Genomic DNA, 72089 nt, shown 5'->3' on the forward strand with positions numbered 1-72089 from the left:
TAGTACAACTGTGTGCATCCAAATAAATCATTCATACAAGAATAAAAGCAGCTTGCATTTCAAGTAAAAACCAAAAAAGTTTAATAAAAAGAGCAGAGCAACCGTCTAAAAGAAAGGGTTGTTATGTAACAACGTAGTGGCCATTACATAACTACTTTTTAATACCTTGGTCTTTACATGCCACATTCCTCTTTCATAATTTCCTAAAGAGAAATGATTTAGTGGGCGAAGTGTATAGAAACCTTCCCATACGCAGTAACATTTGTCCTCATGAGCATGTCACTTACTTGGACCATCCATTAGGTCCAACCCATTCTTCTTCCACTACTATGCACAAAAGATTACAAACATTCCCTAATTCAACTTACCAGTAACTGAAGAAGTGGATAGAGCCATTTCCATATGAATATCAAATTGTAGTAGAACTAATGGATAGTGTTTGAAGCTCGCCCGAATTAACATCGGATTTGTAAGAAACCAATCTCACCCACAACTCAGTTTGGGACTTTTCCATCTCATGCAGCACGTGCTTAGTTCTGCCCATTTAATAAATCCAAGAATCAGTGATAGATAGTGGTTGACGGCACTGTTTTTAATTTATAGATTTAAAAAATAAATAAATAAACTGACTAAAAGGCAACTAGGCAGGTTAAGGAAGCATCAGGGCGTGCTGAAAAATTGCATGAGTAAAATGCAATGACTGTGATTAACAAAGATACATCAGTTGCAGTACCTGAGTCATGTACGATGAAATCTTGCCAAGAAACTTAATAAACTCCTGTTTTTTATAGTCAAAACTGCTTTTCGCAATGATTAATAAGTCTTCTTCTTTTTTCATATCTTCATAAATCCTTTCCTTTTCCCATGTCATATGCTTGATCTGCTCAGTCTCTACAATGTCCACACATAGATCCGAATGTCATGTTTACTGGAAATCTCACATTGATATCTTTTTTGAAATCATATCGGATCTCATGATTGGAAGATACCACAAAGAGAAACCCAAATAACTGAAATATTTAACTGGACTAAAATATCTTAAGCTTCAGAGGCTCCCACACTAAATTTCTCTAACTGAAAAAAAAAAAAAAAAAAGAAGGGGCGGGGGGGTAGGCTCACCTACAACAGTGATCTTGCAATCTCAGACTTAATAGCATGCTTCCTCTTCGGGAAGTACATTTCTCTCTTCTTCTCCCTCTCTGTCTTCAGTGATTCGACACTCCACCATTTTCCACAGCCCATCGCCAAAATCCCTCTTCTGCAAAGAGAGCTCGTTCTCGGTTTCTACCTCTGATGCTGAAGCATGCCCATTTTGACCCTGTTTTCTGCTCTGGATTGCAGCTTCCAGTGTGGATTCAGTGAGCAACTGATCAACCAACAACACGAAATGATCCCCCATCCTCAAAAAATCACAAGAAACAAACTAAAGGAAATAATCGAGGCCCGAAATCCTTAATGCAGTCTCTTCTTCACCTGAAGGCCTGAAAATCAACACTCAACAGTAGCAATTTGTTATACAAAAAAGACCCCCCCAAGAAAAAAAAGAAGAAGAAGATACCAATTACTGAATTTAAATCTCCAAAACAATGTCTTTTTCCAAAGGAAAACATCACATATAAGGCAGAAAGAAAGAAGCAGTTAGTTACCTGTATCAAGCAAAACAGTGATGAAACTGCAATGAGAAAGAAAACAACCATCAAAAACAAATGAAAGAAAGAAAGAAAGTGAAAATTCAACAACCGTCCTAACATAGGATAGAAGAAAGAAGGTAGCTGATATTTTCCACCCTATGTTTGTTTATACACACCCTTTTCTCCTTTTGTGACTTCCTACTTCTTGGATTAGATTATTTACAGAAGGGGTGAATGTGTCCAAAAAAGGGCTACAAGTATCAAAAAAAGGTAGCTGATATTTTCCACCCTACATTTCTTCAGCTCCAACAAAATTGGGATGCCCTTTAAGCAACTTCATCAGTGAAACCTCCTTCTTCACCAGATCCAATGATTCCTCATCGTTACATATCATGTGCTTCAAAGCATACTGCTTCGATGAAGGACCCACATCACGTGCAAGATAAACACAAGAGAAACCTCCTTCGGCAATCGCATTCCGGACATGAACCATTAGGGCCTGTTTGGATGCCTGTAAGTTGGGTAAGTGGGAAGTTACTTATAGGGAAGTCACTTACAGGTAGTGTTTGGGGGAGAAAAATCACCTGTAAGTAACTTACAACCTGTAAGTCACTTACAGGCAAATCTACCAAAAAACTGCAGGGGGATGGGGGTGGGAAGTCACTTCCCTGTAAGTCACTTACAGGCTCAACGGTCAGATTTTTAAAAAGAGGGGAAGAGGGAGAAACGCACCAACCCACCAAATCTCTCTCCGTCTCTGCAATCTCTCGCTGTAGTTACTGCCTTCCGTCTCTTCTCCTCCTAAAATGATAGGGTTTCATCTACCCTTTTTTTTCTCCTTTGAAAACGGGGGTGGTTTGACGTTACTCTATAAGGCACGCTGGCATCCAAACAGTCACTTATACACACCTGTGTATTTTTTCACACGTGTCATGGGCCTCTAATCCGAACAGACCATGTGATGCAGCATCCCATGAAACCGTCAGGGACTGAGGCCTGTGGTTGGTGATCCTATAGATCGTTTATCTGGTTGGTCTCACTATGGCCCGTGGTTGGTGATCCTGTGATGTACTCGCAGTGTTGGTGAGTCTCTTAGATTGCACAGTTAGAATGCAAGTAATTTAACGATCTACATCAGTGTTGGTGAATCTCTTAGATCCTGAGCATCAAACTCCTCATTAGAGAATGAGAAAAACTTTGATGATAGAGTGGGATTGATGATGCGCTGGCCCTTGGAAATTACATCAGATTGCACAGTTGGAATGCAAGTAATTTAATTATTAGATTTTCTATTAATGTTTTTAAGTTTATTCTCAATGCTTAAATTGAGTTATTACTCCATATTATAGATTTTTTGAATTCGTGGGCCCACTTTTATAACCCACTTGATGATTGGTTTAGCTTAATAATTATCTCAAATATTCATCTTGATGGGCTTAACAAAATAACATATTTGATCCCATTTTTTTTATATGATTATAACATTTCGGAATGATTCCCCAATCTAAACTATGCTCGATGTGAATATACAACTTTCTACCTGTAAGTAACTTACAGGTTATCCAAACAGAAAAAGTAACTTACCTGTAAGTGACTTACAACTTACATCCAAACAGGTTACCTGTAAGTCACTTACAGGTAAGTCACTTACAACTTAAAAGAACTTACAAGCATCCAAACAGGCCCTTAGATTACCGATATTGATTGTGCGGCCTTCCAGGCCAGTTTGTTCTTTGGGCATGAACTGCTTGAATCTCCACATTGTCGGACGAGTAAAAGACGAGCGGCAATTTACAGATCTGATCTAAAAACTTAGAATGACAACAATCAAAGCTAAAGATATGATGGTGCCGGAGCAAATTTTTCAATCTTAGAGCTCTTTACAATGAGAGATTTTTTAACAAAGCCCTAATCCATTTATCTACAGATCTAGATCACAGAGAGACTCAAAATTTTGGGAAAAAAACAACAGATCTTGTTCCAGTACTAAGATTTGAACCTATTTCACCTAAAATCCTTTTCTAGTTACAGATTTACATGAAACAAAACGAAATTCCAGTATTATATCCTCTGATAATCTGTGGATTTGCAGATCTAGGGCTTATGAAGACCTGAAGATCATCAAATGAGCTACGATTCAGAGAGTTGAGATTGAATCGTTATTAATAAAACGAGATCTGAACCTTCACTAACCTTATTATCGATTTCGACAACTGAGTCGAACAGAAACGTTGAAATTTCGACGATTTGCAGATCTAGAAGAGAAGCTGTGTTAGGATTTTGGTTTTCTTTGTAGAAGAGAAGCTGCTTTAGAACAATGAAAGATATATGCGTTAGGAGTCTGGTACTGATTTTGAAAGAAGGAAAAACATCCGGATCGGATTCTTGAAAGAAATATAAAGGGTATAAAAAACCATAGATAATAGGGGAGTGATTCAGTAGAGTCGACCTTTGTAGGGCCCACCGTGATCAGTGCATGACATCCGTTCTATCCATCAGGTGGGCCATTCAGTGTTATGCCTTATGGTCAAAATTCATCCCTATTGGAAGCTCAGGTGGGCCATATGACAAGAAACGGTTGGGAGAGGCACCTACCCAACCAAACTCATCCCGATTGCACTTCTATTGAGTGGTTTATAGATTACTTTAATTTGATAATGTGCATTTGCTACTCCCACATGCACCTCAGCATGCAGCCAAACGTGCCACATCCGGGATACGTTTAAGATATCCAATTCGTGTATCATATGTAGGGTTTCGTAAGACCATTTGGCCAAGATATCGGGCTGTTAACGATCAAGCCCTAAAATGATCTTTAAAATTGGATGAACGGAGTGGATGAAACACATACATCATGGTGGGGCCCACAGAGCACCAATCTGTTTCCATCTCCAGCTCTTTGAGTAGCCAACCCCTTTGCATCTCCACTGTCCATTATATGAGCCACCTCATATAGGCTCAGATTGACAAATCTAGATGTGATGCATAATTCAGGCGGACCACATCAAAGGGAACTATAATTGACATTGGGGAGGGTGATGGCCAAATATTCTAATTGGTAAATCAGGTTCGTTAATGGGCCCATCCATGGTAGGTCTGAACAGATGAATGGTCAAAATATCATACAAATATGACATGCGTACTAAGATGGTGTAGTTGATAACTATGGTTTAGATGGTAGACTTTTAGCCTCGATTCCTATGTAATCAAGGCTAAAAAGATGACTTATAACTTCACTTAATTGAAGTAAAAAAGAATACTTTTAACCTCCATTTCCTATCCACTGAGGTAAAATAGTAGACTTTTTGCTTCGGTTCATATGCAATTGAGGTTAAAAAGTTGATTTATAGCTTCACTTTCCTATCTACTGAGGCTAAAAAGTAAACTTTTAACCTCTATTCTCTACCAACCAAGGCAAGATAGTAGACTTTTAGCCTCGGTTCCTATGCAACTGAGGCTAAAAAGTTAACTTATAGCTTCACTTTTCTAGTAACTAAGGCTAAAAAGTAAACTTTAAACTTCTATTTCTTACGAATTGAGGTAAAATAGTAAACTTGTAGCCTCGGTTCCTATGCAACTGAGGCCAAAAAGTTGACTTATAGCTTCACTTTCTCAACAGCTGAAGCTAAAAATTAAACTTTTAACCTCCATTTATTACTAATTGAAGCAAAATAGTTGACCTTTAGCCTTGGTTCCTATGTAACTGAGGCTAAAATGTTGACTTTTAGCTTCACTTTCCTAGCAACTGAGACTAAAAAGTAAACTTTTAAACTTAGTTTCTTACTGACTGAGGCAAAAATGTGAACTTTTAACCTTAGTTTTTTTTTACCAATTAAGGTAAAATAAAAAGCTTTTAGCCTCAATTTTCCACCAATTGAGGCGAAACGGTAGACTTTTAGCCTTAGTTTGTCACCAAATGAGGCGAAATAGTAGGCTTTTAGCCTCAATTCATTTACAACTTAGGCAAAAATAAATAAACTATTAGCCTCAATTTCCTAACAACCGAGGCTAAAAAGTGGACTTTAGCCTTGGTTTCTTATTAAATGAGGCAAAATATCATACTTTTAACATCAATTTCTTATCAACCGAGGCAAAATAGTAGACTTTTAGCCTTGGTTTTTCACCAACTGAGACGAAATGGTAAATTTTTAACTTAGGTTTATCTACAACCGAGGCAAAATAGTAAACTTTTAACCTCTGTTTTGCAACAACCGAGGTAAACTAATGGACTTTTAGCCTCAGTTCCTTTGCAACTGAGGCGAAAAACAAACTTTTAACACCAATCCTTAGCAATCGAGGCTAAAAAACATATTTAACATCCATTTTTTCAACTGAGGCTAAAAAATTGTGGCTAAAAGCCTATTTTCTTGCAGTGTAACAGCATTGAAATGGAATGAGCAAGCATCTCCAACTTGAGTTCCCTACATATGGTACTGCCACCTCTCCTTACTGTTTCCTCTAGACAGCCCATCCACAATTAATTTGACCCAATTAATTTTTGGCTTGAAACATCTTACAAACTGCACTTTCCCCTGAGGTTTCAGATGTGCGGCACCTCCATTGCGTGGATGGCAATTGATTTGTGCCAAATGAATCCTGTGTGCTCATGTCAATGTACTAATTCAACACTCTATAATTGTTAATTAAGGATTCAAATTTTTACATGAGGTTAAAGAACATTGAGATGAGATACCATTGTGTTAGATGCAGTGGCAGTAGTTACGGCTTGGTCAATCATCACATCTTTTCTCCCAGGTATGTTGTATTCTCTGTGATTTGGAAATGTTTGGTGGCCTGACTGTATTTGTGTGAATGGTGGCAGCTTGCGTATGGAGGTGTGTTGCTTGGAGGTGCAAAAAAAAAAAAGATTCAATCTTTGTGCTGGGGCATCTGAATCCGTTGTTTCCTACCATTTTGTGTCTCAACTCTGATTCAGTTCGTGGTGCCCATTTGTCCCTGTTTGATGGGAGTTGGGTTATCTTCAGTGTTGATGTTGGGATATTTGGTCCCAATTTAGTAGTTGCTCGGTTGCAAGTAGGGTTGTTGATCGTCTTTATCCTTTACATTGGTTATGGTGGTACTATTTCAGATGGTTCATGGGCTCAGAGTCGCCCGGTTTTCAGGAAATTTGGAGCTGTTTTAGCAGGTGTGGACTCTTCTCTTTATCCATAGGCCATGATGATGGATGATCTTTCATGCTGCTGAATGTGGGGTAATCATCTCGAAGAGGAATGACTGTTGTCCTAGTTATCATGGAAGGAAATGCTGAAGTTGAAGGCACATTGCTTTAAGGTATGTTGTAGCTGGGCTAGGTTGCAAGTTCAGGCAAAATCCAGGTTCTTAGTGGATCGATAAGGCAGAATGCGAGTTCAAGGATGCTAATTTTCCCCAAAGCGAGAGGTCGGAAAAGGCATTGTTGCATGCAATTTTTTTGGAGCCTCTGTGAACCACGGATTGTAGGGACTGTCATGCTCTCATCTGTGCTCTATCTTCAACGGCCTGTGTTGATTTTTAATGTTTGAAGGCTCTGTCTGTGGTCTGATATATGGAGCTTGAATGGCTCTAATTTTTTCTTATCAGTCTTCCAAATGTAATTGTATATTTTGTGCTTTTTACCTGAGTATATGATGGGTGAAGCCCATTTACTTTTTGTGGAGCCCTCCTGAATTCATGTATAGCTTTGCAAAATTAACAAAGTTACAGGTGTTTGTGTCACGCCCCAGACTCGGTAACCGGGTTCACAAGGAACCCAATAGCCGATTCTGGCTGCAACAGCCTCCGTAGTACCCCATTCTCGGCTCCTGAAGCAGGTTCCGATCCTGAAATCATATAAGGAGGATTTCCATAACAGTATAATCATTACCAATATGAGCATATCTAAGATCACAACAAATATATCTGAGAATAAGAAGGCATACATCACAAAATCCACTATGAATTTGAACTTTTACAAATATCCAAAAGGTCCAAAGGGACATACATAAGATGATAAGAAAAAGGAAGGGAATGTCTACAATACTGGGGTCCTCAAGCTCAACTCTGCTCCACGCTCTACCGCTACGACGCCTACCTAGGATCTCCTGCACGCATCAATCGTGCATAAGCTTATAAAAGCTTAGAGGGTAGTAAAGTGTATGATAATAGTGCACAGAAGAATAATAGGGGATACAAGAAGGAAACATGATCAAAGCCAACACCGCCAGCCTTACCGGGGCTGTCATGAGTGTAAGAAGTTATACCAAGGTAGTACAATAATGCAGGAAGCCATACCAAGGCTATATAATGCAATTAGTACTGTAATGCAATGAGTACTGAGCGCCATGCCAAGGCTTAACATAAATACTATGCAATATGAGGCTTACACGACCGATGTAAATGCAATATGAAGTAATGCTAGTGCTTATATCCAATCCACATATCAAGTACATTTTCATCATAAGGAAATCACCGGGGTCCATTACACTGCAGGATGACTGCCGCTTTACAGACCCCGCACAGTCAAATGAGTGTAAGAGACCTCACTACCTGCCTGTGGACAGCCAATCACCAGCAAGCCCTGACGGTAGCAGACCCATTCACGATCTGGTCAGACTCAGTCTAGCAATGTCTCCTTACATCAGGCGAGTAAGGTCACACCCCTATCCAACCGACTACACGACAGTGGGAGTCGCGGCCTAACGATATAAGGCCCTCGTGCACTCATATATTCCACCCGATCAAGGCGTTAGAGTGGATTTTTGGTACAATAGAAGTTTTGAGAATTTCACCCATGGGCATCCTATGCACCCGGTATGCTCAAGTAACATTTTCGGCATCCAAACATGGTCATCCACGATATATTTGTGGAGGCTACAGCCCTGATGAAGCAAGGACAATAATGCTCATATGTTATGCAATACTAGATGCATGAATCACACAATCAACCATGCATCAATTCCAAGCATCCAACGTGCTCAAGAGGGAATACTACGTCCCTCGGAGATGGTAACATGCAATGCTTAATGACACAATATGACCACACACAGTGTCAACCAAGCATACAATGATGTACATGGGTCATGAGGATGAATTTAATAACACTATATGGCGATATATAATGTATATTACATTCCTCATATCTAAGAAAGAATCAAGACTAGGTACTTAGACAATATCCTTAAAGAATCCAACTTCTAGTAGGGGCCCATTTACCTGGGGTACCCCATAAGGCTAAGTATACAAGCTATGGGTCTAAGTAATATATAAATGAGCTTAGCAAGAGTCTAAGATGATTATCCAATAACTCTTAGATACAACCAGGCCTACAGGGGTCCATAATGGGGACATTTAACCACCATTCCCCCAAAAGGCATATCAACCATGAACTATATGGATAGAAGGCTCAAGGCCTACCTTTAAGATAAAAATAAAGGTAACCACATACATATATTTCTTATAATAGGCTGTAAAAATATATAATACCATTTTTAACAACATGGGCTCCAAGAGGGGAATAAAGGCCCAAGGCTCAATTCTCAATGGCCATAGAATCCACTCATTAATTTGGACTTGGTGGGCAGCCCACGTACACAATATATGGCCTAAAAAAATAAGTTTAAGTTTGGATGAAATGGGCCCAACTACATTAGCCCTATAACTAACGATTTAAGTGGGCAACAAAGGGCCCAATACTATCCTCATCTCAACCCACAAGTCCACCAAAATGGTGGAAGTCGGCTCAATATATGGTTGGGCCAAGCTAAGACATCCCAACCCACTCTGGGCCCATGGGATGCCTCAAAAATCTGATCTAAGATGGGGTCCTCATGTGATCACTAAAGGTGACCCAAAAGAATGCACTAATTAAGCCCAAAGATTATAAGAAAACATAAGCATGTAACATGTACACAAGTTCTCAATATGGTGGGCCCCACAGTCAAATAAAGTTTTAACCATAAAATTTTACATCTAAGGCCCTTTGATAAAATTTTGGCCCGTTTGACTTCCTGGACCTACTAAGGTCTGGAAATTAGTTAACTATGTGGAAATAATCTCATGAAGGCCAACTATACTCACTGAGGGACCCCACCAGATGGAGAGTGTGTATATATCATGAAAAGATCAAGTGGACCTACTACTGGATTGTGAGTCCAGCAACAACCTAAGGCAGAGAGTGCTTCCATGATCGGGCGATCCAAGGCTTGAATGGCCTGGACCAACATACGTTGAGGTAGGCTCCACATACATCCATATTTAGCTTCAAATAAATGGCCCAAGGTCTATGGTGGGCCTTCAACCATCCACAGAGAAACCCATGAGCCTACCTTAGGATCACCCAGGAGGACATCCAACCTCAACTGGGTCCCAAAAGGTAGCCCGCTACGCAAATAAAGTAAGGTCCAAGGCCCAAGCAATGCATGGCTTAATGGGTTATACACAATCCCAATTCATAGGCAAAATGGTGGGCTCTCAAGCAAGGTTTGGGCCCAACCATAAAGGTCATAAATCCATATATTGTGGTGGGCTTCATGGGCAATCCAGTAGTTCATCCTCATAGGGCAAATCTCATATTTTACACAAGTGAGTTGGGCCCCACTTTTTGGCCCAAGCACAGGATCAACTTAGTGGGTAGCCAAGGGCCCAACTACTTGCATATTATAGCCCTTAAATCCATCACAATAGATAAGAGAGTATAGGCCCAACGGTCAATGGGCCTACTAAAAGGATCTAGTCCACGAGGCCTAAGGAATTAGTTAACTAATCACACGCAATATTCTAATAAAACTCAACTTGGGTGGGCCTTAGGTGGGACCTAATCACACCCCAAAATACTGTAGAGAAAGGGTAAGATAACTGATCTAAGTCCTCTTCACATCTGGTGGGCCATGCTACCCCAATTCATATATGGGTGACAACATTGGTCTCATTGCTAAATTTCAGCCCACCTAAATTTCTAGGTTGGTTGGAGTCTAACAATAAAAGTATTTCTTAGTATATTTAATCCCTGATAGCCCACACACATCACTGTCGGCCCCACCAGATGAGAGAGGATATGCAACACATATATTAAGTGGGCCAGGCCATTGGAATGCAGGCCCAGCAGTAACCTAAGGCAGGGATGTCCCATGTGTAGGTAGCTTTATGGGCCCAGGATATCTTGCCCAAAAATCCACCCAATGGGCCCCAATTGAATACCAAAAAAGGGAGAGGATAATCAATCCCCTAAGGACCCCACATGGATGGATGGTGGGATATACAACACATCAAGATGGGCCCACGAAGCAGGCTGGACGCCCCAGCCTAGGCATCCCTGCCTGGTGGGACACTCCCGGCGGTTCCAAGGTCAACTCAAATGTTTGTTGGATCTGAAATTTTACAGAGTAAAACGTCCATGGGTGGGTCACATCTCCACAAAATTTTACAATTTTTGGATAACTAGAAGTATTTTAATTAATTTATAGAAATCACTTAGACGTCCCAACGTGGTGGGCCGGTCCAGCCCTTGCCACGATGTGCACAGGGGTTCATTGGCCTAAAAATTTGTAGGTGGGTCCTACATGAGTGGGCTACCTCTCTGCAAAATTTTAAGATTTTTGGATAACTAAAAATATTTTAATTCATTTTAAGAAGACAATCTGTCCTGAGATTCTGCCTGATCTGGACACCACAATATAATGGGTCGGTTCAGCTATTGCCATGGTGTATAAAGGTGTCCATTGGCCCTGAAATTTTGTACGTGTATCCTACTATAGATGGGCTATCCTCCTACAAAATTTTAGAATTTTTGAAGTAGTAAAAGTATTTTATTTAGTTGATACAAATTCTAGACAGCAATGTTTTCCAAAAAAAAAAGATCGGCTACTGCACAACGTTGTTGTCCCCATGATTGGCACCTCATGGGGTGGGCATAGGTCTCTCATATCACTGGAAAAATATGTGGGTTTGGTACTCCCATGTATGGACAATAGGTGGGGTCCACTGGAGCGGCCCACTTCCCCAATTCAAGGTATAATAGGCTCCTCTCCAATATGTAACATTGCTGGACTGTCCACAAATTTATGGACGTCCAACCAACTTTGGCCCTTCCCATAGGCCTCAATCAAGGGTCAAATGATGTGGGGCCCATCCTAAATCAAGGTGGGGTCCATGCCTCGAACAAATCCCGAAGAAATCAGGAATAAAATAGCCCCACAAATGGGCCTAAAACAGTGCCCAAAAACCATGTAGCAAATGGGCCTGAGATGTGGACAGCAGCATATACTGTCCATTTCCAGCACATGGAAAAATATCCAGAGGGATAAATGGTCAGATACATCAAGTGGGGTCCACCTAAATGGACCACAAAAATTTCAGACCCAAATCCATCTAAGAATCTCCAAGAAATCATGCCTTATGGGGCCATCCAACCCATGCATCATACATGCATATGGACGTCCAACCTAGTGGGCTTGGGCCTCCCAAAATCTGATGGGTCTGGGACTTTTTTTTTTGGTCACATCAGTAGGCCACCAACATCAGAAGTAAAATAGGAAAAATAGATCGAAGGAAGAGAGAGGGAGTGAGAGAGATCAACGGCCATGGAGGATTTCGACACTATGAATCCTCCACCATTACAATCACACTTACATCTTACATGAATCATGCATGCATCTAATCTATACAAATCCATGATATTCTAAGGTGGGGATATCATCCCCACCATGCACCTCAGGTCTAAATGACTCAAATAATCTAGATTTAAAGAGAAAATCCATCATGGTGGATCCATGGAGAATGACCCACCATAGAAACGTACATGCATGTAGCGGGCCTTGGTCTCACTTCATGGAGCTTAGTACCTCCACCATTGATTGGTGGGTCCTACATACTCCCAAGTGTGTAAAGAAGAACATGCAAGAAGAAGAAAGAAGGAAAGAATTCCAATGTATCACCTACCTTAATGGATCTTCAAGATTTTTCCTATCTCCAAGCTCCTTAGGCTCCAAGGGTTATAGATCTATGGTTGAGATCACTTTTCAAAGGTTAGATTGGGAGGTTTTTGAGAAAAAATGGGTTAGAGTTGCTGGAATATGGAGGAGAGGTGGAATGAGAGAAATGAGAGAGAGAGAGAGAGAGAGAGAGAGAGAGAGAGAGAGGAAGGGTTTGTAGGAGAGTCATCATTGCTCTCCCTCTTTTGGTTAGCTAGAGAAAGCAATCATAACCTATGGTAAAAATAAGAAAGTTGCTAGGCTTAGACTAGGCTTGGTGGTATTTAGAGTGGGTGGTGTTCAATTCATGCAATTGTGTAGTGTGTGTGTGTGTATGGTGTGCATGGAAAATTGTGTCATGGAGATGGCCCATGTACAAAAAGTGAGTCATATGATGAAATGTTCATAACTTTTGATCCGTAGGTCGGATGGACGCACAAGACACGTCGTTAGAACCGCAATGACAATACGATCGAGATAGAATAGGTCTAGGGTCGATCCGAGTCAGGTCTATGTGACCGGACTCAAGGATGACCACAAACACAATCCGAGGGTCGCGGGTCGCCAGAATTTGACTGGTAGGACTGCGGGACCAAAATGGACAAAATGCATACTCACACATGCACATGCACACATGAAAAATAGGGTCGGTTCTCACAATCCTCTCCACCAACAAAGAAATTTCATCTTTAAAATTAACAAAACTAGAACAACAAAATGCATAAACATCATCATATATATATCTCAATCATCAATCACACTAGAAAGCAATACAAGTAAAACAATCAATTAATCAATCATTAAATAAATGGGGATAACGCTCTCTAATCTCGGCCTCGCGTTCCCAAGATAACTCGGCCTCCGACTGATGACCCCATTACACCTTCACCAAGGGAATGAGCTTGGTCTTGAGGACCTGATCCTTCCGATCAAGAATACGAATTGACTGCTCAATATAGGAAGCATCTTCACGGACCTCAAGTGGCTGCCAATCAATTATAGGAATAGTGCCCGACCCACACTTCCGCAACATAAAAACATGAAAGACGTCGTGGATCGTGGACAACTCAGGAGGTAAGGCAAGCCTATAGGCCACGGCGCTTACACGTTCGGTAATCTCAAAAAGTCCAATAAATCTCGATGCAAGCTTGCCCTTCATACCAAAACGAACCACACCCTTCATAGGCGAGACCTTGAGTATACCATATCCCTGACTGCGAACTCGAGGGGTTAACGCCAACGATCAGCAAAACTCTTCTACCGGCTCTGAGCTGTGCGCATCTTCTACCTAATAACATTAATAGCCTCTGACATCTTCATCATAAGCTCGGGACCTAAGAGACGACGCTCTCCTACCTCGGTCCAACAACTAGAAGATCTGCACGGTCTACCATAAAGTACCTCAGAAGGAGTCATGACGACAGTCGTCTGATAACTGTGGTTATATGCGAACTCGGCGAGGCACATATACTCATCTCAACTACCCGCAAAGTTGATCACACAAGCTCTGATCATATCCTCAAGGATCTAGTTGACCCTTTCAGTTTTCCTATCCGTCTGCAGATGATAAGCGGTGATGAGACACAGAGTGACCCCCAGCGCCTACTAGAAACTCCTTCAAAACTGAGACGTAAATCTGGAGTCTTGGTCTGAAATGATCGAAACTAGGATGTCGTGCAGTCTCACTATCTCCTTAATGAACACCTTTGCAAGCTGGTCCATAGACCAGGAAGCACGTATTGGGATGAAACGAGCTGACTTCGTCAGACAAACGACGATAACCTAAATGGTATCGTGACTGCGTTGAGTCCTCGACAACCCTGCGATGAAGTCCATCGATACGTGCTCCAACTTTCATTCTGGAACGATCAATGGCTACAAGGTACCCGAGGGTCTCTAGTGATCAGCCTTGACACGCTGGCATATGTCACACTCGGCCACAAAACTAGCAATCTGGTGCTTCATCCCCTGCCAAAAATGCTGCCTTGACAACAAAGCAAGCCAACAAGCTCAACATTGGTAATACAAAACTATTCAGCGGGCAAAAACATCTCACAAACTAAAACGGAACACGATAATATCATTGACCGAACACAGCAATCTTCCCAAAAATGTCAATACTGACAATCCCTTATGGCAGACTGTAATAGCAATCTGAGTGAACAAAATCCCTTGGATACAAAAGGGCGCGATGCATCAAAACACAAGACTTACATACGGAGATAAGGAAAATACCCATAACGACTCCCCTAATAACCAAGGGTCCTGCTGAGTCGCCCAAAATCAAGGCTGAGGTGGCTGGGGAGGTGTTTGTCTCCTCTGTATCTGCAGTCTCTGTTGCTACTGCGGTCGTTGTGAAGGTCCATCCTGTTGATGGGGACACTCGCTCCTACGGTGTCCCGTCTGACCACAATCGAAGCAAACTCTGGTGAATGGTCTAAAAGAAGGGACTGTTGACTGCGACGATGATAAAGCTAACTGGGTAGAAGATGGCACTAGTTGTGCCGCTAGTAGTCGAAACCCTAAACGTCTCATACGTCGACGATACTGACGCTGATAGTAGCCACTAGAATGCGCCTTCCTCTTTCGGCCTTCTCCCTAAAGTAAATACACCGTCATCGGGGCTCGCTGCGAAGTCGAATCTCGAAAAAGGGGGCTTGCACGCTCCTCCTCTGCTTATCCAGGCACCTTAGGAATAAGTCAACGGGTCTGAAGAACATCAGTGACGACCTGTATCAACTGTTAGAGATGCTCAGCTCCAATAGGAATTGTCAAATAAGCGGGGGTAGCACTGGCCTCTGACGAAGGCACAGGTACGACGGGAGCCCCAAGAATAGGTACGACAGGGTCCAAAGGGGAAACATGAATCTCAAATGGTGAAGCAAAAGTCACTCGGATCTTTGGAGTAGAATGAGAACCATGTCCATGGGCACCACGGCCATGGGCGTCACAATCATGGGCACCTAGACTAGATGACAAGGTCTACAGAAAGAACAAAGGTGATGGACACATAGGAATTAGAATCCTTGAAGGCTCAAACGGAACAAGGGAAACGCACTCGGGACACTACTTGTCCTAAGCTCGCAGCAGATATGTGATACTATCCCAAGTAATTCTAAAATTACTTGCTATATTCTAATACCAACTCATGTCACACCCCAGACTTGGTAACTGGGTTCACAAGGAACCCGATAGCCGGTTCTGGCTGCAACAGCCTCCATAGTACCCCGTTCTCAACTCCTGAAGAAGGTTCCGATCCTGGGATCCTATAAGGAGGATTTTCATGATAATATAATCATTACCAATACGAGCATATCCAAGATCACATCAAGTATATCTGAGAATAACAAGGCACATATCACAAAATCCACTATAAATTTGAACTTTTACAAATATCTAAAAGGTCCAAAAGTACATACATAAGATGATAGAAAAAGGAAGGGAAAGTTTACAACACTTAGGTCCTCAAGCTCAACTGTACTTCATGCTCTGCCACTACAATGCCTGCCTAGGATCTCCTGCACGCATCAATCGTGCATAAGTTTATAGAAGCTTAGAGGGTGGTGAAGGTGTGTGATAATAGTGCACAGAAGAATAATAGGGGATACAAGAAGGAAACATGATCAAAGCCAACATCGCCAGCCTTACCAGAGCTGTCATGAACGCAAGAAGCTATACCAAGGTAGTATAATAATGTAGGAAGCCATACCAAGGCTATATAATGCAATGAGTACTGGGCGTCATGCTAAGGCTTAACATGAATACTATACAAGATGAGGCTTACACAGCCGATGCAAATGCAATATGAAGTAATGTCAGTGCTCATATTCAATCCACATATTAAGTACATTTCCATCATAAGGAAATCACCGGGGTTCATTACACTGCTGGATGACTGTCGCTCTATAGACCCCACATAGTCAAACAAGCGTAAGACACCTCACTACCCGCCTGTGGACAACCAATCACCAACAAGGCCTGACGATAGCCGACTCATTCATGAGCTGGTCAGACTCAGCCTAGCAATGCCTCCTTACATTAGGCGAGTAAGGCTACACCCCTATCCAACCGACTACATGACAGTGGGAGTCGTAGTCTAACGGTATAAGGCCCTCGTGTGCTCATATATTCCACCCAGTCACAACGTTAGAGCAGATCTTTGCTACCATAAAAGTTTTGAGAATTTCAACCATGGGCATCCTATGCACCTGGTATGCTCAAGTAATATTTTTGGTGTCCAAACATGGCCATATATGATGTATCTGTGGAGGCTACAGCCCTGATGAAGCAAGGGCAATAATGCTCATATGTTATGCAATACCAGATGGATGAATCACATAATTAACCATGCATCAATTCCAAGCATCCAACATGCTCAAGAGGAAAAATTGCGTCCCTCGGAGAAGGTAAGATGTAATGCTCAATGACACAATATGACCACACACACACAATGTCAACCAAGCATACAATGATATACATAGGTCATGAGGATGAATTTAATCACATTATATGGCGATATACAATGTATATTACAATCCTCCTATCCAAGAAGGAACCAAGACTAAGTACTTAGACAATATCCTTAAGGAATCCAACTTCTAGTGGGGGCCCATTTACCTGGGGTACCCCATGAGGCTAAGTATACAAGCTGCGGGTCTAAGTAATATAGAAATGAGCCTAGCAAGAGTCTAAGATGATTATCTAATCACTCTTAAATACAACCGGGCCTAGAGGGGTCCATAATGGGAACATTTAACCACTATTACCTAAAAAGGCATATCAACCATGAACTATATGGATAGAAGGCCCAAGGCCTACTTTTAAGATAAAAATAAAGATAACCACATACATATATTCCTTATAATAGGCCATAAAAAGATATAATACCACTTTTAACAATGAAATGGCCTAGCTATACGTCCTAGAGAAGGGGAGGTAAATAGGACGATGCTAAAATAAAACGTTAATAGCAGAATAAAAGAATATGATAGCCAAATAAAATAAATCAATTTACAATGGCGAAATAAAAGCAACTTCAATAAACAAGAATTGAGAGGTTGATACGAATTCAGTTCTAAGGACAACCATACACCATAAAAACCAAGGGTTTATGGTAGGACAACCTTATTTCCAGAACGTCCTTTGTATCAAAAACTCAAAACGGATAGGAATAAATAAATAGCAAGGAATTGAAATGAATTGCAGGAATTTAAATCTAAATTATTACAACATTCCCACTATGCTTTGAAATGTAAATATTACAACACTCACATCCACACATACATTTCACAAATCTGAATGATAAAAGATATAAAACTTAAGCAAGCATTCAAACCACAAGACAAAGAATTATAGTGGTTTGCCTGTGTGTACACCAACTATTCAACAACAGCCACACAGAATGCTACTCCACTCCTAATATCCTCACACACGGGATATTAGCGTTCACTAACAAAATATATTTCACAGGTTCACCTAAAACCTTCACAATTGTGTCCTTTTAACTTGGGCTTACACAATCCAAAAACCCACACTGTCTGAGTTTTTTGGCTCTCCTCAGATAACCACACAATGAGATTTATCTAGTGAAAATCAAACAAAACCCAAAAAAATAGAAATTTTACATAAACGTAAAATACTTGAATTCTCCCTTTTTGTAGTAGCCTGGTAGAACCAATCGGAGTAGATGTTCGAATCAACGTTCAATGTCCAATACTTACTTTACAATGGTTCTAAGTTCTAATTGATTTTAAATTAAATCAAATGGGCATAGCTCTATTTGATTTTGATTCCAAGAAGAAGGAATACAGCAATACCTCTTTTCAAATAAGATTGGAATATAGGAATAAAATCAAATAAGAAAAGCTAACAAAAAGAATATTAAATATGCACAGTGTAGCTTAAAATGAACAGACTTATCTCAGAGTGGAGGCTTGAATTTTCTTGAAATTAATCGATGAAAAACTCTGAAATTCGTATTTAATTTATAAATGAAAAGTTCACGTCTACGACTGGTTTTAGGAACCCTTCGACTGGTCGTAGAACCAACGACATTTTGAAATTTTTGAACGCGATCTTAAAAACCGTTCTACGACTAGTCTTAGGATTTCTACGACTGATCTTAGACCACCTACGACCGGTCGTAGCAAACCCACGACTGGTCATAGACAACCAGGTTTGATTGCTGGAGTTTGAGTCGTAGTTCTAAGACTGGTCGAAGGTCGAGTCATGACCTCCCAACGATTGGTCGAACAGTCTCCAGGACTGGTCATAGAGTAACCAAAAAAATTTCAAAAATCTTCAACAACTTATGACTGGTCGTGAAATTTCTTGGATTGGTCGAACCAGTGCTAGGACTAGTCGAACAAGATCCAGGACTAGTCTTAGAACAGACCAATTCATATAAATAGATTCATTTTGAATTATGTATACAAAATGACCTACCCTAAGGTCAATCTAAGGTTTATCATACCTGGGACATGAAGTATGAACATTGAACTTCATCCTTTCAGATGTAGGTTGACCTTTGAACCTTATGAAGCTTGAGATCTTTATCTTGATGTAACCTGATCTTGAGATCTTCGAAAGCTTGAACTTAAACTTTATCTTGAGTTGTACTTGAGTCTTGAAAGGTACTTGAGTTTTGAAATGTACTCTTCTTATCAATGTAGCTCTGAACATAGATGTTTAAAGTACATGACTTTACATTTCTTGAAGCAAGCACTGTACATGTCTTGAACCATTGTGATGCAGTGTCTTGATCATATACATATCAACATACAAATACATGACACAGATAGAGGTTTTGGTACAACAAAATTTAATAATCAAAGGAGCATGAGACCATAGCACTTACAATCTCCCCCTTTGTTAAATTTGTGACAAAACACACTCATATAAAAATACGAGAAGCACCACATGCATAATAAAGAATCATGCACCAGTTGTCATAAACTAGCAAGCACACAACATTCATCTATACTTACTCCCCCTGAGTAGCAGCACAAATATGAAAAATATAATGATTGCTACACATATTATAGTACTACTCATATCCATAAGCAATCAAACCAAAAGCTTCCAAAAGAGCTTCCAAAAGCCTTCTCCCCCTTTTTGTCACAAAATGACAAAGGAAGAAATAATGTAAATGATTAAAAGATGGAGTAATAGATGGATTTAATTGACAATATATGAGCAAGTAAAAGTTCACAATCCATTTACCAGTTTAACTAAAAAGTCAGCAAACCAACTAAAGTGTACAATCTAACATAAGTATGAAAGTTAATAGAGACCAAGAATTAAAATCATTCAATCAGATCCTGAAGATGGAGTAGGAATGGAAAGATCAAGTTTATGCATCCCCTTGTTCAAGCGCCTAAGATACTTGCACATATATTTAAACTAAAGATCATGGGCAACATTCATATTCTCTACCTTCTCCTCTAGAGCACGAAGACGAGTATCAAACTCAGATGGCTCATAGTCAGGATCATTTCCAGAATCTGAATCAAGTTCATCGAAAATATCATTCATACCAACATCATCAGGAAGATTATCGGCATCTTCCGCTTCATTCCCAGCTTCAGTACCACTACCACCAACATCCACTTGGCAAGGAGCCAATCCCAATTTCATCTTGTTAATATTTGTATTGTTAAAAATAAGATGATGAATAGGGGCCTCTCCAACGAGCATAGCCACGAGTATGTGAGTGGCTAAAACAGTCATAAGATAGGCAAATGGAAGATCACTATGACCAGGATGGATTCGAAACTGAATGATGGAATGACAAATTAAAGAAGGTAGACAGATCTTTACACTAGTAATGACACAATGCAAAACACGAACCATAAAGGCAGTTAGTTCTGTTTTGTTGCCAGACCGCGGATACAAATTTAAGATAAAGATTCTATGAAGAACCCTGTATCTGGGTAATAAATACTTTAAGGGGAGCGCATTTCCATTATGGGTCCTTTACACTTCCATATTACAAATCTCTAGTGAGCATCTATTTTTCTGATTCAGAGGGTTTTTCAGATAATGTATGAATGGGAATACCCTCATCATTAATAGGGATTTCCATGAGACCAGCTATTAAATGTCGATCTACTTCAAATAGACCTTCTCTAGTATCAATTTTAAACGTTAAATTCTCACATGAAAATCAAAGATGCATGCTAACATGGATTGAGCAATAGACTGGTATGTAGGCCCACCCCAATGTAAGATGTTATCTCAACCTACAGATTGGAGTAGAGGTAAGATACCAAATTGAGCAATGTGGTTAAGATCAACTGGACGCTCAACGATGACATTGCGCATACGCAAATCCCATATATCGGATGTATCATTTTCGGGAGACCGAAGATGGCGTTGTGTGATAGGAGTTGATCTAGAAGAAGATGGACCACGGGAAGATTTCTTTTTCCCTTTGGGATCCATTTGCAATACCAGATACAAGAAAACAACTAGATTCAAAAAATATGGAATGGGTTTTGATAAATCAGATTTTGAAAAGAAGAACCCCAATCTTATACTGAAAGACCAAATAAAGTGCACGAGAGTGAAAAATGAGATACAATAAGCAAGATTCTACAAGAAAAATACAAAAGAACCACTAACCTTGAAAGAAAATGATGGTGGGTTCGACCGGTCGGGCTTAGGCTCGTTGAAAAGTGAAATGGAAATGAAGAAGAAGAAGCTTTTCCCCAATTTAAAGAGATTTCACGAGTTCCATGACTGGTCGTGGATATACACAACCGTTCATACCAAGACTGGTCGTGTATACTCACGACTGGTCGAGTACCGGCCAAAAATTGAATTTTACAACTAATTTTAAAATCCAACCAAAAGGATAAATAAACATATATATAATATGATACAATAATGCAAGAATATTTAATTTAAATTGCACATACCAAGATCAAACTTTAATTTATTAAACCTACCTTTGTCAAGCGGTTTAGTACAAATATCCACAAGTTGAGTCTCAGTAGGAATATATTCCAAAGATATTATTTTTTCTTCTACTAATTCACGAATGTAATGATACCTAATGTCAATGTGCTTGGTACGTGAATGCTGGGTTGGGTTTTTAGAAATATTTATCGCACTAGAATTATCGCATTATAAAACCATTGAGTCCTGTGTAATTCCATAATCGCTTAACATATGTTTCATCCAAACAAGCTGAGTACATGCATTTCCAGCTGCAATGTATTCAGCCTCAGCAGTTGAGAGCGATATAAAACTTTGCTTCTTACTAAACCAAGAAACCAAACAATTTTCAATATAAAAATAACCACCACTGGTTGATTTTCTATCATCAATATTACCAGCCCAATCAGCATCTGAATACCCAGCCAATTGGACACTAGTATCAAATGAATACCAAAGACCCAAATGCACAGAACTTGCAACATATCTAATAATCCTCTTAATAGTAGTTAAATGAGATTCTTTAGGATTAGACTGATATCTAGTACAAATACAAACACTGAAAGCTATATCAGGTCTACTAGCAGCTAAATAAAGCAAACTGCCAATCATGCTATGATACAATTTAGGATCTACATCTTTACCTGTAGAGTCTTTTGAGAGTCTTAAAGATGCACTCATGGGAGTATCAAAATTCTTACCATTCTCAAATCCAAACCTTTTAATCAAGTTCAAAGCATACTTAGTTTGAGAAATAAAAATTCCATCAGGTTGTTGTTTTTCTTGCAACCCTAGGAAATAATGCAATTCCCCAACCATGCTCATCTCGAACTTAGATTTCATTAAATCTGCAAACTCAATAGTCATGTTAGTACAAGTTGATCCATAAATAATATCATCAACATAGATCTGAACCATTAAAACATCATTATTATTTTTCTTAACAAAAGGTGTCTTATCTACACTGCCCATTTAAAAATTATGACTGAGTAAAAACTTAGTCAATTTCTCATACCATGCTCTAGTAGCTTGTTTTAAACCATAGAGAGCCTTTTTAAGATGGTATACATGATCAGTAAACTTAGGGTCTTCAAACCCTGTAGGTTGTTCAACATATACCTCCTCATGTAAATCGCCATTCAAAAAAGTATTCTTTAGATCCATTTGATAAATCTTAAATTTTCTATAGCATGCAATGGATATAAAAAGTCTGATTGATTCAAGGCGAGCAATTGGGGCAAAGGTATCATCGTAATCGATGTCTTCAATTTGAGTGTACCCTTGTACAACCAATCTTGCCTTATTTCGAATTATATTTCCAAGTTCATCAAACTTATTTTTGAAAATCCATTTTGTTCCGATAATGTGTTTATCTTTAGGTCTAGGAACAAGATACTAGACATCATTACGAACAAATTGATTAAGTTCTTCCTGCATGGCAACTATCCAGTTTTCGTCACAAAGAGCTTCTTTTATATTCACCGGTTCTATCTGGGAAGTAAAGCACACGTAATTACATGTCTTCTAATTGTCTACGAGTGCGCACATCAGTGAGAGGGTTTCCAAGAATTTGAGTGGTTGGATGATCTTTGACAGTCCTCAGTTCAGAGTTTTCTTTATTTAATAAAGTATCTTGTTTGTCAATTAAATGAACTTCATCATTATCTGAACTCGGGGCTGGTGTATTCAATTGATCATCAATGACCACATTAATGGACTCTTAAATCACACCGGTCCTGTTGTTCAGTACACGATATGCACGACTGTTTAAAGAATATCCTAAAAAGATCCCTTCATCACTCTTAGTGTCAAACTTTTCCAAATTTTCACGGTCATGTAAAATATAGTACTTACTGCCAAAAACTTGGAAGTATTTGATAGTAGGCTTCTTATCAAACCAAAGTTCATAAGCTATTTTATTATTAGATTTACAAGTATAAACCCGGTTAATAATATAACAGGCAGTATTCACTGCTTCAACTCAAAGATTTCTAGGAAGCTTCATACTATTTAACATTACGTTTTCCATTTCTTGAAGCACTCTATTTTTCCTCTCCACAATTTCATTTTGTTGTGGTGTTTTGGGCATAGAGAATTCATGCGATATGCCCTGATCACTACAGAATTTCTCAAAACTGCTATTCTCGAACTCAGATCCATGATCACTACGGATCTTACAAACTTGAGAACTTTTTTCAGTCTGGATCCGTTTGATAATCCTTTTCACTTCATCAAGGGTTTTTGATTTATCTCTTAAGAAAGTCACCAAAGTGAATCTGGTAAAATCATCTACAATTACCAGGATGTATTTTTTGCCACCTCGACTCTCCGTCCTTATAGATCCTATAAGATCTATGTAGAGTAGCTTGAGTGGTCTTAATGTGGCATTGGAGTTCACCTTTTTATGAGAGCTCCCTGTTTGTTTACCATACTGGCATTCACTACTTATTTTGTCTACTCTTTGCAACTTTGGTAGACCTCTAATTAGTTCTCCTTTATTCAATCTGTACAAATTACGGTAGTGTACATGTCCAAGGCGTTTATGCCATAATTCTGTCTCATTGGTATGGACCATGCAGCATTGTTGATTAGATGAGCTACCATCGCTTACAATATAGCAGTTTTCAGAAGTTCTGCAACCAGTTAATATTACAGAACCCATTTTGTTTATGATTTCACAACCTTGATTGAAAATTTTCACACTATGGTTGTTATCGCATATTTGGGATATGCTTAATAGGTTTTGTTTTAGCCCCTCAACATATAAAACGTTCTTAAATAAGGAAATATTATAAAGTTGAACCGTACCTTGGCTAATTATCTTGCAATTACTTCCATCACCAAAAGTAACTGACCCATCAGTCATATCTTTAAGATCGGTGAATAAAGCTTTGTCGCCTGTCATATGCTTAGAGCATCCACTATTTAGGTACCACTTTGAATGACTTGTAGCTTTGAAAGCGGTGTGGGCAACCAAGCAGGCAACCTTAGGAACCCATTTCAGAACTGTTTTGGTTTTAGGAGTATAGTTAGTCTTCTTCTGTCTGTTGTTATAAGAATGACATCCTGAGTTAGATTTTAAGAGCTCCTTGAGTAAATCAACTATCTTTTCAGCTAGTGGGTTTCTGTTCTGATTTTTGAAGTTGACATAACTGCTTTTAGGTTTTTGAAAAGCTTTTGTATTTTTAGAAAAACCTTAACTAGTATTTTTCCCTTTTGATTTAGAGAACTCTCCTTTCACAAACTTAGGAGAAGTATACTTTTGTTTAGGAGGAACATTTTTATCGTAGCCCAACCCGGATCTGTCACCACATTTTCTAGATTCGGATAAAAATTTTTCTAACTTTAGATCTCCTTGGGCATACCTTCATGTATCCTTTAAACTCAGAAGAGAAGATACTTCATTTTTAAGTTTCTCATTTTTAGATTTCAGAATTTCAATTAGGGAGGTTTTGATTTCTAAATCGCATTTTGATTTTTCAAAACAATCTGAAATTTAGAAATTTTTTTAAATAAGAGATTCAAAACATTCTTTGAGTTTAAAAAACTTTTCTTTTTGAAGTTTAAGTTTGACAGCAATTTTACAACTTTCCTTATATAAGGCATTGTAAGCGTCTTGAAGATCATCTTCATTTTCATAATCACTATTCAGATTTTCTTCGCTAGTTGAATCATCATAATCTGAAAAAGTGAATTTGGCTAGAGTCATAATGGCTTTAACTTCATTGCCGACTCGGTTTCAGAATCTTCTGATTCAGAAGAAGCTTCGGAATCAGATGATTCATCCCAAGTAGCCAACATACCCTTCTTTTTGGGTTTGTCTTTTTTAGGACATTTGTTTGCTAAATGCCCATATTCTTGGCAGTTGTAACATTGACTATCTTTCAAAGACTTCCAAGTTAGATTTAGGTTTTAATCTTTTCTTATCATTTGATTTTTGACAATCAACCCTCTTTTTACTCTTAAAAATCTTATAAAACTGTTTAGCTAAAAGAGCCATATCATCTTCAGAATTTTCTAAATCAGAGTTTTCTTTAGAAGATTTAAGAGCGATAGATTTACCTTTAGGAGCTTTAAAGTTTTACTCATAGGTTTGTAAAGAACCAACTAGTTCTTCTACCCTCATATTATCCGTATCACGAAGTTCCTGGATCGCGGTTACCTTAGAGTTGAACCGTTTAGGAAGTGAGCGTAGTATCTTTGCACACACTTTACTTTCTAGGATTTTATCGCCAAGACCCCACATTGAGTTTACAATGTCATTTAATCTTATGAAAAAGTCCACAAACATTTCATTTTCCTCCATATGAATTTCTTCAAATTTGGTTGTAAGGAGTTGGACCTTAGATTTTTTTACAATTGATGTACCCTCGTGTGTCATTTCTAAAATATCCCAAGCTTACTTTGCAGTGTCACAGAATATAATTCTTTTGAACTCATCCGGTGATAATGCGCAAGTGATTGCATTTAGTGCTTTTGCATTAGCACTACTCTCATTTTTCTGAAGAGTGGTCCATGAGAAATACAGTGCTGCTCTCATTGATTTTGAACCATCGATACCAGTCACTTTAGTGGTAGGTGGGTTCCATTCAATCGATGTGGCTTGCCACACACTCTCATCCATTGATTTGAGGAAGATCCTCATCTTAGCTTTCCAATAGGCATAGTTGGAGCCATCAAAGGGTGGAGGCCTAGTGACTGATAGGCTATTAAAATTTAACATCTTTTGAATAGCTTAGATCGTTAGCTCAAGAAATAAATCCAAATAAAAAGCAATAAGATCGAGCTATTAGGCTCTGATGCCACTTGAAATGGCCTAGCTATACATCCTAGGGGGGGATGTGAATAGGACGGTGCCAAAATAAAACTTTAACAGCGGAATAAAAGAATATGATAGCCAAATAAAATAAATCAATTCACAATGCTGAAATAAAAGCAACCTCAATAAACAAGAATTGAGAGATTGATACGAATTCAGTTCTAAAGACAACCTTACACCATAAAACCCAAGGGTTTATGGCAGGACAACCTTATTTCTAGAACGTCCTTTGTATCAAAAACTCAAACCAGAGAGGAATAAATAAATAGCAAGGAATTGAAATAAATTGCAGGGATTTAAATCTAAATTATTACAACATTCCCACTATGCTTTGAAATGTAAGTATTACAACATTCACATCCACACATACATTCCACAAATTTGAATGATAAAAGATATAAAACTTTAGCAAGCATTCAAACTACAAGACAAAGAATTATAGTGGTTCGCCTGTGTGTACAACAACTATTCAACAACAGCCACACAGAATGCTACTTCACTCCTAATATCCTCACACAGGGGATATTAGCGTTCATTAACAAAATAGGTTTCACAGGTTCACTTAAAACCTTCACACTTGTGTCTTTTTAACTTAGGCTTACATAATCCAAAAACCCACACTGTCTGAGTTTTCTAGCTCTCCTCAGATAACCACACAGTGAGATTTTTCTGATGAATTTCAAACAAAAACCAAAAGAATAGAAATTTTACATAAACGTAAAATACCTGGATTTCTCCTTTTTGTAGTAGTCTGGTAGAACTAATCGGAGTAGATGTTCGAATCAACGTTCAATGTCCAATACTCACTTTACAATGGTTCTAAGTTCTAATTGATTTTAAATTAAATCAAATGGGCATAACTTTATTTGATTTTGATTCCAAGAAGAAGGAATACAACAATTCCTCTTTTCAAATAAGATTGGAATATAGGAATAAAATCAAATAAGAAAAGCTAACAAAAAGAATATTAAATATACACAGCATAGCTTAAAAAGAACAAACTTATCTTAGAGTTGAGGCTTGAATTTTCTTGAAATTAATTAATGAAAAAATCTGAAATTCGTGTTCAATTTATAGATGAAAAGATCACGTCTACAACTGGTCTTAGGAACCCTTTGACTGATCGTAGAACCAACAACATTTTGAAATTTTTTAGCGCAATCTTAAAAACTGTTCTACGACTAGTCTTAGGATTTCTACGACTGGTCTTAGACCACCTACGACCAGTCGTAGCAGACCCAGGACTGGTCGTAGACAACCAGGTTTGGTTGCTGGAGATTGAGTCGTAGTTCTAGGACTGTTCGAAGGTCGAGTCGTGACCTCCCTACGACCGGTCGAACAGTCTCCAGGATTGGTCGTAAAGTAACCAAAAAAATTCTAAAAAACTTCAACAACTTAGGACTGGTCGTGAAATTTTTAGGACTGGTCGTACCAGTGCTAGGACTAGTCAAACAAGGTCTAGGACTAGTCTTAGGACAGACCAATTCATATAAATAGATTCATTTTGAATTATGTATATAAAATGACCTACCCTAAGGTCAATCTAAGGTCTATCATACTTGGGACATGAAGTATGAACATTGAACTCCATCTTTTCAGATGTAGGTTGACCTTTGAACCTTATGAAGCTTGAGATCTTTATCTTGATGTAGCTTGATCTTAAGATCTTCGAAAGATTGAACTTAAATTTCATCTTGAGTTGTACTTGAGTCTTAAAATGTACTTGAGTTTTGAAATGTACTCTCCTTATCGATGTAGCTCTGAATATAGATGCTTAAAGTACATGACTTTACATTTCTTGAAGCAGAGCACCATACATGTCTGGAACCATAATGATGTTGTGTCTTGATCATATACATATCAACATACAAACACGAGACACAGATAGAGGTTTTGGCACAACAAAATTTGACAATCAGAGGAGCATGAGACCATAGCACTTACAAACAACATGGGCTCCAAGAGGGGAATTAAGGCCCAAGGCTCAATTCCCAATGGCCATAGAATACATGTATTAATTTGGATTTGGTGGGCAGCCCGCGAGCATAATATACGACCTAAAAAAATAAGTTTAAGTTTGGTTGAAATGGGCCCAACTATATCAGCCCACTAACTAACGATTTAAGTAGGCAACCAAGGGCTCAATACTATCCTTATCTCAACCCACAAGTCCATCAAAATGGTGGAAGTCGGCCCAATATATGGTTGGGCCAAGCCAAGACATCCCAACCCACTCTGGGCCCATGAGATGCCCGAAAAATCTGATCTAAGATGGGGTCCTCATGTGATCACTAAAGGTGACCCAAAAGAATGCACTAATTAAGCCCAAAGATTATAAGAAAATATAAGCATGTAACACGTACACAAGTTCTCAATATGGTGGGCCTCACAGCCAAATAAAGTTTTAACCATAAAATTTTACATCTAAGGCCCTTTGATAAACTTTTGGCCCGTTTGACATCCTGGACTTGTTAAGGTCCAGAAATTAGTTAACTATGTGGAAATAATCTCATGAAGGCTAACTATACTCACTGGGAGACCTCACCAGATGGAGAGTATGTATATATCATGAAAAGATCAAGTGGACCTGCTACTGGATTGTGAGTCCAGCAGCAACCTAAGGCAGAGAGAGCTTCCATGATCGGGCGATCCAAGGCTTGAATGGCCTGGACCAACATACGTTAAGGTAGGCTCCACATACATCCATATTTAGCCTCAAATAAACGGCCCAGGGTCTATAGTGGGCCTTAAACCATCCATAGAGAAACCCATGGGCCCACCTTCTGATCACCCAAGAAGACATTCAACCTCAACTGGGTCCCACAAGGTAGCCCACTACGCAAATAAAGCAAGGTCTAAGGCCCAAGCAATGCATGTCCTAATGGGCTATACACAAGCCCAATTCATAGGCAAAATGGTGGGCCCTCAAGTAAGGTTTGGGCCCAACCGTAAAGGTCATAAATCCATATATTGTGGTGGGCTTCATGGGCAACCCAATAGTTCATCCTTATAGGCAAATCTCATACTTTACACAAGTGAGTTGGGCCCCACTTTTTGGCCCAAGTACAGGGTTAACTTAGTAGGCCGCCAAGGGCCCAACTACTTGCATATTATAGCCCTTAAATCCATCATAATAGATAGGAGAGTATATGCCCAAAGGTTAATGGGCCTACTAAAAGAATCTAGTCCACAAGGCCTAAGGAATTAGTTAACTAATCACACGCAACATTCCAATAAAACTCAACTTGGGTGGGCCTCAACTGGGACCTAATCACATGCCAAAATGCTATAGAGAAAGGGTAAGATAACTGATCTAAGTCCTCTTCACATCTGGTGGGCCATGCTACCCCAATTCATATATGGATGGCAACATTGGGCCCATTGCCAAATTTCAGCCCACCCAAATTTCTGGGTTTGTTGGAGTCCAACAATAAATGTCTTTATTAGTATATTTAATCTCTGATGGCACACACACATCACTGTGGGCCCCACCAATGAGAGAGGATATGCAACACATATATTAAGTGGGCCAAGTTGTTGGAATCCAGGCCCAACAGTAGCCAAAGGCAGGAATGTCCAATGTGTAGGCAGCTCTATGGGCCTGGGATATCTAGCCCAAAAATCCACCCAATGGGCCCCAATTGAATACTAAAAAAAAAAAAAAAAAAGAGGATGATCAATCCCCTAAAGACCCCACATGGATGGATGGTGGGATATATAACACATCAAGATGGGCCCACGAAGCAGGCTGGACGGCCCAACTTGGGCATCCCGGCCTAGTGGGACACTCCCGGCTGCGCCATAATTAGCTTAAATGTTTTTTGGGTTTAAAATTTTGCAGTGTAAAATGTACATGGGTGGGCCATACCTCCATAAAATTTCATAATTTTTGAATAATTAAAAGTATTTTAATTAATTTATAGAAATCAGTCTGTCCAGAAAATCGAACTGACCTGGACGTCCCAACGTGGTGGGCCTATCCAGCCCTTGTCACGGTGTGCACAGGGTTCCATTGGCCTCAAAAATATGTTGGTAGGTCCTAACATGAGTGGGCCACCTCTCTGCAAAATTTTAAAATTTTTGGACAACTAAAAATATTTTAATTCATTTTAAGAAAGCAATTTGTCCTGAGATTCTTCCTGATCTGGACACCACAATATAATTGACCGGTTCAGCTATTGTCATAGTGTGTACAGGTGTCTATTGGCCCTAAAATTTTGTAGGTGTGTCCTAATATAGATAGGACATCCACCTGCAAAATTTTAGAATTTTGAAGTGGTAAAAGTATTTTATTTAATTGATACAAATTCTGGACAACAATGTTTTTCCAAAAAAAAAAGATCTGCTACTGCACAACGTTGTTGTCCCCATGATTGGCACCTCATGGGGTGGGCATAGGTCTCTCAAATCATTGGGAAAATAGGGGGGTTTGGTACTCCCATGTATGTACAACAAGTGGGGACCACTGGAGCGGCCCACTTCCCTAATTCAAGATACAATAGGCTCCTCTCCAACATGTAACATTGTTGGACTGTCCAGAAATTTCTGGACATCCAGCCTACTTTGGCCCTTCCCATAGGCCTCAATCAAGGGTTAAGTGATGTGGGGCCCATCCTACATCAAGGTAGGGTCCATGTCTTAGAAAAATCCTAAAGAAATCAGGAATAAAAAACCCCACAAATGGGCCTAAAACAGTGCCCAAAAACCATGCAGCAAATGGGCCTGAGATTTAGACAACAGCATATACTGTCTATTTCCAGCCCATGGAAAAATATCCAGCAGGATAAATGGTCAGATACATCAAGTGGGGTCCACCTAGATGGACCACAAAAATTTCAGACCCAAATCCATCCAAGAATCTCCAAGAAATCATGCCTTATGGGGCCATCCAACCCATGCATCATACATGCATATGGACGTCCAGCCTGGTGGGCCTGGGGCATCCCAAAATCTGATGGGTTTGGGACTTCTTTTTTTTTTTTTTTTTTTGTCACATTAGTGGGTCACCAACATCAGAAGCAAAATAGGGAAAAGAGATAGAAGGAACAGAGAGGGAGGGAGAGAGATCAACGGCCTTAGAGGATTCCGACACTATGAATCCTCTACCATTACAATCACACCTACATCTTACATGAATCATACATGCATATAATCTATACAAATGTATGAAATTCTGAGGTAGGGATACCATCCCCACCATGCACCTCAGGTCTAAATGACCCAAATAATCTAGATTTAAAGAGAAAATTTATCATGGTGGGTCCATGGAGAATGGCTCACCATGGAAATGTACATACATGTAGCGGGCCTCGGTCTCACTTCATGGAGCTATGTAGGACCTCCACCATTGATTGGTGGGTCCTACAAACTCCCAAGTGTGTAAAGAAGAATATGCAAAAAGAAGAAAGAAGGAAAGAATTCCAATGCATCACCCACCTTAATGGATCTTCAAGGATTTTTCCTATCTCCAAGCTCCTTAAGCTCCAAGGGTTATAAATCTATGGTTAAGATCACTTTTCAAAGGTTAGATTGGGAGGTTTTTGAGAGAAAATGGGTTGGAGTTGCTGGAATATGGAGGAGAGGTGGAATGAGAGAAATAAGAGGGGAGAGAGAGAGAGAGAGAGAGAGAGAGAGAGAGAGAGAGAGAGAGAGAGAGGGTTTGTAGGAGAGTCATCATTGCTCTCCCTCCTTGGTTAGAGAAAGTAATCATAACCTATGGTGAAAATAACAAAGTTGTTAGGCTTAGACAAGGCTTGGTGGTGTTTAGAGTGGGTGGTGTTCAATCCATGCAATTGTGTAGTGTGTGTGTGGTGTGCATGAGAAATTGTGCCATGGAGATGGCCCATGTACAAAAAGTTGGCCATATGATGAAATACTCATAACTTTTGATCCGTAGGTCGGATGGATGCACAAGACACGTCATTGGAACTGCAACGACAATACAATCGAGATGACATAGCTCTATGGTCGATCTGAGTCGGGTCTAAATAACCGGACTCAAGGATGACGACAAACACAATCCGAGAGTCGCAGGTCGCCGGAATTTGACCGGTAAGATTGCGGGACCAAAATGGACAGAATGCATACTCACATACATGAATGCACACATGAAAACTAGGGTCAGATCTCACAGTTTGCTACCACCTTTCTCCCAAACAAGGAAAAAAAAAAAAAAAAGGGAACGAAGACCATTGTTTTAGGGAATAGGCCTGTTGAGTTGAGATTATCATCCATCATGTTTCCACTCACAAGACGTCGGCCAACGCTGAATTAAAATGCACAGTATGACTTAGAAAGAGCATCCCTATTATCTTTTATTGATGGAAATGATGTTAGTATTGAACATTAATGAAGTAAATAACAAGTACCTGATTAGGCACAACATAACCTGATTTCTAAACCTACCTGATGCTAGATCTGAACCTGACCCAAACTCAAAATGGGTCCAAATGAATCTAGATCCATTTAAATCAAGTCCGTTAACTTAGGTACGGCTGATTTTGGTACCTGTTGATAGCCCTATATAACTTCAAGAAGCATATGCCCAAAATTTTCAAGTCCATCAACCCCCACGTCCACACACAATATCGATTTTTGACAAGCTGGGGTGGAACCAAGGCCATAACATTCCTTTTCATTCAACCCCCACCAAAGAATGAGGCTAACCCCCCAGGTGGGCCCACTCACCGGGGTTCAAGAGTAGAGATAGTTAGCTCATTGTTAGAACAGATTTTAGCACTTACAGAGGATTTATCCGATTCAGTGACAGCCCTCGCAACGAAAAATCCTGGCTGTGTAGGTTGCGAAAGTGTCATGCATAGATTCGCTTCCAAGCATGACAATGACTGAGGATATGGTGGGCCGATCTGCTGCATCTTCTTGAACACACAGCAGCCCAATATGGATCCGTCAAAATAATTCACTTATCGGGCATGACTCTGCTAACAAAGGATCAATCAACTTCAAAGCTTTCCCTTCACACCATAATCCCCATGCCTATGATATCACATTCAATGTAAGAATATAATAGTGAGAAGGTGGATTTAATTTGACTAATAAAGACTCTTACGTAAACTAGGAGGCTGTGAGCATGTCGGGGGAGATGGAGACTGTTGTTCCTTTTTTCCGCTCACGATCTCTAGCAGTAGAACTCCAAAGCTGTATACATCAGATTTCACAGAGAATAAACCACCCATTGCATACTCTGGTGCCATGTAACCACTGTTGTGAATGACCGTGATGGAAACATGGATTAGCAGCATTACAAGACTAGGAAATAGAAATGCCAACAGGAGCTTTGGCCCACTCACATCCGACTATGTGGCAAACATGTGTAGTCACTCATCGGTGAGTCTCACCATTTCAATACATTGACCAGGAAATCTAATGGGTTGGATCACCTGTTGTGCCATCCGTTTATGTTGAATCTGGACTAATGGACCGCATTTTTAACTTTCCATTTCTTTAGTAGACACAGGTCACCCTGTTTGTTGGATTGTTTTGATCTTGGGATGGTGGGCTACCTTGATGAGCGTCTTCAAATTCAAATCAAGTGTGCCACATTCTCATATGAGTGGCGAGTCTTGTTGGGCAGGGATTGAGGGGAAATATATGTATTTGCCAAAGTAGAAAATTGCATGCCAACTTACTATGTTCCAACAACTTTGTTGGTATTGATTTGACTTTGATTTCCACCCAAAAACCTGGCCATGCCGAAGTCAGAAATCTTTGGGTTCATCTCATGGTCCCTCAAAACATTGCTAGCTTTCGTGTCTCGATGAATGATTCTGAGTCGCGAGTCTTCATGAAGATAAACAAGGCCCTTTGCAATTCCACATACAATATTTTGGTGTTTTTCCCAGCTTTACAGAGAACGCTTGTTTGGGTCTGGAATGATATGCCAATTGAGTTCAGGGACTGCAAGTTGAGTGAAATTCAAATCATGTTTAGGCCATGTCTCTTACAATGCAAAGTGAATTCACTTTATTATGGTGCTTGTGCGCGCGGATACAATGGCACACTCATATGAATGTTTGTTTTATGTGTATGTTGCTGATATTTGTAAATCTCAAATTACAGATCTATAATTACTATAAAATAGAAGGAAAATAAAAACCAAAAATTATAATGACAGATTGAAGCATGTGTGATCACGCTGCCTTAAAGCATTATTTGCCCCTTCTCAAAGTAATTAATACTACTGAGAGGTTGCAAGCAAATAGCTTACAGGATACGACGAGCCTGTGTGTGGTTCTGCGTTTAGCAAGCACGAAAGAACCACTAGCAGAACTTTGTAGAAACAATTTTACTGACAGATGAAAATTAAAAGAAAAATTCCCAAATGAAAAAAGAGAGAATTGAAGAGTAGCGTTGTTGGATTAAAACACTACATTGGTCTAGTTCGTGTGCACTAGTGGTCCTGGCAGTCTCAAGTTCACATTGAACCTACTGGCTCGATCAGAGAACAGGTAAAGATTGTCGATTCGGATGAGAGAATGAATTGATTTGCTTGAGATTATGGAATGAACCATCCAAACTCTATTTATGTAGCCAAGGGTGGCTGGACATTTTGGTCCAGGGTCATAAACACACTATATTGTTTCTGACTATTGTTGATAAACTAGCCATTTTTTAGTAATTTCTGACCGTTTTACATGTGGGAGACCAGCTGCATGCTAGCCGTTGAGACATAGTGGCTAGTTGTTTCTAACTATTAGGCTAGCCACATGCAACAATTTCTGCATGGTCTGGTTAATAACTACATGAGCAGTTACATCAGGCCTCTTAAATGACTACGCAACTCCTATATAAGGCAGAGAGTTATATCTTAGACCTCTTACCCACAACACTCCTCAACAACGAACCCAGCCATATAACCTATCTCTTTTGGCCACTATCACACTGTGACCCACATATGACTCAAGCTGGTTCACGTAAGGTCGCGAGAAAGCGACCCATCCGCAGCACGATGCGCATGTGCGAAGTGCGCCGCCAGAGCCTCTACAGCCACACTGCCTCACATGCCCATACCCTCGCACCAAGACTGTGACCGTACTCGTGCGTGCGCATGTGTTCCAGTGTGAAGTCTTGGTACACCTTTATTGCACCAATCAAATATTAAGGTACTCAATGCCCTACTTATCAAGATGATTTTTTTTCTTTTTTATCCTTTCTGATATGGGACCATTCCCGAAGGTAAAAAACCAACTTTTTCACAAAGACTTATATATTTATATATAATTTATTTATATTTAAATATCTTTTTAACCAAAACATTTTCCATAACACATGTTGTGTGTGTGCACGTGTATTTGCGTGTGTGGTGAAATTCAAAAATTGAAGAAGAGAGAAAGAGTCCAAGCCAAAGATGAAGACATCAAGGCTGGTATTTGGCATGTATTCATATATGAGCAGTTTCTCTCCTCTCTCCATACCGCAATACAAGAGCCTCACAAGGTTTCTGTGTTGGAGTTTGGCAATCAGCGTCACTTCATTCTTGAATTCCTCCAAACCTTGCCCTGAACTCCTTGATAACCTTTTAACTGCTATTTCCTTCCCATTAGGTAATATTCCCTGAAAAAGATTTTCCATGCAATGATTACTTAATTGGAAAAATAAAATGCATCCTGTTCTGATTAAGGCCTAGTCAACTAATCCTAGTAAGGCTTTTTTTGGATGGCCAAGCAAATTGAATTGCAAAATTCAGTTTATTCAAGATGTCAGAACAAACTCAATGAATTTTCCGACCACTCATAATGAGGTAGTAGTACATAACTTGCAATTACATTAACATAATTACAATTTGAAGTACAGATCGTTGATACATATGAAAAGAATTTAAACTTTATTGCTTCAAATATTTATAGACTAATTATTTCTAATTAGATGGTCCATTAGAGAAGTGCTATTACCTTATACACAGGGCCAAATCCACCTTCTCCAAGCTTATTTTCATCAGAGAAGTTACTCGTAACAGCTTGTATTATAGCTAAGTCAATCAACGGCAATTCTCAAGTTTGCTCGCAATCCATACATGCGTCCATCATTTCTGGACCCACCGGAGGCCCCAAATGATGGAATAATGCTTGATGTCCTTTTTTCTCTGGTTGAAAAGAAATATGTGACACTGTAATACTAGTCCTAATAAAATGGTGTGAGGTTCCTTGTTTAGCCTATGGGCCTCATGGCTATATACTCAGATGATCCAGATCATTCTTATGCCTGTCTGTTTTCAGGTCATATGCTTTCTATACAGTGCGCATCAATGGTAGGTCCCTTCATATTGACTGTTCTAATTATTGAATCTTTCAACAGGTACGGGCCAAATGTAATTCACTTGGCTAAAGGCTTTTACCAACGAAAAATGTCATTGTTGGCAATGGTAAGACTTTTACCTATGAAAATAAAAACGTTGATAAGACTTTTACCTATGAAAATAGAAAACGTTGATAAGACTTTTACCTACGTATAGATTCGTAGCTAAAAACTTTTCACAAAAGTAATAAGACTTTTACCTACGAAAGTCATCGCAGGTAAAAACTGTGTTACAACTTTTGCCCGTGACCATTTCTGTAGCTAAAAACTTCGTTAAGACCAAATGTTTTGTAAAACCGCGTGGTCCTTTTACCTACGAAATACTTCGTAGGTAAAAACGGTGTTAAAACTTTTACCTACGAAATGTTTCGTAGGTACAATCTATGTTAAAACTTGTACCTACGAAATTGGTTGTAGGTACAAATGTTGACGAAACTTTTTCCTACGAAATTATTCGTAGGAAAAAAAAAATGTGAATGAACCTTTTACCTATGAAAAATTTCGTAGGTAAAAGTCTCTTTTTTTTCAGGCAAATATTCCTGATAAACACCTGTTACAATATATTTCATTATATTCACATTCACATCCATTCAAACATAAACTACATCTATCCAAACACAAACCACACCTATACATACACAAATAATCTTATCCACGTCACATTCATCCACGCACAAATATAAGTTTAACATTCATATATAAAATAAATCATAAATAAATACAAAAAATCACAAAGATGAAGGTGGAAGTGGTGGGACATCGATGGGTAAGCGTGCATCAGATCCACCAAAAACTCTACTCCAGTTGAAATATGATAATTTAGGCCATAGAAAATGACATCGATAATTACAAATCGACCAAAATTAATGTAGAAAACTATGGATAAGTCAAATTTAAGTTAGCACAATAAAATGAAATAACCACAAGAAATACATCCTAGTTTCTTGATGAGCATGGAGCTCCTTGATGTTGGTTGGGAATGCACTGAACTATTCATATGAGAGTCAGGTCCTGAATTGTACAAACAACCATGGCTTATTTAAAAAGAACGAACATCAAAAGAAAAAATGGACATCAGAGATGGGTGCTTTTATAGAAATAAATTCAAAGTGTGGAACATTAAAAAAAAAAAGCCACCTGTCTAAAAGTTTTGAGTCCATGGTAATCTTGAAACAAGGCATTTTTTCTAAAAAGAGAAGATACCTGACAGGAGTGTGTAATGACAGATTCAGGTTTCCCTTTGGCAAGTGCAGAACAATCTAACGAAAATTGAGAAGATCCATTACAATACATACTGAGTACACACTTCAGCCTAGATTCAAGACAAGTAAGATAGCTGTGACTTGCGAGCAACAACTGAAATAAGAAAAGTCATACCTCGGTGAATTCCGAGCATATTGATAATTTTGGATATTGCTTGCTTAAGGCTAAGTAGTCCCTTTCAAGGTCCACCAAACAGGATGGGTAAACTTGAAAATAGAGTATAGTTCAATTATCCCACCTAATAACTCCAAAGACACCACGATTCCCATATAGAGCAAAAGAAAGAAGTAAATGAAGCAGATTGTTTGAATCAGCTCTAAATGGAAAAAAGGCAAAAAAAAAAAAAATTTGTTGTAGTTGTTTCCTAACTCTCAGCTGTTGTTTCATGTTCAATGGTTGTTTCTCTCCTAAAATAATCTCCTCGCATGACATTACTTTTGTGGCTTCATCATATCCGTTGTCAACACCAACAACAAATTGAAACTAGGCATAGCCACAAACAAAATGCATACCTTAAGCTATATATAGATTATCATAAACCTAAAGCAAGACCTATACCAAGTTGATCCTAGATTTCCAAATACAAATTGCATAAATATCTTGGTGTATTTAGAAAAAAGTGTGAATCTAAGGAATTCCAGAAGAATATCTAGAAAAGAGGCAATGGGTAATTGGTTTAGAATTTTCTCATGAAACTTCTAGGCTGAGATGAAATCAGGAAACAGAATAGGAACCTTAGAAGCAGCCCTCTGACCCAGAGACTCACTGCAGACTAATTTCCCAATATCATTGAAGATTCATGGTTTTACCTTTCAAACATATTCTCTCGTTTTTTTCTTTAAGGGGTGAATGACGCCTTCAGCATGACAGAGCACACAGTTAGTTAAGAAGGTTGGACCACAAATTTGCAAGCCAGCCACTGGCCAAATGTATTAAATTAACAAATTTTAGACATTTTAACTAATTTGTTAACAAAGGTAATTTCAGATTCAGTATTTAATATTCAAACTTCAATAACAATTACCAAACAAGTGTTCAAGACTTCATATTCAAATTTCAAATTCAGCCTTCAAACTTCATATTTAACTAACTAGGCCGCTGGATAGGAGTGGATTAGGTGAGACCCCAAACTCACCCAAGATGATGCGGCCCACACCGTGGGGCCTACCTTGATGAATATATTTGATATCCAAGCTATCTCATTTAGGCGCTTCTCTACTCTCATGGTGCGGACCTATACACAAGCATCACAACTAGTTAGAATTACAAGGATCCATTCAATACATGACCTACCAATCAGACCATTCAACTGTTTTCCCATTTCATCTTGCATGGAACTATTTAAAATCTGTAAACTCCACTGTCATGATCTAATGCTGAATTCTCGACATAAGGTGTTAGTCTAGAGGATTGAATAACGCAATAGAGAACAGGGGATTTTCATTTGATATAGAACTAATGTTATTAGTCATGAGAAAATAAGCATTGGTATTCAACTGGTTACCTGGTTTTCAACTGCAAATCTTGTTGGAGACTTTCTATCTTCTCATCTACGTGAAAAGGTTGGATGGTTTTCGATTCTCATGGCATTGCTACCACCAAATGCAGAGAAACTACCACTCCCTTGCAGGTTGCCAAAGGCCCCAAAGACTGAAATAAAGGAAATAAGTTGCTTTTGGAAGTTGAAAAGCAAAAGAAGTAACTTACTTTTTCTTAAGAAAAACTTATGTAAGTTTAATAACCAAACTAAATAAGAAGTAACTTCTTGACTTGCATAAGTTAGAAGGACTGTGAATGAAGTTAGAAGGAGCAGAGTTCAACCTGGTGTATGGAAGGGTACATTGAGTTTGTACAGATAGGGCACTTAAGAAGCTCATTCACACCAGTAGTGGAAGATACACCTCCTTTAATGCTAGGAGCAATAGTAGGCTTAGTTAGCTCGAATTTGTCCAATTCATCACTTGCAATGGATAACTCATTATTTGCAGCTTGGGATTCAAGGACTTCCTTGCAAATGCTACTCCCAGTCCCAGGAGCCACGCTGACTAATTCAAAATCTCAGTTTCACATAGCCCAGACAAACAATGGCCAAGGTTATGTTATAACATTCCAACTCCTTCCTACAGCTGCACCTATCCGATGCATGAACCTAAGAAAATCTTTGCTCTCACATAAAATAAAATACATGATTAATGCCAATCCATTCACTGCTGCAGTGGCAAGAACCATTGCAGTTGCTAAGCCTTGTGCCACTTGGCTAGGATATGCAGAGTTTCACGATCTTGTTTGTCAAGCACCTAAGGAAAAATAAAATAAAAAAGCAAATTTGAGTCCTCTATGATGCACTAATCACAATTACTGGACTATAATTTTCTTAGAAACCAAATGATGTAGTTGCAACAAAAACAATAGCAAGCCTATTGAACTGAAACCATGACATTATTTGTACAAAACTGTTCATAATATAGAAAACTGAATAGTGAGAGACAAATTCATCCTTTTAGAATCCACATTGCTAGCAAAATAAATGTTGTATGCATATGAGCCAATGGATGAACTTGGAAAGGAAACTCATGACTGAAGACAAGTAAGTAGAAATCTGCAAGGAAGCAGAAATTAATGGTGTTTTGCATTTATAGGAAGGTAAAACAAAGCATTACCACAACATTAGATGCTGGAAATTGACATCATGAGAGTATTTTCTGTAAAGGAGTGATAAGATTCAAAAAGAATACAGATTATAGCTTATATGTGTGTTTGCTTACAAGAAGAGGAAGCAAAGGTGAAATACATGGAAATTATTCTTGAATCAGATCAACAGTGATAAAGCTTGTGCATATGAATGGCAAAAACACCAAGTTCTTTGATCCATTTTAGAAATATATAAATCATTCCACAAAACAAGAAATAATGTCATGAGTAGAAACACAACAGGAAGTAAATGCAAACATATTATATTTATTCGTTGATAGATAGTCTTTAGCAAATCACATCCATATAAGAATACTCAGCTTTTGATATCACTGTTCTCTCACATAAACTTGTATAAATTTAGCTCAGGCACCCTTCTCATGCCAAAATGGAAATTAATAATCACCATGACCTAAACTTAAATAAAAAGAAACCAGAGACATACATCACTGCCATACAATTCCAATCCAATCCTGATTCATGAATTAAAGGAAATTATAAAAATTTCACACTTACATTAGGAATAACTCACTGAAAAACCCACACACACTAAGGTTTAGAGGATTCCACATTTAAAACATAAACAATAATAACCGGGAATGGAACACTAAGGGAAGATGCTGCATTTTGAATGCATGAAATGATTCAGCCCAAACCCAACTTTGATTCAAAGACATACAACTAATGCAGTAGTTTTTAATGTTGGAAACTAAGACTCAAGGCAAGATGTAGCCTTTCAGTTCTAAAGTTTGACTAGACTGAGTTGATAAAAACTTGCCTATAATCAAAGGAAGACATGGCCCCAAGCTCATGTTCCAACTGCTGCATGGCAGCAAGGTTGTGCCTGATCCTTGCATCAAGTCTACAAATCTGCAGGAATTTCAGTTTACTACAATTGAATATCAGAAAAATGAAATGAAGAATGTAGAGAAAGTTTCTTCTTCTTCTTCTTCTTTTCTTTTGCATTGAATGAATTTCAGTTTAAGCCATGCTTGAATCCAAGGTTACTTCAAACATGAGGAATTTGAATTCACAAAAATATTGTTTAATTTTCTAAGTTGTGAATCAAATCTTTCTTAGTACAAGACTTCTTTAATACAATGGACTATCAGAGAAGTGAAAAGAAGAATGAAGAAAATGTAAACTTCTCTGTCCTTCTACATACGCCACTTCAGTGTCCTCCCTACTTTTGTATTTCCTTTTTGAATAACACAACAGACAGAAACATAGATCATAAATCAGAAAAATGAAGGGAAGAAAATGTAAGGAAAAAAAAAACTTTCAGTATGAATTTTAAACTATACCATTCAACTCCAAAGTTAATTTCTTATGCAACAATTCTATCGTCCTTAACACTACCATTATTATTTTTGGATTGGATTTTGCAGGGTGGCAGGCCAGAGTTTCAACATATTATATTTAATGAAGGCTTTGCATGATAACTGAATCTAAAGCCCAAGGTAAAAACCTGTTTGTCTCAATCTAGAATCCACACTGCATTTGCATGCCAGACATGCTCTTGGGCCTTGTACTTATGTTGTTTTGATAGCAGCATTGCGCAATTTTGGAGGGTTTTAACAACAGATGGATGGGATTGATGGGTTTCATTTCTTTTATTTTTGGATTCTTTTTGTCACTGCAAAACATACGGATAGCATAGCTCGTTTTCTTATATGAATGAATTGGTTGGATGGAACATTTAGCTTCTTATATGACATAATGTATTAAAATCTACTTCAATTTTCTATTGTATCTTGATTTTAAGTAATATTTCTTTCTATCTAGAACAACATGTAAGGAAAATAGGGAAAGTTAAGAAGAGAATTGATCACCTACAGCGAATGTATGTTAACTTAGCTTGCAATCTCGCCATTCCCACTAACACAGAACATGCCATCCATGTAAACGGCAGGGTCCACAATGAAAGATCACCTGGTGTAAAAACCAGGCTCATCCACTCATCAGGCAGACTGCACCATTGAAATCCATGGATGCCAATGTTCTGTCTCAGCGTACAGATCTTCATGGTGGGCCCATTTGTTTATATGGCTTGTATGCCCTTCACAAGAGACACTTAGGGAAAGATGGTCTACATTCTCTAAGCAAGCATGCAACAGGCTGTAGTGGATCAGTTTCTAATTTAGAATGGCATTTGGGTGATCTAATTTTCTAGCCTCTGACCCTAAATAATTTTCGAAATCCCTAAATCCCCATATCCCCAAATCCCTAAATCGGTATTGAGATTAAGAAAGATTGAGAGAGAGAGAGAGAGAGAGATACCTCACAATCCCCAAATCCCTACCCCTCATGGCATGGGTAGGGCGTTCGGCAACAGTCCGCCCGAGAGAGTTCCAAGAGAGAGGAAGAGAGATACAGAGAGACAGAGGAGGGAGAGGATGTGTGAGAGAGAGAGGGCCGAGAGAGACAGAGAGAGAGAGAGAGAGAGAGAGGATACGTGAGAGAGATAGGACCGAGAGATACAGAGAGAGAGAGATAGAGGATGCGCGAGAGAGATAGGACCAAGAGATACAGAGAGAGAGAGATAGAGGATGCGAGGAGTTGCTGACGGAGACGGACGGATGCAGATTTCCTGCGAAAGACTTTCGCGGGACGTTCTGCACAAGATTCTGTGTGGGTCCTACTTAATTGTTTCCGTGAAATCTTACCCCTCTATCCGTTTTTTAAGCTCATTTTACGACGTAGGACCAAAATCAAGGAGGATCAAAAATTCAAATGGGCCACACGAGAGGAAACAGTGGAGATTTAGTGACCACCGTTGAAATATTTATGTCCATAAAAGTTTTCGACGATATAATTTTTTTGGTTTTTTCACTTTATCTAAGTGAAAATGACCTTATAAATGGTTTAGATGGCATATAAACAACAAGGTAGAGCCTACGAAGGTTTCAATGGCAGCCATTCCTTTCCCCACTATTTCATCTCCTATGGCCCACTTGAGTTTTGGATCCTACTCATTTTAGGTAGAATATCTTAAAATGAGGTCAAAAAATGGATGGACGGCTTTGATTTCTCACAAACATCACAACGGGCCCCACCTAGAATCCTTGCGCCGGAATTCGCAGGAAATCCGCGTCCAAGACGGATTGGTTACTCTCCTTGACACCAGCCCCGTGGCTGGTGGTCGGTGCTCTGTGGGCCCCACCATGATGTATGTGTTTCAACCATTCCGTTCATCCATTTTTACAAAGAATTTTAGGGCTTTATATAAAAAATTATAGGGATACAAATCTTAGGTGGACCACACCACAGGAAAAAAAATAATGATTGGATATCCACCATTAAAATCCTCCTAAGGCCCACTGTACTATTTATTTGACATCCAATATGTTGATTAGGTCGTACAGACCCAGATGAAGGGAAAAAGAAAATATCGGCTTGATCCAAAACTTTTATGGCCCCCAAAACATTTTTAATGTTCAACGTTCATTCAACACTATTTCCTGTAACGTGGTCCACTTGAGATTGAGATATACCTCATTTTTTCTTTCATACCATAAAATGATCTATAAAAATAGATGGACGGAATGGATGAAATACATAAATCATGGTGGGGCCCATAGAGCACCGACCACCAGCCAATTGCTGGTGGCAGGGGGAGTAGCCAATCCATTTCCGTCGCTGACATAGGGCGTCTCTTGGACGCCCTACAGTCAGTGACGTCACTAAGTTTTGTAGGCCCCACTATGATGTATTTGTTATATCCACACTGTCCATCCATTTTTAGATATCATTTTAAGTCATGAGCCAAATAATAAGGCAGATAAAAATCTGTAGTGGACCCCACCATAGAAAACACCGGGGATAGTGATTTCCACCGTTGAAACTATCTTAAGGCCCATTGTAATGTTTATTTGAAATCCAACTTGTTCAAAAGTTAAAAAATACATGAAATATGAGAAAACACAAATATCATCTTCATATAAAACTTTTGTTGCCTTTAGAAGATTTTAATGGTGGGCGTCACTGTCCCACTGTTTTCTGTGTTGGGGTCCACTAGAGCTTCAGATTTAACTCGTTCTTTGGATATTGCCCTAAAATGATCTCTCCAAATGGATAGAAGGTGTGGATATAAAACATACATCATGGTGGGGCCCAAAAATGAGAGGTATAGAAATATCTGGTGGACCACACCACATGAAAACAATAGTGATTGAATATCCATCATTAAAATCCTCGTAAGGCCCACTGTACCATTTATTTGGCATCCAATCTGTTTATTAGGTCATACAGGCATAGATGAAGGGGAAAACAAAAATCATCTCGATCCATTACTTTTATGGCCCCCAAAATGTTTTAATAGTTGATGCTCATTCAACACTGTTTCCTGTAATGTGGTCCATTTCAAATTGGGATATACCTCATTTTTGGTCTCATGCCGTAAGATGATCTTTAAAAATAGATGGACGGCATGGATTAAATACATACATTATGGTGGGGCCCACATAGCACCAACCATTAGCCATTGGCTAGTGTCGAGGGAAGTAGCCAATCTGATCCCCTTATTTGTGGTGCAGTGCATTTAATCTTTGGATATGATTCATTTTTTGAATAATTCTCTAAAATGATCTCGAAAAATGGATGAACGGTATGGGTTGATCCCAAATTTTCGGTAAATCCAAAACTCAAGTGGACCATGCCACAAGAAACAATGTGAAATAATGATTTCCACCGTTGATACCTTCCTTGGGCCCACAGTAATGTTTATTTGTCATCCAACCTGTTCATAATATCAAAAAGATATGAATGAAGAGAACACAAACATCGGCTTGATCCAAAACTTCTATGGCCTCCAAGAATTTTTTAATGGTAGAGGTTCAATCACACTATTTCTTGTGGTGTGGTCCACTTGATCTTTGGAAATGCTTCCTTTTTGTTCTTTAGACCCCAAATCATCTGTTAACATGGATGAACGGAGTGGATAAAATAAATAATTAAGGGTAGACCCCACAGAGTTTACTCAGGGTAATTAGTAAATCACCTAAATGGAGTGGAGAGGGGTTTCCTTTCATAATCATATATTGGGTTTGCCTAAATGTGATTCAGATATCCAACCCACTCATTATGTATGTCCCACTTGAATGAGGGGTCAGACCAAGTTTCAACCGCATCCAAAACTCACATAGGCCCCACCAAGTTCTTTTATATTTTTTATGATGTCTTCACATGGTTTTAGATGGCATAGCCCACCTGAGTTTTGTATACGGGTGATTTTTCATGATGGGCCATATCTTTTGGACAGATTGGATGTCATACAGACTCCATGTGGACCCACAATAGCTGGGTACTACCACTATCAGTGGTGATACTGGTATGATCACTACGTGAAAAATGGAAAAAAATGACGGATTTAGAGACGGTTCTAGACCGTCTGTAAAATTGCTTGGTTTAAAGACGCTTTAGAGACGGCCGTAAACTGTCTCTAAATTTTTAGACGGCCCTTGACCGTCCTTATTATTGTCTTAAAATTTTGAACGTTGACAAATCATTTAAGACGGTCAAAAACCGTCGTTAACTGCAGATAAAAGACGGCTATTGACCGTCGGGAATAAGAGACGGTCCCTGACCGTCTTATATGGCAGAATTTGAGACGGTCAAAGACGGTCCCTATTAGAGACGGCCATTGACCGTCTCGTACTAGTACTTTAAGACTGTCAAGGGCCGTCTCAATTAGAGACGGTCATTGGCCGTCTTTTCCTGTAAGTTGAGACTGTCAAAGAGAGAGTATATTAGGGACGGTCCTTAGCAGTCTCTATTTGAGACTGTCAATAACCGTCTCTATGAGAGACGGTCCTTAGCCGTCTTGTTATGATTATTTGAGACTGTCAAGGACCGTCTACATTAGAGACGGTCTTAAACCGTCTCTAATGCTCAAGTCAAACAATAAGAATATAAGAATTTATGAATTTCCAAAAAAAAAAGTTAAAAAACTTAGAAAAATGATTAACAATGTTTAATAAAAAAAATTTAGATTTTGAAAAAAATTTAATTTTATAAAAATCTAGATTTTGAAATAAAAATTAAAAACTTTTAATAATGTTGATAATTTTGAAAAAAAAAATTCGATAAGAAAATGATATTTTGAAAAAAAATTTTAAAAAAATTAAACAAAATTGTAAAAAAATTGTCAAATTGCAAAAAAATATATATTTTAAAAAATAAAATTAGATTTTGTATTTTGAAAAGAAAAATTAAAAAGTTTTATAACAAAAGTGATATTTAAAAAATGATATTTTGAAGAAGAAAATTTAAAAAATTAAGACAAATTGTAATATATATATATATATATATATATATTTTTAAAAAAGAAAACTAGATTTTGTATTTTGAAAAGAAAAATTAAAAAGTTGTATAACAAAAGTGACATTTAAAAAATGATATTTTGAAAAGAAAATTTAAAAAATTAAACAAAATTGTGAAAAAATTGACAAATTGTAAAAAATATATATTTTAAAAAGAAAACTAGATTTTGTACTTTGAAAAGAAAAATTAAAAAGTTATATAACAAAAATAATATTTAAAAAATGATATTTTGAAAAAGAATATTTTAAAAATTAAACAAAATTGTTAAAAAATTTACAAATTGTAAAAAAATATATATTTTGAAAAGGAAAAGTAGATTTTGTATTTTGACAAGAAAAATTAAAAAGTTACATAACAAAAGTGATATTTTGAAAAAGAAAATTTTAAAAATTAAACAAAATTGTGAAAAAATTAACAAATTGTAAATTATATATATATATATAAGAAAACTAAATTTTGTATTTTGAAAAGAAAAATTAAAAAGTTATATAACAAGATTTCAATAAAAAAATAATATTTTGAAAAAGAAAATTTTCAAAATGAAATGAAATTGTGAAAAAAATGACAAATTGTAAAAAAAAATATATTTTTTTTAAAATAAGAATAATAGATTTTGTATTTTGACAACAAAAATTAAAAAGTTATATAACAAAAGTGAGATTAAAAAATGATATTTTGAAAAAAAAAAAGAAATTAAACAAAATTGTGAAAAAATTGAAAAAATGTAAAAAAATATATATTTTAAAAAACAAAACTAGATTTTGTATTTTGACAAGAAAAATCGAAAAAAAAAAAAAGGATCTATACCAAATTGAATGGATGTGGCCTACAATACACAATGTGGAATAAAAAACATGTAAACGTGAAAAGGAAAAAGAAAAAGAAAAAGAAGAAGAAGAGTGTTAACTTGATGTTAAAAAAAAAATATACACGTTTAAGAAAGAGGAGTGCAAATCCAAGTTCCTCAATACCTTGGTAAAAAAGAAAATGGTCTAAATTCAACGGTAATATCAGATGGTTGAGATTATCCAATCATTATGATATTAAAATTAGTGTTATACCCAACAGAATAGATGTGCCCTTCAACCCAAGTGCAGACCAAAGAAGATTGAAGCATATAGATGTTTAAAAAGAATAGTACAAGTCAATGTTCCTCGGGATAGTCAAAAAGAAAATGGTCCAAATTAATCCAACGGCAATTTCAGACAGTTAAGATCATCCAATCAGTGTGACCTTTGGAGAGGGTACAGGTATGCCAGGTGTTGCCAACATTAAGAATTGGTACCAAATGCATACATTAGTATAGGCCATTCTCATGTTATCATTTTTCGGCTATTAACTCATCTCCAAAGCAATGAGATGTAAACTTGCACAGCTTAGATATAGTTTAAGCTGCTTATTAATTAAAAAGGAACTGGAATATAGTTAATTAAGCCAAATGGAATCTCAAAAAAAGAAAAAAAAGAAAAAAAAAAAAAGACGACCAACATCCATCCAATCGTACCAAGTCCACCAATCAAGTGGTAGAGATTGTTCCATGAAAGGCATTCACAGCTCTCCACCCATCCACAGTCGGCCCCCACATATTAGCTCCAAGGACTCCAAAATAGTAAAACATAACACATAAGTCTCACTAGAAACCCTAGAACTTGCAGAAACACAAGACATTGACACAGACAGAATTTTTTCCAAATGGAATCAAATTAATATTAGAGGTTAGTTTCCAAACACCACTAGTAGAATCGAACAATCTTTAACAAGAAAACAAAATCAAACCCTACAACCCCTGGAATTTAACATACAGCCTCATCAAAACAACAAAATTCAAAGGTGAAAAAATCATTATAAGAGCGATTTCATGACCCACCTAAGATTATTGAGTTCTTATGATTTGAAATCACATCCTAAATATATGATGAAAAAATATATGGACGATGTCGATATACATAAAATATATCAAGGTGGGCCATACACGGTTAGAGTAACACCCATGAAGGAGTTATCTAAATAGTGAAATGGTGCTATAAGGTCACCTCTTGGGAACTTCCCATGAGGTTAATCTGTGTGCGCCCCACCATGATGTATGTAGAACATCAACACCATGCATTTGATGTGTCCCATTTAAGTCCAAAAATAGTCGTATACAAAACTCAGGTGAGCCATAGCATCTAAAACTGTTTGAAGACATCCCTAAAACAAATAAAAGCATTCAATTGGTGGGGCCCACATGACTTTTGGATGTGTGTGAAACTTGGGTTGACTCCTCATCCAAGTGGGACACGTGTATAATGAATGGGTTGGATCTATGAACCACATCTAGGTGGGCCCAATAAATGATTATGAATGTTTTAATGAGAGGGTAACCCTCTCAACTATAGTATGTGGTGTGGCCCACCCAAGTCATGGATTGACTTTATTTTTAAGGTCGTGGCCACCATGGAATGGTGCATCTGACTGACAGGGCAAATCCAAAGTTCAAGTGGACCCACCATAGAAAAGAGTGGGATAGTGACGTCCACTATTGAAACCTTCTTAGGGCCCGCCGCGGTGTTTATTTGAGATCCAACCTGTTTATAAGTTAATATAGACATGGATGCAGTTGAAAATTGGTCTGACCCCTCATCCAAGTGGGACACACATAATGAGTGGGTTGGATATGTGAATCAAATTTAGGCAGGCCCAATATATGATTATGAATGTTATAAGGAAACCCCTCCCTTATATTATGTGGTGTGGCCTACATTTAGACTGATGTTTGTGTTTTCCCTTCATTCATATTTTTTTTTGATATTATGAACATGTTGGATGACAAATAAACATTACTGTGGGCCCAAGGAAGGTATCAACGGTGGAAGTCATTATTCCACACCGTTTTGTGTGGCATGGTCCACTTGAATTATGGATTTACCGAAAATTTGGGATCAACCCACACCATTCATCTATTTTTCGATATCATTTTATAGAATTATCTAAAAAATGAATCATATCCAAAGATTAAATGGACCACACCACAAATAAGGGAAACGAATTGGCTCCTCCCCTACATCATCCAATGGCTTGTGGTTGGTGCTATGTGGGCCCAACCATGATGTATTTTTACAAATACATGGATGAAGGGAAAAACTAAAATATCAACTTGATCCAAAACTTTAGTGGCCTCCCAAAAATTTTCAATGGTAGACGTTTAGTTTATATTATTTCCTATAATGTGGTCCACTTCAGATTTTTATAGGCCTCAATTTTGAGCTTATGTAATAAAATTATATGTTAAAATGGATGGATGGAGTGGATAAAATGAATAAATCATGGTGGGCCTCACAGGATTTACTTAGTACGCTTGGGATCAGATTTGTTGTTCGCCCAACACCTACTAATGGCCGATGGTCTGTGCTCTGTGGCCCCACCATGATGTATGTGTTTCATCCATGCCGTCCATATATTTTTTCTGATAATTTTACATTATGAGACCAAAAATGAGGTATATCCAAATCTCAAGTGGACCACATTACAGGAAACAATGTTGAATGAGCGTTGATCATTAAAAACATTTTGGTAGCCATAAAAGTTTTGGATCAAGCTGATTTTTGTTTTTTTCTCTTCATCTGATCTTGTATGACCAAATCAACAGATTAGATGTCAAATAAACAGTACAGTGGGCCTTTGGAGGAATTTAATGGTGGATATCCAATCACTATTGTTCTCATGTGGTGTAAACCACCTGAGATTTATATCCCTCTAATTTTTGGCATAAACCTCTAAAATGATCTTTAAAAATGGATGAACGGAATGGATGAAACACATACATCATGGTAGGGCCCACAGAGCACCGACCAGCGGCCAGCCCAAACTTGGGCGCGCGCTCAAAACAGACCGCGCGCGCCCATCTCTCATTCCCTCCCTCTCTCTCTCTCTCTCTGTCTCTCTCTCACCCCTGCTGCCCCACGCCGCCCTCCCTCGCCGCCCTCTCCCTCTCTCTCTCTCTCTCGCGCGCGCGCATCCTCTCTCTCTCTCTCTCTCTCTCTCTCTCTCTCTCTCGCGCGCGCGCGCATCCTCTCTCTCTCTCTCGGTCCTCTCTTCACCGCGTCGTGTCTCTGTTTCTCTGTCTCTCTCGGTGCTCTCTCTCACGTATCCACACGAGGTATCTCTCTCTCTCTCTCACTCTCTCTCTCTCTCTCTCAATCTCAATACCGATTGAAACGATTTGGGGATTTGGGGATTTGGGGATTTAGGGATTTGGGGATTTAGGGATTTAGGGATTTGGGGATTTAGGGATTTAGGGCCCATTTGGCCGGGTGGATTGGAAGGGTTTGAATGGTATTAGGGTGGATGGCATGGATTTCTAGGTAATAATGGTGTTGTTAGTGGATTGTCTGGAGATCCATGGGATTGATATATCCCTGGATTGCTATATCCAGTCTGTTTGGTGCGCCCGGCCAATCTCGGTTTTAAACTTTCTCATCCCTTCTAATCCCTCAAACCAAACACGTCCCAGGCATTTTTGAAGGATTAGGGTGGATTTGATGGGATTTAAATGTAATGATGGTGATGTCAGCGGATTGTCTTGAGATACCTGGGATTGGGATCAGATCACCGACTCTGTTTGGCACTCTCTCTCTCTCTCAATCTCAATACCGATTGAAACGATTTGGGGATTTGGGGATTTAGGGATTTAGGGATTAAGGTGGGCCCTACTAAGTTTACTCAGTACAATAAGAGCGTACTGAGTAACTCAGTATGCAATGTGATTTCCTCTGCAACATCACCATGATCTATGGCCCCACCATGATGTATATATTTTATCCATGCCATTCATCTATTTTTACAGATCATTTTAGGGCTTTATCTCTCTCGGAAAGCCTTTTGGAGGACATGTGTGAGATGGCCATGCATGCTTATGAGAGTATCAAAGTTTCTCTTTTGCAGGCCTGTTCCACGAAAGGGGTTTGATACTCTAGCAGAGTTTAGTGAATGATACACATGTACACAAACATCTTTCAAGTAGCAGATTTTTTCTGAAATTAAAAATTCTTAGAACTCTGTTGATGTGGCCACTGGCTTTAAGATGGAATGTAAAGATCAGAGATTTGGATATCAGCAGTATTTATGCATTGAATTAGTCGTAATCTTTGATGTAATATTGACGTGTGGATTCTCTGGTATTAGTTCATAATATAGATGCCAGACAGGCAAAGCTTGTTATACACTGATAGTTGCAAATATTTAAACTTATCTAATGTGTTTTGTGATGTGTTCTTATGCAAAACCAAAAGAAAATGTCATCTAGAAAGTTTCATGGACAGCTGTCCATTTTTTATGGACAGCATTGGAAGGGCCTGGCAATTTGTGTCGGATGGCCGTGTTTATATCTGTATTTGCAGGGACCATACCCTTAACCTAAACCAAAACCTATGACCTAAAACCTTAACTTATAACCTAAACCTCAACCTTAACCTAAACCTAAACCTAAACCTAAACCTATAGCCTAAACTCAAATCCCTAAACCTTAACCTATAACCTAACCCGATCCCGAACCTGAACCCGATTTCCTAAACCTAAACCATGACCCATTCTCAAATTCAAAAACCTATAACCTAAACCTAAACCAAAACCAAAACTTATAACCTAAACCCGAACTCATTCTCAAATCCCAAAACCTATAACCTAAACCAAAACCAAAACCTATAACCTAAACCCGAACCCATTCTCAAATCTCAAAACCTATAACCTAAACCCGAACCCATTCTCAAATCCCAAAACCTATAACCTAAACATAAACATTAACCTAAACCTATAACTTATAACCAAAACCTATAACCTAAACCCGAACCCATTCTTAAATCCCAAAACCTATAACCTAAACCTAAACCCTAACCTAAACCTATAACCTATAACATAAATCAAAACCTAAACCTAAACCTAAAACCTAAACCTATAACCTATAACCTAAATCAAAACCACATTTCCCTAAACCTTAACCTAAACCTATAACCTATAACCTATAACCTAAATCAAAACCAAAACCAAATCTAAACCTAAACCTAAACCTAAAACCTAATGTATTCTCAAATCCCTAAACCTAAACCTACACCTAATCCTAATCTAAACTCCTTAACCTAAACCTAAACCTAAACTTGATAACCCAAACCTAAACCCGATCCTGAACCGAAACCCGATTTCCTAAACCTAAACCTTAACCTATTCTCAATTCTCTAAACCTATAGCTTATAACCTAAACCGAAACCAGAACCTATACCTTAACCTAAACCTAAACCTAAACCTATAACCTATAACCTAAACATAAACTTAAAACCTAAATGTATTCTCAAATCATTAAACCTAAATCTAAACCTGAACCTAAACCTTAACCTAGACCTATAACCTATAGCCTTAACCTAAACCTGTAACCTATAGCCTTAACCTAAACCTAAAACCTAAATGTATTCTCAAATCCCTAAACCTAAACCTACACCTAATCTTAATCTCAACTCCCTCACCTAAACCTAAACCTAAACTTGAAAACCAAAACCTAAACCCGATCCCGAACCCGAACTCGATTTCCTAAACCTAAACCTTAACCTATTCTCAATTCCCTAAACCAATTGCTTATAACCTAAACCGAAAGCTAAACTTATACCTTAACCTAAACTTATAACCTATAACCTAAATCAAAACCACCTTTCTCTAAACCTTAACCTAAACCTATAACCTATAACCTAAATCAAAACCAAAACCAAACCTAAACCTAAACCTAAACCTATAACCTATAACCTAAACCTAAACCTAAAACCTAATGTATTCTCAAATCCCTAAACCTAAACCTAAACCTACACCTAATCCTAATATAAACTCCCTAACCTAAACCTAAACCTAAACTTGATAACCCAAACCTAAACCCGATCCCGAACCCGAACCCGATTTCCTAAACCTAAACCTTAACCTATTCTCAATTCCCTAAACCAATTGCTTATAACCTAAACCGAAAGCTAAACTTATACCTTAACCTAAACCTATAACCTATAACCTAAATCAAAACCACCTTTCCCTAAACCTTAACCTAAACCTATAATATATAACCTAAATCAAAACCAAAACCAAACCTAAACCTAAACCTATAACCTATAACCTAAACCTAAACTTAAAACCTAATGTATTCTCAAATCCTTAAACCTAAACCTACACCTAATCCTAATCTAAACTCCCTAACCTAAACCTAAACCTAAACTTGATAACACAAACCTAAACCCGATCCTGAACCCAAACCCGATTTCCTAAACCTAAACCTTAACCTATTCTCAATTTCCTAAACCTATTGCTTATAACCTAAACCAAAACCAAAACCTATACCTTAACCTAAACCTAAACCTATACCTATAACCTAAAACCTAAACATAAACCTAAAACCTAAATGTATTCTCAAATCCTTAAACCTAAATCTAAACCTTAACCTAAACCTTAACCTAAACCTATAACCTATAACCTTAACCTAAACCTGTAACCTATAGCCTAAACCTAAACCTAAAACCTAAATGTATTCTCAAATCCCTAAACCTAAACCTACACCTAATCCTAATCTCAACTCCCTCACCTAAACCTAAACCTAAACTTGAAAACTAAAACCTAAACCCGATCCCGAATCCGAACCCGAATTCCTAAACCTAAACCTTAACCTATTCTCAATTCCCTAAACCAATTGCTTATAACCTAAACCGAAAGCTAAACTTATACCTTAACCTAAACCTATAACCTATAACCTAAACATAACCTAAAATCTAAATATATTCTCAAATCCCTAAACCTAAACATACACCTAATCCTAATCTCGACTCCCTAACCTGAACCTAAACCTAAACTTGAAAACTCAAACCTAAACCCGATCCCGAACCCGAACTCGATTTCCTAAACCTAAACCTTAACCTAACCTATTCTCAATTCCATAAACCTATAGTTTATAACCTAAACTTAAACCTAAACCTTAACCTAAACCTAAACCTAAACCTAAAACCTAAATGTATTATCAAATCCTTAAACCTAAACCTAAACCTTAACCTAAACCTATAACCTATAGTCTTAACCTAAACCTATAACATATAACCTAAACCTAAACCTATAACCTAAATGTATTCTCAAATCTCTAAACCTAAACCTACACCTAATCCTAATCTCAACTCCCTAACCTAAACCTAAACCTAAACTTGAAAACCAAAACCTAAACCCGATCCCGAACCCGAACCCGATTTCTTAAACCTAAACCTTAACCTATTCTTAATTCCTTAAACCAATTGCTTATAACATAAACCGAAACCTAAACTTATACCTTAACCTAAACCTATAACCTAAACATAAACCTAAAACCTAAATGTATTCTCAAATCCCTAAACCTAAACCTACACCTAATCCTAATCTCAACTCCCTAACCTAAACCTAAACCTAAACTTGAAAACTCAAACCTAAAACCGAACCCGAACCCAAACCTGATTTCCTAAACCTAAACCTTAACCTATTCTCAATTCCCTAAACCTATAGCTTATAACCTAAACTTAAACCTAAACCGTAACCTAAACCTATAACCTATAGCATAAACCTAAACCTAAACCTAAACCTGTAACCTATAACCTAAACCTAAACCCAAAACATAAATGTATTCTCAAATCCTTAAACCTAAATCTAAACCTTAACCTAAACCTTAACCTAAACCTATAACCTATAGCCTTAACCTAAACATGTAACCTATAACCTAAATATAAACTTTAAACCTAAATGTATTCTCAAATCCCTTAACCTAAACCTACACCTAATCCTAATATCAACTTCCTAACCTAAACCTAAACCTAAACTTGAAAACTCAAACCTAAACCCGATCCCGAACCCGAACCCGATTTCCTCAACCTAAACCCATTGCTTATAACCTAAACCGAAACCTAAACCTATACCTTAACCTAAACCTATAACCTATAACCTATAACCTAAACATAAACTTATAACCTAAATGTATTCTCAAATCCCTAAACTTAAACCTACACCTAATCCTAATATTAACTCCCTAACCTATACCTAAACCTAAACTTGAAAACTCAAACCTAAACCCGATCCCGAACCCGAACCCGATTTCTTAAACTTAAACCTTAATGTATTCTCAAATCCCTAAACCTAAATCTACACCTAATCCTAATCTCAACTCCCTAACCTAAACCTAAACCTAAACTTGAAAACCAAAACCCAAACCCGATCCCGAACCCGAACCTGATTTTCTAAACCTAAACCTTAACCTATTCTCAATTTCCTAAACCTAAACCTAAACCTTAACCTAAACCTAAAACCTAAATGTATTCTCGAATCCCTAAACCTAAACTTACACCTAATCCTAATCTCAACTCCCTAACCTAAACCTAAACCTGAACTTGAAAACCCAAACCTAAACCCGATCTCGAACCCGAACCCGATTTCCTAAACCTAAACCTTAACCTATTCTCAATTCCCTAAACTTTTATCTTGTAACCTAAACCTGTAACCTATAGCTTAAACCTAAACCTAAAACATATTGCTTATAAGCTAAACCTAAACCTAAACCTAAACCTTAACCTAAACCTAAATGTATTCTCAAATTCCTAAACCTAAACCTACACCTAATCCTAATCTCAACTCCCTAATCCAAACCTAAACTCGATCCCGAACCCGAACTCGATTTCCTAAACCTAAACGTTAACCTATAACCTAACATAAACCTAAACCTATTACCTGCACTTATAACCTAAACATTAGCCTAAAACCTAAACCTAAACCTAAAATCGAAATGTATTTTCAAATCCTTGAACCTAAACCTACACCTAATCCTAATCTCAACTCCTTAACCTAAACTTAAACTTAAACTTGATAACCCAAACCTAAACCCGATCCTGAACTCGGACCCGATTTCCTAAACCTAAACCTTAACCTTAACCTTAACCTATTCTTAATTCCCTAAAGCTATAACCTATATACTATAACCTATAACTAAAACCTAAACCTATAACCTAAGCCTAAACCTTAACCTAAACTTAAACCAAAACCTATAACCTAAACCTTAACCTATAACCTATAACCTAAACTTATAACCTATAACCTAAAACCTAATTATGAACCTAAACCTAAAACCTAACACCTAAAACCTAAAACCTAAACTTGAACCTATTTTAATGATCAGTTTTATTTTTAAAAAGTGCTCACTTTTTTGGAAGAAGTTTATGCAATTCTTCATGATTTTGAATTATAATGTTTTGTTGGTTTAATATTTTTTTTTTTCAGGTGAAAGACGCAAAAAGAAAATTGTTGCTGATTTTTTTTCTTTTTTTAGTTATGATAAACTTTTATGTATTTATGTGTGGATGAATGTAATGTGGATAAGATTGCTTGTGTTTGGATGAATGTAATTTATGTTGGATTTACGTTGTTTGGGTTTAGATGGATGTAGTTTATGTTTGGATGAATGTAGTTTATGTTGGATTTACGTAGTTTAGGTTTAGATGAATGTGAATATGATGAAATATATTATATAATAGGTGTATATCAGGAAGAATATAATGATGTAACAGGTGTATATTGACCCTCTTATAAGGGACGGTCCATGACAGTCCTTTTGAAGGACGGTTCATGGCCGTCCCTTTGAAGGCCCATAAGAGACGGACCATGACAGTCCTTTTTAAGGACGGTCCATGACCGTCCTTAAAAAGGACGGTCTATGGCCGTCCTTTAAAGGCTCATCAGAGATGGTCTACAACAGTCTTGTTTAAGGACGGTCCATGACCGTCCTTTTAAAGGACGGTCGATGGCCGTCATTTAAAGACTCATAAGAGACTGTCCGAGACCGTCCTTTTAAAGGACGGTTCACGACCGTCCTTTTTTAGGACGGTCCATGACCGTCCTTTTTTCGTCAATAAAAATGACGGTTTTCGACCGTCCTTTAAGTAATACGACACGTCAACATTTGACGGCCCTTGCGACGGTCCATGACCGTCCTTTTTGGTCATTTGAGACGGTTTTGGACCGTCCTTTTTTCGCAGTTTTGGCGTAGTGGATGTGAGTGTTTTCCTACATGTATGCATGTATGTATATGTGTATTTATGTGTGTGTCTTCTCAATATTCTTTTGTAAAGTGTTTTTTGGTGTTTTCAATTGAGATGTTTATTTTAATTTGGCAATCACCTCTCTAATGTTTTGCGGTCTGCAAAGCCTTGTCAGTTGAGCTGGGATGGCAATTTGACTTGCTGGCCACCATTAGCAGGCAAGTTATTACTCTTTGGTTTTTTCAATTATGTTTCGGAATAAGCTTTCCTTTTACATTTAATATCAGGTGAAACAGCAGATTCCATTCTACCTCCTGGTCTTTGCTGCAACTCTCAAGAATCACGTAGCTTGTGTGACAAGAAGACATGCTTTTCATGCAACAGCGTACGAGAAGAAAATTCCCAGACAGTCGGAAGAGGCACACTTCTCTAAGAAATGCTTGCAACTCATACATAATCTGCACTATATTTTAGAAACCGGATATAATTTTTTACATGATATGCAATCTTTTATATAATAGACTTGGGGGTGTACACGAACCGAGCTAGCTCGGTTAGCTCGCTGGACTCGACTCGACTCGAAAAAGCTCGATTCGACTTGGTTCAAAGCTGAGTTTGAGCTGAGTTGAGTTGATTTTTTGAGCTCGAAAATGAGTTCGAGCCGAGTTCGAGCTGGCCCCAGCTCGACTCGACTCGGATCGAACCCAGCTCGAATCGAACTCGGATCGAACCAGTTCGGTGACTTGGTTACTTTGATATTGATGTTGCTCACCAAGTGTTTGATGAAATGACTCAAAGAAGTGTGGCTGGTAGCAAGGAAGGTATGTATATGAAACCAACACCCTTTTTTTCTTGATTTTTATGTTGCTTAGAAGGTGTTTGATAAAATACCTATAAAACCATTGCCGTTATCTCAAATATAGTGAGATTTTGAAGGTGCAGTCCAGGTGTTTGTGAAAATGCCTCAATGATGAACTTGGCTCGATCTTGGCTCAAACTCGGCCCGAGCCGAGTTGCTGACCAAATCGAGCCGAGCTAGCCAGTCTCGCTCAAGGACCGAACCGAGCTGAGTTCGAGCTAAGGTCAGCTAGTGGCCAAGCCAAGTCGAGCTGAGGCCAGCTTGACTCCGTTCGACTCGATGTACACCCCTAAATAGATTGTCTTTTGGACATGTATTGATGTAGAACAATCTCATGACTAGATTCGTTGTCGGGCCTATTGAGCATCCAAACACAAATGATATTTAGTCCAGTTTCATATTCAGCCCAATCTTTTGAATTTTGTTAATGCGATTCTTATTAAATAATCGTGTTAAGCCTACTGAGCATCCAAACACATCATATTTAGTCCACTTTCATATTCAACCCAATCTTTTGATTTTGTTAATGCGATTCTTATTAAATAATCATGTGAATTATTTTTTAAAACAATCGTGTAATATTAATATTAATATTATTATTTTATATATAAAAAAAAAAAAAAACACCAATTCAAAGTTTCCTCAGAAATTTTTATTCGCAGATATTTTAGCGACGGATTTGCTAATTTCTTGTTCGCTCCTAATAAAAAAACCATTGCTGCCATCCAAATTATTTGTCATTAAAAATATTGGGGACGGAAAAACCTATTCGGTCGCCAATATTTTTGAATTTTAGCGACGGTTTTTTTATTTTTGTGAGAAATCAGTTATTACAGACAGATTTTATCTGTTGCAACAAATTTGCGACCTAGAAAATAGCCACAGACCAAAGCAATTGACAAATCCGTTGTTTATGTGGTTTTGCGACGTATCTGGTCCATCATAAATTCACAATTTTGGCATAGTGGATTTAACAACATAGTGAACTATTCGGCAAGGAAGTCTCCATTCGAGATTATTTATGGTCGAGTGCCTTGTTACACACTTGACTTAATCCCTTTGCCCAAGCTTCCACGAATGAGCATTGCAGCAGAAAACACGGTGGACTGAATCATAGCCATTCATGCATATGTGCAAGCCAAGTTGCATGTCTCGAACGACAAGTCCAATAAGCGACCCGACAAGCATCGGTGACAAAAAAATTTCGAGGTAGACAACCATGTTATGGTCCATCTATGAAAGGAAAGATTTCTGACCGGAACTTGCAACAAGTTGAAGAATAAGAAGATTGGACCGGTACCAATCCTCTCAATGATTAATGATAATGCTTATATTGTTGATCTTTCAGATGACATGGAGATCTCGTACTTTCAATGTCGCGGACCTGATCGAATATCATGAATCGAAGCAGGATAAGAACTCGAGGATGAGTTCTTTTGAAGTGGAGGGGACTGATGTAGAGTGGGTTGCGGACACTTTCATGTCTAAGATGGCCCAAAGAAGGTCCAATTGGAGGTGGTAGTGATCCAAACTGTTAGAATCTTAAAACAGATGTATCTTGCAAATCGGAATGAGTTATTCGACATACCATTTATAATTTTGAGATAAGAGAAGCTACTTTAGCCAACCAACCTACTAATCTAGGTTGACCATGCCGAATTTGTGAGATTCCATCAGATCGATGGTTGAAAAAATTATTTTATTTTCGTTTTTACTATTTATAATAAGTTTTAGTTTGATTATAACTTTTCAACCTTTGAGCTTTAGGAGTTGTGTCCAACACGAAAAGTGCTTAGAAAAATTAGGAGAATGACGTGGTTAAGACAAATAGACACTTACTACAAATAGTAGATTTACTATTTATAGTCAGTCATGAATTTTAGGGACTTTGAGTTAAGAGTTTGATTTTGAAACTTATTCCAAGGTTTGGTATCATTGTTTAAAGTAATGTAAATTCCTTTTTATCATCAATCAATCAAAATTTGAATTTTTAGAATTTATTTTTATTTTCTTATTTTCTCGTGGATTCGAGGTATCTCTGTGAAGAGTCTAGAGAAGGATTCAACTTAGTTATACCCTTGAGGAAGACGGTGATCGACCTCATCACATTCATTCATGCGTCAACAGGTAACCGTTTAGGCACCACATGACCCAATTTCTAAACCTATCTAAAATGCCGAATCTGAACCCGACCCAAATTCTAAATGGGTCCAAAATGAATCTAGATCCATTGAAATCAGGTCAGTCAACTTAGGTACGGAAGATTTAGGTATCTGTTGACATCCCTACCTTCAAGCAACTTACCCCCAAATGGTTCAAGTCCGTCAACTCATAAAGTACAGTTACAAAGTAGAAAGGTACGTGATTATAAAATGGAGAACACAACAAAATCTTTTTCTTTCCTTTTCTATATATATATATATTTTTTGACAAGATGAGGTTGAACCATGGCCACAGTATTCCTTTGCATTCGACCCCCATCAAAGCATGAGGGTGGCCCCTTGGCTTGGCCCAATCACCGGGGTTCAAGAGTAGAGATAGTTAGCTCATTGTTAGAACAGATTTTAGCACTTGCAGAAGATATATTTGATTCAGCGACAGCCCTTGCAACAAAAAAACCTGGCTGTGTAGGTTGGGGAAGTGCCATAGATTCACTTCCGAGCATAAGAATGACAGATGACATGGTGGGCCGATCCGCTGCATCTTCTTGAACACATAACAGTCCAATGTGGATCCATCTGAACACTTCACTTGCTGGGTTTGACCTTGCTAATAAAGGATCGATCAACTCCAAAGCTTTCCCTTCACACCATAATCCCCATGCCTGTAATATCACATTTCATCTAAGAATCTAAGAGTAAGGTGGATTTAATTTGAATAATAAGGAGAATCTTACGTAAGCTAAGAGGCTGTGAGCATGTCGGGGGAGATAGAGACCGTTGTTCCTTTTTCCGCTCACAATCTCTAGTAGTAGAACTCCAAAGCTGTATACATCGGATTTAACAGAGAATAACCCCCCCATTGCATACTCCGGTGCCATGTAACCACTGTAGTGAATGACCATGATGCAACCATAGATTAGTAGCATTATATGATTAGGAAAGTAGAAATGCCGACAGGAGCTTCGGCACACTCACATCTGACAATGCAGCACATGTGTAGTCACTCATCTGGTGTCCCACCGTTTTAATATACTGACTAAGAAATCTAATGGGTCGGATCACCAGCTGTGTCATCCATTTATGTTGAATCTGGATTGATGGACCACATTTTTATCTTTCCATTTCGGTAGCAGACACAGGTCACCTTTGTTGTTGGATTGGTTTAATCTTTGGGATGGTGGGCCAGCTTGATGGTTGTATTCAACTTGAAAACCATGTGTGCTACATTTTCATATGAGTGACGAGTCTTGTTAGCAGGGATCATGGGGAAATATATGTATATGCCAAAGAAGAAAATTAAATGCCAACTTACTATGTTCCAACGACTCTGTTGGTATTGATTTGACTTTGATTTCCACCCAAAAACCTTGCCATGCCAAAGTCAGAAATCTTTGGGTTCATCTCATGGTCCAGCAAAACATTGCTAGCTTTCATATCTCGATGAATGATTCTGAGTCGCGAGTCTTCATGGAGATAAACGAGGCCCTTTGCAATTCCATATACAATATTTTGGCGCCTTTCCCAACCTAACTGGGAACGCTTGTCTGGATCTGGACATGATATGCCAATTGAGTGAGATCATGTTTAAATTGTCTTGAAGGGAATGCAATTTGAGACAAATTCAAATCGTGTTTAGGCCATGTCTCTTAGAATGCAAGTTGAATTCACTTTATTTATGGTGTTTGTGTGCATGTCCGATTGGCTACAATTGGACATGCACATGTATGTTATGCACGTGCATGTGTGTAGTGAAATTCAGAAGTTGAAGAAGAGATAAAGGGTCCAAACCAAAGATGAAGACATCAAGGCTAGTGTTTGGCATGTATTCATAGATGAGCAATTTCTCTCCTCTCTCAATACAGCAATACAAAAGCCTCACAAGGTTTCTGTGTTGGAGTTTGGCAATCAATGTGACTTCATTCTTGAATTCCTCCAAACCTTGCCCTGAACTCCTTGATAGCCTTTTAACCGCTATTTCCTTCCCATCAGATAGCTTTCCCTGAAAAGATTTTCCATGCAATGGTTACTTAATTGGGGAAAAAACAGTATTTTCTGTTTAAGGCTTAGTTGACTAATCCAAGCCAGTCAATGTTTGGATGCCCAGGCAAATTGAATTTCAAAATTTTATTTCCCTACTATTCATAACGAGGAATTAGCACATAACTTGCAATTACATTCACAATTTGAAGACCAGATTCTTGACACTGGTGTCAAGGAATTAAGCTTTATTATTTCAAATTTCATTAGACTAATTATCTCTAATCAGTTTCATTATTCATCTAGATGGATCCTTAGAGAAGTGTCATTACCTTATATACAGGGCCAAAGCCACCTTGTCCAAGCTTATTTTCATCCGAAAAGTTATTTGTAGCCGCTTGTATAGTAACCAAGTCAATCAATGGCAATTCTTGAGTTTGCTCCCCATCCATGCTTGAATCCAGTTCTGTACCCGCTGGAGGCCCCAAATAATGGAATAATGCTTTATGTCCCTCTTCTTTCTCTGATTTAAAAAATAATAATAATAAATAAATAAAATTATGAGAATGTAATATTAGTCCTGGTAAGAAGGTAATTGAGGTCCCTTGCATAGCCTATGCATGGGCCCGTGGCTATTTGCTCAGATTATCTAGACCATTCTTATGCCTCTCTGGCTTCAAGTCCCAGCACTCTCATATAGTTGCCTTAAATTGGACAGCCGAAAATGATGATTGTCATTGGTCTATTTACAACAGAAATTGGCACCTTTTCTCATCATCTGCTTTCTATAAAGGTGTGAATAAATGGTAGGTCATATCCTAAAAGATTGCAAGGGCAATTGAAATAAAATCTGATCTTCCACCAGCCCTGGCCCATAGGCTGCTATGGCAAGGGCTGTCAAGTGGCCAAGATTGGGTCAGGTGAAGTTCCACCAGAGACCAGCCCATTAAATTTCGGGCCTGAAATTCAGAAGCCATCGTGGTCCTGTAAAGTTTGGCCCGAGTTTAGGGCAGCAAGATGTAAATGAAATGGCCTTGAGTTTATTTTTCTTTTACCTAGTCGTCTCTTTCTTCCTCGTAGATAGCAGTAGATACAGGAAGCAAAGAGAGCCGATCCTAAAACCGTTCCTACAATAACGTAGGATGTAACCTTTGATCGGTTCCCTCCATTCGCTGTAAATCAAACGAGTTCTCATTTCAGTTAAAAATGCATATTGTCAAGGGTGAGTTTGGATCACAGGTAGGAAAGAGAAAGGCAATATGTTAAAAATATTGTACGAGAAATTATCATTCATATGCACGTAAAAAATTAGGCCAAAGAAACAAAAACATTAATAAAATCAAAGGGGTAAAACAGCTCATGGTTTAATGCAAATTTGATTCAAGAAAAGAGGAGTAGGAAGATGGTATATAAGCAAGATGATGACAGATCCAATACAATGCACTGTATGTTAAGCTTAAAAAATATTGCTTCCATAAATGAGCCTTTGTATAATATCCACCTCTTAAAACACGATCCTGCCTATTATTTTTGAAGTAGAATGAAATGGAATATTATGTGGTGTTCGACATTCATTGAAGTGTCTGGTGGGGCCTATCATGGATAGCTTACGTTCCAGAAAAAACACATATTAGAGAATCATATATTGATCACTAACGTTCTACTGTTGATTTACAATAAACAGTATTACTTATCTCATTAATCATCCATCTGTATCCAAAATTTGGTAAAGGTCCCTATTTTTAAACATGGTCCACCTGTAGTAGAACACTACAGATCATTGGTTTAGATTATATGATGCAGGGATGAACGTGATAAGGATTCTGAATCCACGGACCTTCTCTGGACTCCTCACAGGGACTTCTCGAATCCACGAGGAAAGAAAGCAGAAAATAGAAATAAATTCTGATAAATTCGAAATTGATTAATTCATTAATAAAAATGAGTTCACAACCCTTTAAATAGGCGTACCAAGCAATGAAAAAAAATCAGAATCAAACTACAACTAAAACTCCTAGAATTTGGGACTTACTATAAATAGTAAGTGTTATAATCAACTTAAAAATAGTAAGTGTCCTATTTGGCTTCACCAAACCTTTCTCCTAATTATTCTAAGCTCTTTTAAGTTGGACGCAACTCCTAAAGCCTGACAGATGAAGAGTTATAATCAAACTAAAACTTACTATTTATAGTAAAAATGAAATTAAAATAGGGAAACGACCGTCGATCCAGGGGTATTTCACAAATCTGGCTTGCACAACCTAGCATAACCAGATTGGTTGGCTAAAGTAGCTCATTCTACCCCTAAATCATATATTTTACGCTTGATAACTCATTCCGGATTGTGAGATACGACCGATCTAAGGTCCGACGGTCCGGATCACTTCTGTCATCGACCAGGCCTTTTCTGATCCATCTTGGCTATGAAACTGTCCACGACCCACTCTACATCAGTCCCCTCCACTTCAAAAGAACTCGTCCTCGAGTTCTCATCCTGTTTTGGTTCATGATACTCGGTCAGGTCCGCGACGTTGAAAGTCTGTGAGATCGCCATGTCATTTAGAAGATCAACAACATAAGCATTGTCATTGATCTTTCGAATGATTGGGACGGGTCCAATCTTCTTATTTTTCAACTTGTTATATGTCCTAGTCGGAAATCTCTCTTTGTGTAGATGGACCATAACACGGTTGCCCACCTCGAACACTTTTTGTTGTCGGTGCTTGTCCGCTTGTTCCTTGTACTTTTCGTTCGAGGAATGTAGCTTGGTCTGCACTTTCGCATGGATGTCAATGATCTTGTCTGTCATAGGTTTTGCTGCAATGCTCGTGCCCGGATGCTTGGGCAGAGGGACCAAGTTAAGTGTGTGGCGAGGCACACGTTCGTAGATAATCTGGAACGGTGATTTTCCTGTTGAGCGGTTCACCATGTTGTTGAATGCAAACTCTAGTTGAGATAAGGCCAAATCTCACTGCTTCAGTTTTTTCCCTGAAATACAGCAAAGGAGGTTTCCCAACGTGTGATTCACAACTTCTGTCTGTCCATCAGTCTGTGGGTGGTAAGCACTGCTGAATTGAAGTTATGTATCGAATCGAGTCCATAAAGTCCGCCAAAAGTGGCTAATGAACTTCATATCATGATCAGAAATAATGGTCTTGGGGACCCCGTGTAGTCGTATGACCTCCTTGAAGAATAGATTCGCCAAGTGTGTTGCATCGAGGGTCTTCTTGCATAGGATAAAGTATGTCATCTTAGAGAAATGATTTACCACCACGAATACCAAATCCATGCCACGTTGTGTTCATGGGAGACCAAGCACGAAGTCAATTGATAAATCTTCCCAAGGGCCGTCAGGCACAGGTAACAGGTTGTAGAGGCCTGTATTCTGAGATTGCCCCTTGGAGGTCTGACAAACATGACAACGTTGTACGACTTTTTCCACATCACGTACTAATTGCAGCCAGTAATACCGCTCTTTCAGAAGAGCTCGCGTCTTGTCTCACCCAAAGTGTCCACCGAGGCTACCTCCATATAGCTCCCGAATAATCTGCTCCCTCAGAGAACTTTGGGGGATGTACAATCGATTCTCTTTGAAGAGAAAATTGTCTTGTATATGAAGGTCACTAGGATGACCTTCTTGGCACTTCATCTAAGAATCTTTCAAGTCCTCATCTTCGGCATACAGCTCCTTGAGACAGTCGAAGCCGACCACCTCGTTGCTCATCGTAACAAGTAGTGATGCACGATGGCTAAGTGCATCAGCCACCTTGTTCTGCTGCCCTGACTTGTGCTTTAGAACGAGCATGAATTCCTGTAAAAACGTAACTCATCTAGTATGCACACGATTCACGTTAGTCTGACTATTAATAAACTTTAATGCTTGATGGTCAGTGTATAAAACTACACTTCTTCAAGTTGAGGTACAACATGTTAATTTTTAGGACCTAAAGTACCTGCCTGAGATGTTTCCTGTGCTTCGCCTCATCCTACCTATATATTAATATGTCATCAAAATATACTACCACAAATCAGCCAGTGAACAGTTTTAAAACTTGATTTATCAAATGCATAAAAGTACTTAGTGCGCTCGATAGGCCGAAGGGCATGACCAGCCACTCATACAAACCTTCCTTGGTCTTGAATGCCGTTTTTCACTTATCACCGGGTCGAATACGAATTTGATGGTACTCGCTCCTTAGATCTAGTTTAGAGAACACCTTGGCCCCTTCTAGCATATCAAGCATGTCGTCCAATCATGATATTGGGAACCGATATTTGATGGTAATTTTGTTGATTGCCCGGTTGTCGACACACATGCATCAGCTTCCATCTTTTTTTGATGTTAATAATGCTCGTACAACACATGGGCTCATGCTTTCTCTTAAGAGATCCTTACGGATCAATTCCTCCACTTGCTCCTAAAGTATCTCACATTCTTTCGGACTCATCCGATAATGAGGGCGGTTGGGCAGGCTAGCCCTAGGGACAAGGTCTATATGATGTTGGATATCCCTCATGGGAGGCAATCTATCAGGTAAATCCTCAGGCTAGACTTCTTTGAATTCGTTTAGCAACAGTCTTAAACTTAGAAGGATGTTTGAGGGCTCCCCTTCCTCGCCCTTCACCACTACGTCGTATAGCTCGCCGGTTTCCTTAAATTCCTCCATGAAATTCGGAATGGTTAAGAGGGAACTCCCCTCCACTTTATAGGCTTCAGGGTGGTTCTCTGGTGCCATAGGGGTAAGGATTATTTTTCGAGTATCCTTAACGTATATGTAAACATTATCTCGTCCCCGATGGGTTGCATCACAGTCCGACTGTCAGGGTCGACCGAGTAATATATGACAAGCTTTCATGTCGACCACATCATAAAGTATTTGATCCTTATAATTTTTGTGAATTGAAAACGAGATAGTATATTCTTCAGTTACCTTGGTCTCATCACCTTTTTAATCCAGCTAATTGAGTACGGGGAAGGATGTTTCGTTATTGGTAGCTGCAACTTGTCCACCATCACTCTTGAGACGATATTCTTGATACTACCACTGTCTATGATCACATCACAGATCTTTCCATTGACAGTGCACCAAGTACGAAATATATTGTGTCGCTGTGAATGTAATTCCTTTCGTGGGGCATACAATAATCACCTCATAACTAGAGATTCGCCACGATCTTCGCCCGTCACTTTATCACCACCTGCTATTTCTTCAGTGGTTTGTTCATATTCATCAAAGCCATGGTCTTCTTCTGCGGCCTCACTTTCAGTATCCCCTTCGTTTATAGTCAAGTGTGTTGCGGGACGTTGAGGACAAGTGTTTGATAAGTGGCCTAGCTGGCTACAGCAGTAACAATTGTTCGACATTAGCCAAGCATAAGGATTTGGAATCCTACTCGGGTCCGCTGTTGTGGGTGCTGCACGTTAAGGTCTGGATGAGCTGCTCCCTGTATCATGGTTTGCGGGTGTAGGAGGTTGAGGACGTTCTCTTACTGGATCTTTTCCTCATGTCAGCACTGGATCTTGCGTGAGACCTGTCATGGGGGTTCGAGTTGAAGGATATGGACGAGCAGAAGCTCTTGCAAGTTGTGTTTCTGCCCTACCCGCTAATTGAACTGCTTCATCCACGGTCTCGACTGGGTACATCTGAACTTAGTCTTGAATTGTCGTTCACAACTTATCTATAAATCGTGACACCTTTTGTGACTCAGATTCTGACAGATCGTTTTGTATAGCTAACTGTTGGAATTCTTCAGTGTAATTTGTAATGATTTGATTTCCTTATCAGTAATTTTGATATTACTGGAATAATATCTACTCATAATCACTGAGGACGTCTCATCTGTGGCCATGATGAGATGGGCGCCTTGTTCTGATGGGCTCGTGAGAGTTGTAACTGTTCTCACCATGTAGAAATACTAGATTTTAATTTAAACGCTACCAATTTTACCCTTTTATGATCTGGTACGTCCATATAATCAAAATATCTCTCTACTTCGGTTAGCCAATTGAGAAAATCTTTTATACTTAATAAATTGTTAAAACTAGGAAGTTCAGTCTTACCTCGATAGTCTCTTTCAGCACGATTTAGATGATCGCTTCCATGAATTGGTCGTTGGGCAAAAGCCTCATTAAGGTCCTCGTCGCTAGAACTTAAATCATCTGGTGTAGCCCTACGGTTTGCCACTGGTAGTGCTTTACGAAAATTGAAGTTGCGTCGTAAAGCAACCACGGGTGGTGGAGCAACCATAGGTGGTGGAGCACCACCTAGGGCTCGGGGCGGAAGTAGAGCATCCGCAAGACAGTCGAGAGTTTCCTACAGCCCTTGCATGGTCAACTGACTCTCCCGGTGGAAAGCTTCCATTCTTTCCGAAAGATAACGAATCCCTTGATCACCGTCCACAAGATTTTGATTCATACCTTCATTGTTTGCCATCGGCCCGAGGGGACTCCTCGCTCTAATACCAATTGACGCAAGGTTGAACGTGATAAGGATAACTACTCCGAATCCATGGAGCTTCTCTGGACCCCTCACAGAGATTTCTCGAATCCACGAGGAAAGAAAGCAGAAAATAGAAATAAATTCTAATAAATTCAAAATTGATTAATTCATTAATAAAAACGAGTTCAAAACCCTTTAAATATGGGTACCAAGCAATGGGAAAGAAATCAGAATCAAACTACGACTAAAACTCCTAGAATCCGTGACTTACTATTTATAGACAGTCGTGAGGTCTACTAGTGTGCAAGGTTTTCAGCCAAAAATAGTAAGTATCCTATTTGGCTTCACCAAACCGTTCTCCTAATTATTCTAAGCTCTTTTCACGTTGGACACAACTCCTAAAGCCCGACGGATGAAGAGTTATAATCAAACTAAAACTTACTATTTATAGTAAAAACGAAATTAAAACAGGGAAATGACCGTCGATCCGGGGGTATTTCACAAATCCGGCTTGCGCAATCCGGCATAGCCGGGTTGGTTGCCTAAAGTAGCTCGTTCTACCCCAAAATCATATATTTTACGCCTGATAACTCATTCCGGATTGTGAGATATGCCCGATCTAAGGTCCAACGGTCCGGATCACTTCTGTCACCGACCGGGCCTTTTCTGATCCATCTTGGCCATGAAACTGTCCGCCACCCACTCTACATCATTATAGTCACATGGGTCTTGATCATTCGTCAAAATTAATAGCCTATGCCTGACGTGCAAAGATACGGAGAAGCTATCTGTGGGCTGGGCAAAATCAATATTTTGAGTAGTCCTGGCCTGAATAGGTTCAAAATCCAGGCCGAAACCAACCCCGGGCCCGTCTCTTGACAGCCCTGGTTTCAGAGGAGAAGAAGAAATGAAGGCCCTCTCAGAGAGGGAAATAAGAGCGTAGCCCATTTTACCAGCGAGTCAAACTAATTTCTGCACGAGATGATCATCACGGAGCAGGGAACATTTTGAATGGTCTGAATATTGTACACATATAATAAGATGGAAATTAAATCTTACCATCAGGATTGGTTGTATTGGTGGAATTTGAATCCTCATGGGGCGGCGGAGCAAGAACAGGAGGAGGAGCTGGAACTGACAATTCATAGAAGGGATTTACCTCATATCTTATATTACAACTCATAGACAAAACCTGCCCTCCTACTTTTCCTGCACAACACGTCGGAATCCAGCCGATCATTGATTGCAAACATGAGTAGCAATCGCCGCTCGATAGATCTCTATTGCACTGAACCAAGCCATATATTTTTAAGAAGTCGGAAACATCAGTGACATTCGTTGCGAAGTAGGACGCAGGCGACCCATTTGTGGCTGTAGAGGACAGATTTCTCATCAACAGTGCCAACCGTAGATTAAAAAGAATTGGGTCTGATGCGTTTTGCACATTAAATACATAAACCACGACACCATTTTCAAGTTTGGAGAAGAAGAGTTGGTCGGAGTAACTCAGGAGGCACTTGTCGAATCTTATGGCTGCTTGCTTCTTGTTAGGACAGCGTCGGATGATCTCAATATTTGCGGTGTCTAAGCATTCTTCGCAGTCACTGGGTGAAATATCGCCTCGGCATTGGGCTATGCCAAAGACCTGGTTGGGGTCTTCGCCAAAGGAGGTGTTGTAGTAGCCGTTGGGTGATGGAGCCTTTCTGGTTAGAGATGAGAGGAGGGAGTAGAGATTGTTTCCATATGGACTACCATTGGTGTAATTTTCTTCAGAGTCGCAGAAGTTGAGGATGGGACTTGGTTGGGCTCTAATGGTGCTTTGAAAGAGCAAGAAAATGCAACTGTATAGGAATACATGGATAGGTTTTGATGGAAAAAGATTCATCCTCAAAATATGAGAGAGAGAGAGAGAGAGAGAGAGAGAGAGAGAGAGAGAGTTGTCTACTTTAGGACAGTTTGTGTGACAGATATAACCCAGAATTTGAAAAAATCGGTATGATATCGCAACAAAACAATATTATCAAGAATTTTCAAAATATCGCGATATTATCACGAAATTCTTGAGATATTGACTCCTAAATGGTAAACTCCTCAAGGGATTTCTTTTTTAAATCTATATATAAAATATAATTTATTTATTAACTTATAATAAAATTTTGCAGATATTTTCCCAATAATATTATTAGAATAACCTTAAAATCTATTGAGAAATTTCAAAGCGAAAAATTGCAAAAAACGAGACTTATTTGAATGCGACGTTGGAGGACTTATTTGAATGCAGCGTTCAATGTCTGTGTGGGAGCGGATTGGCTGGTGTACTAGCCACCACCGATGTGGCTGGTGTGTTGACGTCACCAAGTTCTGTAGGTTCCATCATGATGTATGAGTTATATCCAAACCGTCCGTACACTTGGTGAGCTTGTTGTAAGTATTGATCCCAAAAATAAGATATATCCAAAAATCAAGTGGACCACACTGGAAAAAGAAGTGTGGTATTGAACGCCTGCATTGAAACCCTTTTTGGAGGTCACATAAATTTTGGATCAAAAATGATATTTGTTTTTTCTCTTGATCCAGGTCTGTGTGACCTTATTAACAGATTGGATGGAAAGTAAACATTACGTTGGGGCGTATGAATGTTTTAACGGTGAAAATTATTGTCCCGACTTCTATTTGTGGTGTGGTCCACT

At 38.6% G+C, this 72089-nt stretch overlaps 1 protein-coding gene, 2 long non-coding RNA genes and 1 pseudogene across 6 annotated transcripts in view; all 4 read right to left on the bottom strand.

Moving 5' to 3' along the window:
• LOC131221562 (uncharacterized) overlaps positions 1 to 2121 on the bottom strand; it is a 3896-nt gene extending 1775 nt beyond the window's left edge. For 2 of the 3 annotated variants that reach the window (XR_009159416.1, XR_009159415.1), the window contains exons 1-3: positions 1647 to 2121; positions 1120 to 1481; positions 734 to 891 (exon numbers count right to left, since the gene is read on the bottom strand). This is a non-coding gene — a long non-coding RNA (uncharacterized LOC131221562). Of the gene's footprint in view, positions 537 to 733; positions 892 to 1119; positions 1482 to 1646 lie in introns of all 3 variants that reach the window. The other variant, XR_009159417.1, reaches the window with a different exon arrangement.
• Positions 2122 to 15319: 13198 nt separating this feature from the next.
• Positions 15320 to 36860, bottom strand: LOC131220187 (G-type lectin S-receptor-like serine/threonine-protein kinase B120; annotated as a pseudogene).
• Positions 36861 to 38298: 1438 nt separating this feature from the next.
• On the bottom strand, positions 38299 to 40167 carry LOC131221566 (uncharacterized). The gene is made up of 3 exons (XR_009159420.1): positions 39732 to 40167; positions 39415 to 39560; positions 38299 to 39144 (listed from the first exon to the last, which is right to left on the bottom strand). It is a non-coding gene; the product is annotated as an uncharacterized LOC131221566 (long non-coding RNA).
• Positions 40168 to 61193: 21026 nt separating this feature from the next.
• Positions 61194 to 71306, bottom strand: LOC131221556 (cysteine-rich receptor-like protein kinase 10). 2 transcript variants are annotated; one of them, XM_058216841.1, is made up of 5 exons: positions 63292 to 63880; positions 62771 to 62981; positions 62295 to 62532; positions 61717 to 61867; positions 61194 to 61644 (listed from the first exon to the last, which is right to left on the bottom strand). In XM_058216841.1, exons 1-5 carry the CDS (start codon positions 63568 to 63570, stop codon positions 61336 to 61338), a joined length of 1188 nt encoding a protein of 395 aa, XP_058072824.1. In that variant the 5' UTR covers positions 63571 to 63880; the 3' UTR covers positions 61194 to 61335. The 2 variants fall into 2 exon arrangements, 1 of the variants encoding a protein (XP_058072824.1); XR_009159412.1 differs by lacking the exons at positions 61194 to 61644; positions 61717 to 61867; positions 62295 to 62532 and adding an exon at positions 70459 to 71306 and having other exon boundaries at positions 62846 to 62981; positions 63292 to 64131.
• Positions 71307 to 72089: the final 783 nt, after the last annotated feature.

This window comes from Magnolia sinica, chromosome 12 (genome assembly GCF_029962835.1).
Source record: "Magnolia sinica isolate HGM2019 chromosome 12, MsV1, whole genome shotgun sequence".
Classification (NCBI taxonomy): Eukaryota; Viridiplantae; Streptophyta; class Magnoliopsida; order Magnoliales; family Magnoliaceae; genus Magnolia; species Magnolia sinica.

Coding starts and splice junctions, on each gene's coding strand:
- LOC131221556 (XM_058216841.1), bottom strand. CDS start 63,570: ATGCAAGGGACCTCAATTACCTTCTTACCAGGACTAATATTACATTCT. Junction 62,982..63,291: donor GCTTTGGCCCTGTATATAAG/GTAATGACACTT, acceptor AAATCTTTTCAG/GGAAAGCTATCTGATGGGAA. Junction 62,533..62,770: donor CCTTGATGTCTTCATCTTTG/GTTTGGACCCTT, acceptor TATCATGTCCAG/ATCCAGACAAGCGTTCCCAG.